Source organism: Bicyclus anynana, chromosome 9 (assembly GCF_947172395.1).
Source record: "Bicyclus anynana chromosome 9, ilBicAnyn1.1, whole genome shotgun sequence".
Lineage (NCBI taxonomy): Eukaryota > Metazoa > Arthropoda > Insecta > Lepidoptera > Nymphalidae > Bicyclus > Bicyclus anynana.
Genome location: NC_069091.1, coordinates 13,137,278 through 13,198,225, shown reverse-complemented (window position 1 = coordinate 13,198,225; position 60,948 = coordinate 13,137,278). Strand labels below are relative to the sequence as shown.

The 60,948-nt window shown below is 36.8% G+C and overlaps 1 protein-coding gene across 2 annotated transcripts; it reads left to right on the top strand.

Annotated features, from left to right (window-relative positions):
- The first annotated feature begins 11,728 nt into the window (after positions 1 to 11,728).
- Positions 11,729 to 20,531, top strand: LOC112052607 (gastrula zinc finger protein XlCGF57.1). Of its 2 annotated transcripts, none has more exons than XM_024091754.2 (8): positions 11,729 to 12,025; positions 14,125 to 14,262; positions 14,540 to 14,798; positions 14,903 to 15,019; positions 15,704 to 15,830; positions 16,133 to 16,357; positions 19,651 to 19,759; positions 20,017 to 20,531. In XM_024091754.2, the coding sequence occupies exons 1-8, from the start codon at positions 11,870 to 11,872 to the stop codon at positions 20,488 to 20,490; spliced, it is 1,605 nt and encodes a 534-aa protein (XP_023947522.2). In that variant the 5' UTR covers positions 11,729 to 11,869; the 3' UTR covers positions 20,491 to 20,531. The 2 variants fall into 2 exon arrangements, with proteins under 2 accessions (XP_023947522.2, XP_023947521.2); XM_024091753.2 differs by having other exon boundaries at positions 14,540 to 14,813.
- Positions 20,532 to 60,948: the final 40,417 nt, after the last annotated feature.

Below are 60,948 nucleotides of genomic sequence, written 5' to 3'. Positions count from 1 at the left end.
GTTATGGGTGCTAAGATAGTTGATATTATAATATTAATATACAATTATATACTACATATAAATACTTATATAATGTATAAATACACACAGACACTGGAAAACACCCATGCTCATCACACAAATATTTTCCAGTTGTGGGAATCGAACCCACGGCCGTGGATGCAGAAAGCAGGGTCACTACCCACTGCGCCACGCGGTCGTCAACGATTCGATCGTAGTGGTGAGACTTTCTCGATATAACGAGATGGTTACTTATAATATTTATCAACGATTAAATTTGGCTACGTCGCGTCGTAATATAAAGTTGGGGTATAAGGGACACAATTTCAGATCTACTAACCAAAGACTTATTTACAAAGATAATATTTACTCCGAAAATATAAATTTTTAACCGACTTCAAAAAAAGGAGGAGGTTCTCAATTCGTAGGAATGTTTTATAATACGTATTTAAAAAGCTAGGAATAAGTATGTGTCACGTTTAAAAATGTGGAAGTATGTAAGACGTCATTCTTGATAAGGGTTTGTAGATAAAAATCTCTAAGACGTTTATTCTTGCCTTAATTATTCTAATTATTTGTATTTCTCTGTAGTTCTTTTTAAATTGACTTTGTTTTTGTTTAAAGTTTTTGGTTAACGACAAGTAATCGAAAAATCAGAAGACAATCATTGCAAATTGCGTGAGTGAGGTCAAATTCACTTAACTTAACAAAACTCAAAGTGTTTCAAATACACTTAACTTACCAAAACTCATCGCGAAATTTAGTACAAACAGTGCTAAAGTACTTATATTATCTATTTAGTAAAGAAAGCAAAATAATAAATTACATTAGATAAACCCATTATTGAAGCTCAGTGAATTCCACCAATCAAATTACTTTACCTTCTGGTAATGTGATTGGTGGAACCTAAACTCTCCCGTGGCATATCAGATACTGAAGGTCTGTAGGAAATTGCTTAACGGAGTTAGCTGTGGTATTCATTTAAATAAATGGATAGGGAAAATTAGTCCTCTAAATCCAACTTACGGTGCCAATTTAATTATTGAGTTGAGACGTAGTTGAGCGATATTATTGAAACAGGAAACATTTCAACGCACAAGTAATAAAATCAATGAATAAAGAGATTGCGTTTTGACACCTGACAATGTCAATGTCAATGAGATATTTAAATAACTTTTTTAAGACTTAATATTAAGTAATAACATTAAAAATTGGATAATTGTGCCAACTTACAATAAACGTATTAATTTTAGGCTAGAATTATTAACAAGTAATTAATTAACAAATATAAAAAGGTGACTGTGACAAGTGTCAGCAATGCAATCTCTGAGCGGCCGGACTTACATGTGGGTGTCAAGTCGAAGGGCCAGCTGATAGTAAGTGGATATAGGATTTAAACAGAAAACCGTGTAAACAGAGTGGAACATTTTAATGATGCTTCGAGAACTAAGCATGTTTAAGTAATAGGTACCTACTTCATTAGATGAGATTTGTCTACTAAAGCTACTAAAAGCCAAAATGAAAATCGACTCGCAACATCAATAGTCCAAGAATAAAACGTAATATTTTTATAATTTATTCTTACTCAATACATAGGTACACATAAATACAATTCAAGTGTCCGTTTGTGATTTCAAGATAACTATGTTTCCTCAAATTTTTATATGTAAACAAACCACAAAAAGCTTTTTTAAAAATCTTGTCTATCTGTCTTTCTGATTGTCCGGGCTAATCTTTGAAATGGCTAAACCGCTTTAACCGGGACTTTCACTGGAGGATAGAGGAGGTTGTTGAGCTACGTATAGGCTACTTTTTATTCCGAAAAATCCATGGTTCATGAAAAACTGAATTTTACGTGTCGCGGGTATTCGATAGTATAATATCATACGAGTAATATCCTCTGTCATTTAGTTTTCAAAAACCACTGACTGACTGTTAACATTTGATAAGCTTTCAGCTGTTACAGACGCAGGTCTTTTCAGAGGATTTGATCCAGAAGCGTTAGTAACTACCGCTATATCAGCCGTATCAATGATAAGGGGCCCCCGGATTACAGGAGCCCCTTACCTGTGAAAGCAAAAATTTGTAAAAAGTAATCTATAATCTTAATCTAGTGGTGCTTCCCGGGAAAAAAAAAACATGAAAAAGCTGCAGAAATTACAAAAATAAAAAAAACAATACTTTGCAGTGAAAGAGATAGGTAGAGTAAATCAAAAACTAAACAGATTTTTCGGGATTTTCCGCTCGTCTATTTGGTCCCCCAACTAATTTTGATACAGGGCCCCTCTAAGGCACGCTACGCCACTGCTTTGATCATACATAATAATAAGCTAAAGGATATTTTATATTTATCTACAGGTGGATATCACACTAATATTAGAAAGGCGAAAGTTTGTGCGTAAGTGCGCAAGTGTGTAAGTATGTTTGTTCCTCTTTTACGCTGCGGCTACTGAAGCGATTTGGCTGAAATTTGGCATGGAAATAGATTTTACTCTGGATCAATACATAGGCTACTTTTCATCCCGGAAAAATCCATGGTTCCCGCGGGATTTGTAAAGCACGCGGACGAAAAAAAAATAAGTAAGTAAAAAAAAAAATGCAAAAGATGCTTTAAAACACACTATTGATAGTGTAACCACACTACATTAAAAGCTTATGAGCATGCATTTTGGAAGTTTAAAGTTATAATTTATTGTAATAAAAACCACTTACGACTGATAAACCGATAAAATAATATTTTTTCCACCGATAAACAGGCTTATCTTTACAGGAAAAGGCATTCCATCAGGCAAACACAACACAAACTATAAAGGCATCGTAAAACCACACCGCCACACTAACTTAAGAACACGCAAAACAATATAACAGTACGTGTAAGTAAAAAAAGTTTGAACGGGCCATAAAATAAAGAGCCTGAAGTGAGAATTATTACGATATCACCATTTAGTGAAGTAACAATAACGACCTGTTGAAAACGGGGTTGTTGTCCTTCTCTAGCGTTATCGGTCACGTATGTGCGTCTCGTTTTCGCTTTACGAGGTTAGTGCAACACGTCCGCGCGAGACGGCACTTGGATACAAACTGATCGCGCGCCCTGCGATCTATAAGGAAACGCTCCGCCCGCCCATGGAACGGGCCCTGAATAAAAAGAAGGATAAATAAATGGCCACCTGGCAACGATGACTGTAATAATGCCTACACTAATCTGTTATACGGATTAATGTAAACATTGTGCTTTGGTTTGAATTGTTAGCGAAAGATAACAGAAAACTAGGAGGCTTTCTGTTTCTGATAAGAATTTATACAGCGTGTTCATACGCTGACTGCATGGACTTCGTATGATTCTGGTAAGTTTAAAACTATTCCACTTCTATGGTTCGGCTACGGATAAAAGTCCAAGGTTGGAGTCCGGGGTAAAGCCAAAGTCATTGTGAATTTTCTTTCAAGAAAATTGTCAATAGCAAACTAGATCTGGAATGTAACATTATAGTCACAGTCGCGTGCCTCGGAGAGCACGTAAGTGTGTGTACGACAATTACTCCAATGGCGGGAATCGAACCCGCAATAATAACTCTCCGATTTATGTTCGGTAGTTTAACCGCGAAGACGAAAGTTTTCGATCAGTGCGTGTTGCCAGTGATGACATACGGATCCGAGACTTGGTCGCTGACTATGGGCCTTATTAGAAGGCTCAAAGTCACTCAGCGAGCTATGCTTGGAGTTTCTCTGCGTGATCGAATCAGGAATGAGGAGATCCGCAGACGAACCAAAGTCACTGACATAGCTCAGCGAGTCGCGAAGCTGAAGTGGCAATGGGCGGGCCACATAGTTCGAAGAGCCGATGGACGTTGGGGCCCCAAGGTGCTGGAATGGCGACCCCGCACCGGAAAGCGCAGTGTTGGGCGACCCCCCACTAGGTGGACCGAGGATATTAAGCGGGTTGCAGGGAGCCGCTGGATGCTGGCGGCTCGAGATCGTTGTGCTTGGAGGTCCATGCAAGAGGCCTATGTCCAGCAGTGGACGTCTATCGGCTGATAAGGTAAGGTAAGTTTAACCGCGAAGTAGATTAAAATATGTAAATTGTTAGGCTACAATATGTAAATTGTTTTCAATACCAGCGCATAAAATATGTGGATAACTAGGTAGGCAAGGTACCTACCCGGAATACGAAAGGGCATGTTGTTGATTTGATGTAAATTATAGACATTATTGTGTTAGTGAATTGCCCAGCTGGATTTCTTTTTATTTCTAACACGTCATTCAAGAACACGTCATGGGTGAAGTTCGTTTCTAATTCGGAAAAAAAAGACAGCAAAGAGATCTATGTTCTTTAGTTTTCCTAAGCCGAAGGTTGCCTGGAAGAAATCACTACTTAGCGATAAGGCCGCCTTTTGTATGCTGATCTCTTCCTAATTTGTTTTTATTTCACTTATATGTATCTGTGTGCGATCTATATATCTATGTTGAGACGTGTTTGCTTAGGAGATGATCTGCCTTTCAACGTATTTAGGTGCTCCGATTTCTTAGGCTACTAGACAAAAGTTATAAAGCTCACTATGAATTTGCTTCAGTTCAATTATTAAAACCTTTTAAAATACAAGATTTTTAAGCAACTTTCAAAAACTCTTGCCTCTTCTCTTGATAATGTGAAGCATTCTCACGAGATGTTAACTCGAAAACACTTATTAAATTGCAATATGCAACGGTAGAATTAAAACGAGCGTTGGCAGAATTTCTCGGATCTGTGTGGACCCGCATCGGTATATCTGATTTTGGTAAAGAATTTTTCATTCTATTTTCTTTATTACAGTGAATTATGAAGTACGAATTTATCACAATGGGCGGCGGGCGTAATTGTGTCCTTAATCGGAGCTTTCAATTTGTCATTCACGTAATTGGCATCATGCCACTGGAGGCACGGATAAATTAAATCACTCTTAACATTAAAACTGGTCGCACATTGCCACAGGCAATTAGTAATAAGAAATTTGTTAATTATGACAAAGCTGAAAGCAGAGGCCTAACTATCTGAGGCTCGTGACAAATTCATTGTTTTGGTCATTCACAACCCAAACTGATCAGTTTGGATCGCGCCGCATTGCAAGAACCAGCTCATGAGTAATGGCCCCGTATGGGTTCAAAACTAGTTGGGCATACTCCGACCCTATATCACGTGAGTTTTAGCCGTGTTTCATAACCAATTAATATGAATACCACTCACAATAGTTTAAATTCTAAAATATAAATTTCCTCCCTAAAAAACCTAAAATCTCAGATTTTCCAATACTGATGGATACTTGTATTAAACTTGTGTATAATGTATTGTGGGCAAAAATAACCTTAGCCTTTTTTACATCGAGATCGGTCGTAGGAATAAAGTAATCTGAAAAATATCTCATTATCATTTTATATGGACGAAGTTGTTGGTATATGCTAAATTAATAAAATATGATAAAATACCACCGAAATAGTCACCGGTGTAAATAAAATAGACGACAAGAGCAAAGTTATAAATTCCACTCTCAATAGGTACGCTGCAGACATTTTAAACTGCTATTTCGCATTATTGATTTGCCGAAATGCCGTTCGCTCGATGATCAGCATTATTGTTCTGCAAGGAGGGCACATCAACTTTTTTTTTATTAATCTTTATTTGTACACTAGCAGATGCCCGCGACTTCGTCCGCGTGAAAATCGATGTACACTTTATTATTTATCTATTCGCATTTTTTTATTTAATAAATAGTCCACTAATCATTTTACAAACATAGAACTCCAAACATGAACGGCCGGAGGCCGCGCGTTTTATGTGCATGGGTAAAATGCCCAGCCGAAGCCACGGATGGAGGCCCTGTCACAGACCTCCGGCCGAAAGCCAGTGTACAATTCGGTGTGTGGCCAGAAGTAGCGCGTTTTATATGCTCGGGTAAAGTGCCCAGCCACGGTCAAAGGCCTCACCACTGTGCAAAAATACAAAAACAGAACTCCAAACCTGAACGGACGGAGGCCTCGCGTTTTATGTGCTTTTCAAGCCTTTCTATTTCTAACGATAGTCAATGTATCTATTACCCTAAACATAATTTGAGAAATGACGAACATTCATAAAAAAAATTCAACCCTTATTTAAGAACTTCGAAAATTTCACCCCATAAGGGTGTAATTTGTATACCATTTTTGTAGACCATTTGTAGACCGTTTGTAGACCATTTTTTAACAATAACTTGAAAAATGGTTGATATTTATTTTTTCACAAATTTCAACTTTCAACCCTTCAGGGATTGAATATTGAAAATTCTTGAATCACATTCAATTTCGTATTTTTTTCATGATTGATGAACAATTTTTATTTGTTACTATAAAAATGGAGGACTTTTCATACAAACTTTCAACCATTATTTCACCCCCTTTTGATTTTATTTTACAGAGAGACGTCGGGTCTTCTCCGACCCGTGGTACACGGGGCGGGGGTACGGGCCTCGAGGCAATGCCTCCTTACCCGGGCATGTCGCGGGGGAACTTTCTCCCCCGGTGGTTTCTTCCAACCCCTCCCGGGGTTGAGGCTTTTCAGCCTAGGGGATTGGGCTTTGGACCCGTTGGCCCCGCGCGGACTGCGATTCCTCGCTATCCTGCGTCGGGGCAGCGCCGGGTTCAATGGGGGTCCCTGCGCGGACTGCGATGTCGTCGCTATCCTGCGCAAGGACGGTGTCATGTCCGGTGGTTGCGTCGTCCTCGTCGTCACCGTAAGTACCTGCGCCTGCAGGGTCGGCCGCTTGGAGGAGCTCCCGAGGTAGGGGACGCCCGTTCTGTGGCCTGTCGCAGTGTGGTGCGATGTCGCGGAGGTGTAAATTCGGTCCGTGGTCTGCGCGCGCGAACATGCGGCATGCTAGGTCACGGACGAATTCCTCCACGGTGGGCGTCTTCGTGTCACGGTGGATGACATCATTTCTGACGTATCTCGGAGCTCCCGTGGCAAGGCGCAGACACTTGTTCTGCTGGATTTGCATCCGGTTTTTCTGGTGCGCGGAGCACAGCGCGTACCAGGCCGGTGCCGCGTACGTAAGACGCGAGCGGACATAAGTGTTGAAAATCTTCAACTTGGCCCTCAGTGGTAGTCGGGAGGTTAGCACCTGGTACAGCATCGACTTGGCCGCCGCCGCCTGACACACGGCGTGGTTCACCATGTGTATCATGTCCTGCCCTCGTAATTGAAGTGTCCGCAGCGGGATCCGGATGCCGAACGCTATGGCGGCCGTCTTCCCCACGTTGACGGCCATTCTCCATTTGTCCAGCCATTCCGGGAGCAAATCCAGCAGACGCTGTATGCGGTTGGTGGCGATGATCTGGTGATAGGACGACGCGAAGTACGCACTGTCATCAGCAAATAGTGGTAACAGTACGTCTTCCTCCCCCTCGCGCAGGTGACCGGCGAGGGTAGGGATGTCATCTGTATATAGGGCGTACAGGCTTGGCGATAAGCAGCTGCCTTGTGGTACTCCGGCGCGTATCGGACGTGGCTGGGACTCTGCGCCCTCTACGGCAATGTGGAATGTTCTGCCCTCCAGGAAGGAAGCCACTAGCCGCACTAGTGCTGGTGGCACGGTGGTGTTCTTCAACAGCTTCGCCAGGAGGCCGGCATGCCACACCCGGTCGAAGGCTTTCTCTATGTCGAGGAAGACTCCAACGGTGCAGTGCCCTTTGTTCTTCTCACTGGCGATGAAGTGAAGTCCTCGAGCCAGCTGGAGCGTCGTAGAATGGTTGCTGCGAAAGCCGAACTGCTCATTTCGCAGTTGAATGTGGGGAGACAGCCTTCGCAGCAGCAGACGCTCGAACAGCTTGGCGATGTGTGGCAGAAGTGTGATCGGACGGTAGCTTCCTGGGAGACGACGATCCTTTCCTGGTTTCGGGATGGTGACAACCTTTCCTCGTTTCCATATTTCGGGAAAGTGCCCGGTGCGAAGTACTCCGTTGAAGAGTCTCGTGAGAGCTACAAGGCCTCTTCTTGGCAGCTGTTGGATTGCGGCGATCGGAATTCCATCATAACCCGCCGCCTTCCTTTTGGGTAGTTGGGAGACGGCTTTCCTCAGTTCAGACGGGGAGATGAAATAGTCGCCCCGGAGCGGTAGAGGTTGGGTTGTGAGGAACTCTTCAATTTGGTGTTCGATCGCTGCAATGTGCTCGGTTGTTGTAGGGTCTGTGGCCGGTGGGTTCGGATTGAACTGGTGTTCCATATACTCCGCCAGAATTTCCGATCTATCTTTGGCGGAGTATCTTCGTCTTCCCTCGCTGTCGAGCAGCGGGTAGACGGGTGAGGTCGTTTTGGTAAGCGTCTTGCAGAGATGGTGCAGTGAAGTTTCGGACTCCGACGCCGCGTCGATTTGTTTGTCCCAGTCATCGGCGGCGTGGTTCTCCAAAGCTATCACTATCTTCTCCGCAAGGTGGTTGAGGTTGCGCTTCACTCTCGGGCAGCGAGTTCGCGCCCACAGTTTTCGTAGGGCGCGTTTGTCTTCGAACATGCGCCGAAGCGAGCTCGGCAGCAGGTCTCGACGGCCGGGGTGGCGGGGGGTCGACGTGGCTTCGTCCTTGGCGGTTTTGATGGCCTCCGTCAGGGTTTCCGTAGCTCGGTCGACCTCTAGCGGGGTCGTGAAAGGGCCTGTGAGCTCTAGCTTCGACAGCGCGTCTGCATATTTCTCCCAGTCTGTTGAGGTCCTGGGGGTTCTCGGTATCGTGCAGTCGCGCTGGAGATTGAGCGTGACCATAATTGGTTGGTGTTCCGTGTCGGCGTTATATATGACGTCGACACTGAGCGGGTGGTCAATCCTGTGGTGCAGCACGATGTCTAGTATGTCGGGCTGCCTGTTGGGATCTGTTGGGATGTTGGTCGGCGATGATGGAGCCAACACCCCAAACTGGCGATTCTCGCTGTCTTCCAGGAGCGCCCTTCCAGCCGTATTTATGATTCGCGATCCCCAGGCCGGGTGTTTCGCGTTAAGGTCACCTACGACCAGTGTAGGGCGTTGTGGTTCCAGCAGTGCCTGGACGTCCATGCCGTGGTACTCTTCATTCGGTGGTTTGTAGGCGGCATACAGGTGGAGTTCTTTTTCTCCAATCTGGATCCGTACTCCTTGTGTACGTAGGGATCGGTACGGAGTATGATCCAGTTCCTCGTGCACTAAGTCTCTCCTCACCAGAGCCGCCGTGCCTCTATAGGCATTTCCTCTGGGGGAGACTTCGTCGCGACGGTACACGAAGAAGTTGGGGACACGAAGCTCGAAGTTGTTGTAGAGCTTCGTTTCTCCCAGGAGGACGACATGAGCGTCCTGCAACTGGGTGATTGTGATGAGCTCTCTGATACGGCCCTTAATGCCGCCTGGGTTCCAATAGATTACTCTTAGTTGGTGATGTGACGGAGTAAGGCTGCCATTCCTGTCTGAATGGCCGCCACCGGTCCCTGGCCCTGGAGGTATACGGTCAGCCCGGCCATCAGCGCTTCCACTACCACCCGGACTATGGCTGATAGGTCCAGGGTGGGCGTGGCTTCCCCCTGGTTCGTGGGGGGGGCTGATGGTGGGGCTTGAGGTGGAGTCTCGGTTGAGGTTGTTGGTTGTGGCCCCATTCTTGTTCTCCTGTGAGTGGGGCGTTGTGGTTTGGGGGCTGAGGTCGACGCCGCATGTGGTTCGCCAACGCCCTGTGGTCTGGAGGTTGATGGAGCTGGTGGTGTTGTTTCTGCTTCCGTCGTGGGCACTTCACGGTCCGGTTGAGCAGGTCTGTCCGGTTGAGCAGGTCTGTCCGGTTCTGGGACTGGCCGTGAAGGTGGTTCAGCCGGTACTGTAGGTACTTCCGCCGCTTCCGCTTGCGGGTGGGGGGTCGATGCCGCTGCAGGCTCTGTTTGGTGACGACGGCCGCCTCTGCGTCCGCGTCTGCTGCGCGGCGCCTTTCCCCTTTCCGTGGGCGGGTTTGCTGGCGGGATCAGAGTACTAGGTGCAGCCTGGCTGGAAGTTGCCTGCTGCTGTCTTCTGTCGGTAGCGCGCTGGGTCGTAGGTGGTATTTATTTTACAGAATTTGACCTTTTACAGTTTTATTATATATTCTAGATGGCGCTAGTAGACCTTATGCCACTGTAAAGTTTGGTGTTACAAATCGTTTATGTAAAATCTCAAATTTCAAATTAGAAGAAGAAGAAGAAGAAGAAATATACTTTATTGTACATTAAAAACAAAAATAATCAATAACTTATAATAACACTTAGAAACTAATGTACAAATGGCGGTCTTATCGCTAAAGAGCGATCTCTTCCAGACAACCACTGTGGAAGAGAAAAAAAAAACATAAGCACCGATTCGGGTATACGCACACAAAAAATAAGAAAAGTTAAGAAATTTAAATACATAAATAATATGCAATACTACATAATAATAATACAAACAGACTATACTTAACTACATCATACATATATACAAAGAAATACATATATACATACATACATACAAACACACATACATACATGAAAACCTGCAAAACATAAAAACAAGACGGCATCTAAGGGAAAACACAAAAGAAAAATAAACAAAATAATTCAAAAATAATTAATAAATAAAACATACACATACAAGCGTAATTTGGATTAATAAGTTACCTATATTAAAAGAGCAGGGAGGAAAAAAGTGCATGTTCACCAGCCGTTTGAAAGAGGTTAGAGATTGGACACGCCGAGTGTCTAAGGGCAATGAATTCCAGAGCCGAGCAGCTTTAACAGAAAAGGATTTAGAATAGAAGGAAGTATTACGAATTATTATATAGAATTTGATCAGTTTTATTATAAGTATGTATAGATATATAGATCATACAGAATACAAGCGAAAAAGAAACATAACAAAATACAGTAGAATACAAAATGCGGTTATATCGCTTCGTAGCGATCTCTAATATGCAACCTCATTTTTGTATTCTGATTATGCGATGTTAGGCTTAGGAAAAAATTAGAACATTAATCTGTAGGTGGTGTGTTCTTAATACATAATCCATACAATATACATACAAATAACTACACTAAAATACATATTAAACATGCAGGCATATTATAATACATAATACATAATAAAAACCATATTTAGAATTTAAACAATAACGTATTATTCATATACTCGTATTTATGAACATAAATTATATTATAATTATGATGAATATTATAAAATAAAGTACGTTATATTATATAAGTACCTGTAATAAAATATTTTTAGCAGATTCAGAAGTGGATTACAAAGCCAATCCGTATTTAAGCAACCGTATTAAGCCGACTGTACGACGAGCACCTTTTATCGCAAGTCGTTTCCGCAAACCGATTGCTACCTCTCTCTCGCCAACACGAGAGCGAGCGATGTCATATCCGTCTCTGACTACTATTTTCTACAATACTTAAATATTAATTTCATAATCTTTACTTTATAGATCCGGTCACTGAAAATGTATGGCGATCCCTATAATGGGGTGATTGAAGGAGTCATTAGCTACCTATCAATTTGCAATATGTTATATGGGGCAAAAATGTACCGATTTTGAAACTATAAATAATTTTCTCTTTTTTGTAAGAAATATGGGTTACCTATAACTCTACTACTTAAAATATATTTTTTCTCTGTCTACATTGTTCTCTAAATCATACGAATTGTCATAGTCTGCGACATTGATAGTTTGACATTGACATATTTTGATAAATCGATTTGTTTGTTATTGTTTGTCTTGTTGTACTGTCGTGCCGTTTATATTATGTTTTTGGATTATTTATGTAATAAACTCTTTGAGATTTTTGTAGTAACACGATAAAATGGCGAAACAGTGACCTAATTATATTGTGGTATTATTTATTTAAAATATGGCATTCTCCAATACGAAAAATTGTGTTAAAATGGTCCCTACACTTACACAAAATAGTTGTCGTATGTGCTTAGACACTAAATACAGTGATGTAATAAATCTTAGTGAATGTACGCATATTCTGGATTTGTTGAAATACTGCGTTGGATTTACAGTGAGTAAAAACAGTTACTTATTTAGGTATAAATTCTTGCTGATCAAAAACAATAACAAAATTATAAACATGAAGGTATTCCACTGCAGAAATAAGTTGACTTTAGACCTATCAAACCAATAGGAATATGATTTAAATAATTGACAGGTAACCTATGGAACAAAGTTCAATAATCATGACTCTTTTTCTTTTAACCAATATGAGAATTGCAAATGTAAATTACACATACATAAGCATACTGCAGCTCTAGCATAATACCAGTAATTCATCATCATCATTATCTACCCATATACTCCCTAACTGATGGGCACGAGTCTCCTCTCAGATTCTAATCTGGTCCGGGACATGCACCTCCAACTTTTCAGTTGTACCTTACTGGTACAAAAATGTTCTTTCTGTACAAAATATTTATTATAAATGGTTTTTAGATTTCTCTCATTTATTTATTAGTTTTTTTTTTTTAAATTTTTAACAATGTCAATATAAATATAAAATACAAAACACTATTAAAAATTTATAAAAAAAATCAACCCTCCCGCTGCGGGATATTTAAGTGCCCAAGCAACCGGTGGTCAGGACTCCAGAGTGAGGAAACTCCTCACAATATCTGTTGTATCCGACTCTTGATCCAACAGTTAAGCGAAAGCTTCTTAAGGTGTTGGTAAAAATGGTTATTATTTTATATGTGATAAGAGTTGGTGCACAAGGCATACCGCTAAATCTCTCTATGACCTTCCTAAATACCGTACTGTAGAACCACAGTAGGTTTTATGTCAGAATATGTATCCAAAGCTTTTCAAGTAAGGTACTTTTTTTTTTTTTTTTAATTCTTTACAAGTTAGCCCTTGACTACAATCTCACCTGATGGTAAGTGATGATGCAGTCTAAGATGGAAGTGGGCTAACTTGTTAGGAGGAGGATGAAAATCCACACCCCTTTCGGTTTCTACACGGCATCGTACTGGAACGCTAAATCGCTTGGCGGTACGTCTTTGCAGGTAGGGTGGTAACTAGCCACGGCCGAAGCCTCCCACCAGCCAGACCTGGACAAATTAAGAAAATCTCAATCTGCCCAGCCGGGGATCGAACCCAGGACCTCCGTCTTGTAAATCCACCGCGAATGCCACTGCGCCATGGAGGCCGTCAAAAATTGTCTATGTCTATCAAATTGTTGCTTGTTGGTTGCTCATGTCCATGACAAATGACATTTTATTTATGGTATCCCATATAAATAAAGTTCAAATTATAATAAAACTTGTTATAGGCAAATATTACATCAATAAGTAAAAATAATATAGCAGAATCACACCCAAGAGTTTGACAGGACAGTTCTGTGTAAAAATAAAGGATGCATAGGAGGATACATACTTCTATGGCCTCATCTGTATGACTTTTAATAATAATAATAAAATCATTATCATTATATTAAATAAAATTTTATATTAAATATAAGTCTGCTAGTCTATAAGAAGATAATTAATTTGAGAACGTTTCTGCTTTGTAAATGTTCATATAATTAATACTCACAAAGTCTCTAGTGCTGTCAACTTACTATTACATCAAGGAAGACTGTATAGTCTTATCTATTACCAGAAGAAGGTTCTTCTGGTAATAGATAGACTATACAATCATCATCATCATCATAGCAGCCAATGCGTGTCCACTGCAGGATATAGGCTATTTGGATGGTCTTCTAAACATCACTATCCTGAGCCGCATGCATCCAGCAAATCTCTGCAACTCTCTTTATATTTTCACCTGGTGGGTGGTCGACTGACACTGAGCTTTCAAAAGCAGGGTCGCCATTGCAGCACCTTGGGACCGTTTCATCCCCCGGCTCTTTTGAACTATGTTCTATGTTGCTACATAGTAATGAGTTATAGTTATAACCTGTCAGCATACAAGATCTGAGTCTATTCACAAAATATCCACTACTACTAAATTACTTAATGACAGGGTATGCGTTGAATTTCTACATTTGATAAAATAGTTTATATTTTGTGCAGCACAAATATGATAATTCCAAATTTAAATATATGTTATTTAAATTTTAGATATTTATGTTTTTTTATTAAAGTATATAAGATTTATTTTGTCCAGATGAACCTTCAGTACACATCTCAAGTACTGTGTATGAAATGTAAAAATAAGGTTGAAGAGTTTGCAGAGTTTAAAAAAAAGTGTGCAGAAACAGAAATAATTTGGAGAAAGTATCCAATACTCTCAAATAATCATCCTGTAAGTAAAAACATTTGATTTTTTGTCAGAACCTGGCAAACAAACTGTAACCCTTAGTATGTACCTTCCTAATTATGTGTGTCTTCAAAAGCGAAAGACACTCATCATGAACAATCGAAAGCTGACCTTTGCAGATGAAATTAGACAGGGAGGTAGTTTGGGAGAGGAGTGTAGTTAGTAGCTTAAGTTCACTGTTTGACCTTCAAGTTTGCATTCAAATTTAAAATAGTGCTAGTTTATACTGATTACAAATTTTTTATAAGTTATTTATTTTTAGCAAAAAGAAGAATTAAATTGTAGTATTGATGTACAAGTGAAAGCTATTAAAAACGAGCTATCTGATACAGAACAAGTATGTGATGATAATGAAATATGCACAGAAGTTGATTTAAACAGTTTTGAGCCAAAATCTGGTATCGAAATAAATAATTCTAGTCAATCTCCTAAATTACCAAAATTTTTGAATGATACCAAAGAAAGCAATCATTGTAATGTCAAATCAGAAAACACAACAAAAACATATAAATGTAAAAAATGTAAGAAAAATTATAGTGAGTATTGAATTTACTGTTGTCATCGATATTCAGTTATTAAAAGTGTATTTGATTTTTTATTTAATCTGTCGTATTGTTATGTTTAGATAACCACAAATGGCTGCAAAAGCATAGAAAACGTTGCACAAATTATTTAAAGAAAACTGATCAAACACGTGTAAAAACTGAAAATGGAAATGGCAAATCATGTACTGACAAATGTGGTAAGTTTCTTAACATCATACTTTTACCAATTAAAATAATACAAAAAAAATCCAATTTTATATCAATATTTTAGATTTCAAATGATTTATTTCAGTTAAATTATTGTTAACTCTGTATAAAAAAACATACGCGTCCAATTGAGAACCTCCTTCCGGCTTCAAAAGCTTTTTTGAAGCCGGTTAAAAAGGGTTTTAATCTTTTTTGTATGTGTGTTTCAAAAAAAAGGAGGAGGTTCTCAATTGGACGCGTATGTTTTTTTTTATGTTTGTCTTAATACGTCACTTGCTGGGCACCTTCAAAATTATCAGAAGGTAGCACACACGATGTTATTTTTCGCTTTTTAGTTTATTTTTGTCATTTTGAAGTTGGTTCAATTTTTTTGTTAAAAATATTTTTGTAGAGTACATATACATAAAAGAAGACAATATACATAATTACATATATATATATATATATATATATATATATATATGTAATTATGTATATTGTCTTATTTTCCTTACTTTAGGTGCTGCTGTTATATTTGAAAGCTCTAACTTTTTTTGGGTCTTCTACTACCCCCCCTGAAAATTTCTAACCTTAGCTGTTCTGTACCTGAACCAGCTAAACTTTGAAAGTGATGTATGAGAAAAAGAAGTTTGGGAACTTCTGGTCTAGATTGTAGATAGTGATTATTGTTTTAGGTTTATGTGATGCAATATTTACATGTGACCTCAACGAACATATAAAACAGCACTGGCTGGATAACCATTTGCAATGTGACTTGTGTAACTACTGCGGTATAGACTTCGCTCACATGATAACCCACAGGTATAAAGTTACTTTTGTGTTGTTCTTTAGATTTTCAGTTCAGAAATGATTAATGTATTCATTATCTAATTTGTCACAAACCATGTTTGTGTTGTTTTATTAAATCTGAAAAGGAATTAGGTCTTATTTCCAATTTTTAACAATTTTAAAATAATTAAAAAAATAACTTTTACTCATATATTATATCCTTAGGCAGTTGTTTGAGCTTTTTGCTAACATACATAATACATAAATAGACTCGGCGGAGGACGTTTTAATTAAAATATATAACAAGAAGAAACTAATTTACTTATACTTTTCAGATACAACCATTACCCAAATATGAAACTGCGGTGTATAGAATGCGATAAAAGAAAGTCATCCATACTATCTCTACAGTTTCACTTCAGGTCGGTGCACTTGCAGAAACCGGGTGGTTACTGCACCCTTTGTGATAAAACTTTTGATAAATTCAAGACATGGAAAACTCACCATCGAAAACATACGGAGAGTAATCGTATGTACGTGTGTGACCATTGTGATAGAAAGTAAGTATTATGCTATTTTATGTTAAGTTTTATGCGGTTTTTTTGACCATAAGTACCACGTACGAGATATCATTGTACACACTATGATACTATCTGCTGGCAGACTGACACGATTTACGATTGTTTGAAGATTAGCGAGAGAAAATAGAGAGACTAGTGCAGAGTTTCTCAAACTTTCGGCTCCACGAACCCCTGTTAAAATTTCCAAGTGACAGGGAACCCCTTACTAACTAATGCACTTTGAAGAAAATAAGGTTTTTATTTGAATAAAAGGTAACACATAAAGTACTTACCAAAAGTGTGTAATATTAATGTGATGGGTGGCTTGTTTCTTGTCGCAAATGAACTCAATGTTAGGAGCAAATTTGAAAAATTTTAACCTTAATTCTGACTCGGTATCAGTTATCAAACCACCATTACGTAAATCTTGTCGCGAACCCCCTGCCGTCAAATTGCGAACCCCTAGCGGTTCGCGTAGCCCACTTTTAGAAACCCTGGACTAGAGTATTCAAAACCTTCAAAGAATAGGATTTAAAAAATAACTTCGACAGTTGTAGACAAAATGTACAAAAACATTCTGTAGTTTTCTGAAACCACGATGTGAGTGAAACTACAGGCGCCACCATATTTGTCTGGGCTGCTATCAGCGCCGGACCGAGGTAAATTTTAGAATGGAGCGAGATCCAATTATGGCGCCTTTCGCGCACGTAAATTCAAATCCATGGTTCCCGTGGGATTTGTGAAAACCAGAATTTTACGCGAGAGGAGTCACGGGAGTCCTCTAGTAGTCAATAATTGAATATTGATTCCAGAACATTACCTCGATAGTGTTTGACTTTTCGATACTTCTGCCCATTTACATAGATCGAGGCCACAACGGTAACCCCCGCCGTGAAGTTTATAAAGTTGAGGTGAATTTATAATTCTGGCGTTACTTACCTTACGGCTGTCGGTATTAGGGCCAGAGCTGACATGACTGAGCGGCCACAAATCGCGTGGAAGCCTTAATGAATTTCAAAAGGAATGAGAACGTCTTTTTAAATAAACGACAGTCTTTAATGTTTTAGAACTTTGGGACATTGTAGCATGCTGGTATTCACATACTAATTCTATTACCTATTTCTCGGTTGTCCCATTACATCTCAATCGGGTTTTTAATTTTTTTGGGGTCAGGTTTTCAAATTTAATTAGTGTTTTCGCCGCGTTGCAACGAGTTGCGGTACGGACGGCTTCAATGTGCTCGTGGCGTTCGAGCCGTTCACATCTCTTGTTGTGTAATTCTTTATGGGTTACTTGGGATAGGCGGGGAGAGTGGTTTGAGTGGAAAAGGGGAGTGTTTGTTAACAGTCAAAGGATCCTTTAACCCTACACACAACATTCACAAGTGCGTGACTTCACACAAGGTCAATTCTCTGACATTCTAGGGTCTTATTTTGGTTACAGTTTGATTTGTTAATTAAGTTGTCCTGACAAATGTTGTGAAACATAACCTTTGTTCGACATTAGTTTTTTTATTTTTGTAATCACTTTTGAGTCTGCTAAAATTAGTCACAATATTGTCCATCATTCAGTTAGTGAATCACTGTTAGTTTTCTACTTACCTATGGAACGACTAAAGTTTACGCGAGCCCTTGTAGCGACCTTAAATAAACTTTAAACGTCAGATAAAGTAGGTCGTGACCTTCCGGAATTGTTCAGGTTTCCGAAATCGCTGACCCGACGCTGTGGCGGTGTCACGTATCCGAAAGGTCTTAGGTACCGATAAGTAATACATTAAATAGTACCAAAAGAGGGTTTGGTATACAGAATGTGTGATTGTGTCCATGTTTGTGGCTTCGCCCCAAACGGATGAATCGATTAGAAGTGAAATGTACTTAGAGGATTTTAATGAGATGTGGGTGCCGTCGTATGGATTAAATCTATATTTATAATAAATCTGTAGAGAGGCCAATTCTGTACATGAAATATATTTCCAAAGTAACTATCAGGGGGTGATTGGTGATCGATACTGATGCCAAAAATGCAATCTGTAAAATTTTAGTCTGTCTGTGTGTATGTTCGTTATAGAAATAAAAACTGTTCGACGGATTTTAAGGAAACTTGGCACAGTTATTCTTCACACTCCTGGGCAGGTTTTAGTATACTTTTCATCACGCTACGATCAATAGGAGCGGAGCAGTGAAGGGAAATGTTGGGAAAACGGGAGAAGTTACTTCATTAAATATGTAAGATTGATTGTAAGAGCTGGATTAAAGAGGTCTAAGGGGGGACGAAGTCGCGAGCATCCGCTATTACGAAATAAATCAATTATTCTTTATACCTTTATAATAATTGTGTATAAAAATAAATTAATAAAATATAGATACTTCCTTTTAGCAGTAAATAAATAATCGTAAAATAACCCACACGAAGGTTAAGGTCTCCCTCGCCGTAATTATACTAACCTATTTATTACCGTTCTTTCCGAAACGTTGCCGGCAATAGATCATCTAGATACGAAGTCGAAATAGGTGTAATTATCGAACAATGGAATTTGGACGTTAAGTTTTTGAACATTAGGTTTAAATTCACGTGGCGGCGTCTGAAATATATTTCTAACCTGTCAAAAGCAGAGGACCAGCGATACAGAACGAGCTTGTTATTGCTGTTGGCCGATTACTAATGACACATCGTTATACCGTTCAAGATTTTGAAATCGGTTTATTTCCACGCTACATTAAAGTCAAATAACCAATTTCCACACTTAGTAGGGTATTTTCTCTCTCCTGACTTTCCAAACAACTGTAGGAAAGTTTATTGAATTTTATAAATAGATTTTCTAACTTGGCAAGTCAATTCATACATTGCTTTTCATAAAGAAACATTGGAATTGTAATTTATTTTTCAATAAATGAGAGAAAGTACATAGTGTTATTGGGATGGGGGGTATCAGTGTTGGTATAAATAAGAGGGTATTTGATGAGTTGAGCTCAGTTGTTTGTGAGGCAGCGTATACATCCTCATGCTGCCAGTCGCGTTAGTGATTTTGTGCAATTTCGTTTTGTGTTATAATTATTGTTTATCATAAATCATAAACTTAAATTGTTTAGTGTGGGCATGGAGAACATGTCGGGCAGGGAAGGTAAGTGTTAATGCATTCTAAAGGGATCCCTTAACCTAATCTCAAGGTCACAAGTCCTGGGACCTGCTCGAGGTGTTTCCTCTAACACAAAATGATGGTACAATCACTGTCGCTGCTACCCATCACCATTCTATTTAAATGTTTGAATCACAATTTAATCATTTGTTCGCAGATTTTTGTACCGGTACGAAATCAAAGCGCATCTGGTGAATCATTCTGACTTACGTCAGTATGTATGCGAGACCTGCGGTAAAGGATTCAGAAGAATGTTCACTTTACAAGTAAGTACCTTCACATTTTGATGCTTTTTGAAAATTATGGATACTTCGAAATTTTAATAGACTATTAATATTTAGATCACATTATTCCTTTCAATTATGACGTGATCGCAGTAAAACTTAATTCTATCAACCTTTTAAAAATATATGATTTTCGAGTGTCACCCAACACATTTAGGTCATAAGAATGTAGGTACTTTATGTAATTTTAGATCGTAGCTTCTGTATTAGTAGTATTAAGCAAACTGATCTATTCGCAGGATCATATCAGAAACATGCACATAGAAAGAGAACCAGTAAAATGTGGACACTGCAACAAAATCTACAAGAGCAAATATAACCTCAAAATCCACCTCAGAAACGTAACCGTTGAGAAACAATTTATATGCGAGGTGTGCTCGAAGAAGTTTTACACGGAGCGAATTCTCACGAAGCATATGTTTTGGCACAGTAATGAGAGACCTTTTGGTTGCGAAGTTTGCGGGTTGAAGTATAAAGCTAAGGCGCAGTTGAAAGTGCATATGGTAAAGCACTCGGGTGCCATGCCCTTTACATGTGTCAACTGTGGCAAGGGATTTGCGTCCACTAGCCAGTTGAAGCGACACAAAAGCGTACACACAGGCGTTCGGGCGTACAAGTGTTTGCATTGCGAACGGTCTTTTCACGCTAAGAAGCGCTTGTTGGAACACGCGGCGCAACACAAGAATGACGGTGGTGTTAAATTGGAGAAGTAGTTCTTTGTTTAAGTCCTCGAATAAATTTATTATTTAAATAATGAAGCATTTTTTTTCACCGTTGCATAATTATAGACAAGATTTTTTTTACCTACAATGCTTTGGACGGGATGTAAATTTCAGTATAACTTAATTATTACAAATTATCAATTAACTGTCCTTATTAACCAAATTTTAGCCTCGTCGCCACTAATGTAAATAATAAGATTTAATAGGTATTTGACTTTTATTGAAATAGGTAGCAAAAACATGACAGCTGTGTTGTGTAACTTGTTCCACTACCCACTTAATTTAACTTTTGTTTTTAAATTGTAAATTATATACATGACAGTTGGTAATAACTACGGAATCAACTTTCAAAATGAATTTTGTTTGACTTTATGATTTTAATTGAAATAATTACTATCTGTACCGTGAGTAGACCTACTCACGTCGATGAACCATGTATCATAAAATCAAATCCATTAAGTAAGGCAATTTGATGGGCATCGCCCCGATGTATAATGGACGGCCGATTGAGTTAATTGCTTGGTTACGTGGCTTCGTGATACTGCACTTGCGGTTAATATTGAGCTGCACCTAACACCTTGTCCTGAAGTTGAGATTTTTGTAATACTATACGACTATACCATAGACGTTTTCTAATACTTTTATTATATTTTTTGGTGTAAACCGATTTCTCGTGGACGTGCCCTAAAGTCAAAAGTCAAAATTCATTTATTTCAAATAGGCTTAGTTTACAAGCTCTTTCGAAACGTCAGGTAATAATATTAAACTTAAGATAATGGTGATAATAATTATCCGAAAACTTAAAATTAAAGTTACGAGGGTTCCAAACGCGCTTTGGTCCGAGAAGAGCCGACAACAAACTCAGCCAGGTTTATCCTTTTTTAGTTTATCACCATTTAACAATAGGTATATAAGTAGCCTGTCATGTAGTACATTTCATTTCCAAGCAATTTTGTCATTTACGTAATCATTGACACTTTAATACGACTTTTCTATAAGCTTACGTTTAATAAAAACTTTGAACTTATTGAGAGACATGCCAGTGATTTCATGTGGCAATTGCCCTTAAAAGATTTTTTGTAACCTACTGTGATGTGCATAGCTATAATAACTTGCCATCGTGTTTTAAACGACAATTAGTTTAACGGTAAATTAATTTTTATCCGAAAATAGGATGACCGTTTTTTAAGTTTTATCTATACTTATAAAAAATCTGTAGAGAGGTCAATTCTGTACATTAAATATATTTCCAAAATAACTACCAGGGGGTGATTAGTAGTCGATACTGATGCCAAAAATGCAATCAGTAAAATTTTTGTCTCTGTCTGTCTGTCTGTCTGTCTGTATGTTCTTTATAGAAACAAAAACTACTCGACGGATTTTAACGAAACTTGGTACAATTATTCTTCATACTCCTGGGCAGGTTATAGTATACTTTTCATCACGCTACAGTTAATAGGACCAGAACAGTGAAGGGAAATGTTAAGAAAACGGGAGAAGTTACTCCATTTTTTAAGCTTCCGTCGCCGTCGCGTGGTAGGGTAGGTTTAGGGTAGGGGTAGGGTATGGTTAGGATAAGGATAAGGTAGGGTTAGGGTATGGGTAGGGTAGGGGTAGGATAGGGGTTGGGTAGGGTAGGGGTAGGGGTAGTAGTAGGGTTTCACGCGGACGAAGTCGCGGGCGTCCGCTAGTATTTATATTAAGAGTAGGTATGCTGATATAAATATCAATAGTAAAGCAATTTTGTAGAAGTAAAAGTGTATATGCGATTATTACTTTTAGAGCTTCAGGGATTTAAAGGGTTATATTTGCGGCGCTGCCACGGATCCGCAAAAAGACGCTCCATATTAAATAATACGAAAGGATGACGTCGTCGCTCCGTAAGATCCTTAGATTTGTATGGATGGTCAAACATAATTGCAAATATCTTTGTTAATTGTGCGTTTATGTTTATAGGTACTTCATGTAGTAAAAAATATCTCATTGAATGTAAGAAAGTCAAAATTGCTGCGCTAGATACAGAGTTTCTCATAAACTTTACTTCTATAAAACATTAGTAGAAATAAAAGACTTCACATGTACTTTTAAAAAAATATATATATATACACTTAGGTGCGGCGTTAGAGGTAGTCTGCGCTGATGGCTGAGCCTTCTGCAATCTTCTAGTGTGGTGGAGTCCGCCGCCAGAGTTCCATATACTCCGTCACGAAATATTGTTATGTGAAAGCACAGCCTAAGTAAGTTATTAGCCTAAATTATAGTATTTTATGATGGAACTTTATTGTGGTACACCCATGTACCTCGGACAGTATAATATGCTGTCGGTATGTGTCATTATCTCTAAGGATTGATAGTGATTGTTACAGAATTGCCCTAAAGTGCCAAACGGCATTGAAACAGCGTGGTATGTCTAAGTATCAAATTATCTCTCCTATGAAGAAGTCTGGCTCTGTAGTGGATATTCAAATAGGCTGATAATGGTGTCTGTAAGTTGACAAACCTGTCAAGTTGCCCTGCAATTGTTTATTTGACTGGAGTGGAAATTCATCGAGTATAACATCAGAACAGTGCACATCGTTGGGGCATATCCTGTTAAGACGCATTTACCTATTAAATCTCCCCTGTCTGTTCTAACCGACATTCGCGTCACATTGCGGTAGTAATAAGTAATGTCTCTAGAACTTCCTTGGACGAGCAGTCACAACAAAACCCACTACTAATAGGACTCAGCTAAAAACCAGCGCCAGGTGTTGCATTTTTTGCAATTCATGGCATTAATGCCCATTCTGTTTGGTGTCACAGACATTCGTACTATGTAAAATAGGACGTACTGTTTGTGACACTAAAGTGAATAAATGTATTTCTTTCTTTCTTCTTTCTTATACGAGTAGAATACAATACCAAATATACTACTTACATAAGTACCTTCTTGTGTAAATGCACAGACATTTGAGAGATTGTCCGCACCAAATATTGATTCCGAGTAGGAGCACCGCGCAAGGAGCTTGATTCGACAATTTCCGTGAACCTATATATTTATGTACCTATCTAGAAAAGATTATCTGGTTTAGCGGGTGTTTGTAGAGTATCATGTTCGTGACTAGTTGGCAAATCTCCAATGAATATTTTGGTTGATTTTAAATAAAAAATCCGGAAAAGTATGAGTTGAATTCGCTTGAAGAGAGGTCTGAGCGAGGTCTTGTCGTAAAAATATAATACCCACATTTTTTTCATTTACGGGCGCCATTTTGAAAATTTATATAACCTATGTCACTATTACAGTTCTGCCGAACTCAATGACACCTCATATGTCAAAATCCGTCCAGCCGTTTAGGCTGTTGGCCGTGCCAAAATGGACATACATACACACATACATACGCTCGAAAAACATTACCCTCCTTACGGTTGAGTGTCTGAACCATTGAAAACTGCTACGTTGCAAAGCCCCCACAGTCCAAACTCCATGATATTGGCCATCGTTCCTACCTACCTACAGTATAGGAGCATACTGTACATTTTTCAATCTTCATAAAATGATATATATATACCAACGACATTTTATACTAGAGACAGGGCATTAGCGCATCAAAACTGATGCGGACTAAATGTGCATAATTGTTTCAATTTAATTTAATTAAACAACGAAAGTTATTTAAACATATAATACCTAAATATTGTGACTTGTGTGTTTAGGAAGTGTAAAAAAAATATATATACGTGAAAATATAATGTAAGTAAACACAAAATTGTGCATGTATGCACTCAGTGCGGAGTCGCTAAATTCGGATCACTATTTGCGGTGATTTTCTTGGCACGTAACATATATAGGTTGTACGTTGGTAAAAACAATTATGCAGTCTTACTATATTATGTAGGTACAGTTATGTTCTTCACAGTTATTGAGCATTTAATTTTCGTCGTTCGTCGGTCGCTGCATAGGTTCATTGAAATGCACCGAAATGTTTGCGTGTAAAATTTAAAATTTAATTTCATTCACCATTTATGCGTTTGTTTACGTTTCGAAACAATAATGATTTTTATTTCCTTTTTAGTATGAAAACCGTAAACTAAACTTTATTTATTTTATATTGTCATTATTAACTTTACTAATATTCCTTTTTAATCTATACTAATATTATAAAGCTGAAGAGTTTGTTTGTTTGATTGAACGCGCTAATCTCAGGAACTACTGGTCCAATTTGAAAAATGCTTTCAGTGATAGATAGCCCATTTGTCGAGGAAGGCTATAGGCTATATTATATTTTCACAAAAACTAGGGATCTTTCCTGAAACTCCAATAATGTAAAGTGTACAAAAGTTTTGTTTACATGGCGTGCGCTGCAAAAACTATTGATGTTAAAATAAAAAAATTTAGGTACTACAACTTTGCAGAACACATTATTTTCTACACTAAGTGTCGCGACAGCATATATCTATCTTATATATTTTAGCAGATATAGTACCATTACGTATGTTATCGAGAGTAATGATTGGGTTTCTGGAAGTTATTAACAAACGGAACTTCGAATCGTACTAAAGTCTGACTACATCTTAGTAAGTAAATAGCTAGAACTACGGAACCAATTATTGAGTCGAAATTTAGGCTACAATTGCTTAATAAAATAATCATAAATCGCTTGGATCAACGTCGCATTTTTTCCTGTGAGTTTTATAAGATGTATGTATGGGAGTTTTTACCCATTTCGCTTGTCCCCATATTAATGTAGGGTAGTGTAATCCATCACTGCCGGCCGCAGTGTCTCGTTAACATAATGAATGAGCAGCTGACGTGTTATCATTAGACAAACTCGTTTTACACAATCCGTGACACATCAAGAGTACCCTCAAAGGTTACGGATGTAATTTTTGTTTTAGGTTTCTACGTTGTTGTAATTAGAGACCACCTACGTCAGGGAATTTTATTTCGTTATTTAGGTAGATTTTGCTTTTAGATAGTAAGTTTTATTAAACTGGTTGTACATTGGTGATATTCGTATGACTAAATGGGTAGCAGCGACAGTGATTGTACTATCATTTTGTGATAGAGGAAACATCTCTTGTTTGGCTTGTGACCTTGGGAGTAGGTTTAAGGGATCCATTAGAAGGCATAAACATATACCTTCCCTGCTAGACATGTTCTCCATGCCCCTCACTAAACAATTTATGATCAGTAATTACAACACAAACGCGTGACGGTGTCCACGGGAATTTAGTAAATTAGATATCTATACTAATATTATAAAGCTGAAGAAGTTTGTTTGTTATAACGCGCTAATCTCAGGAACTACTGGTCCGATTTAAAAAAATCTTTTAGTGTTAAATAGCCCTTAAATGCAGGAAGGCCATAGGCTATCTTATCCCCGTATTCCTACGGTAATGTGAAGTTTCTACTAGTACCTAAATAAAACTGTATGAAATATATCCTAAATAAAATGTGAAGGTTTATAGGTGTAGAATTATACAGAGACAAAGTGCTCCGAACTAAATTACATCAGACTACACATTCGAACTACGATTCAAAATGTGATTCTAAACTCCAGCGACTCTTGCATCGCATGCCCTAGAGACATGCTTCAAATAGAACATGTTTCCCCTTAATTATCAGAATACAAACATAACCTAACGAGGTCGACTAGTTAGTGAAATGTTGCATAGATGGTTGCAACTTAATTCACACTCATTAATTTTGAAATTGAATCACCATCATCATTATCAGCTGGATTTCCACCGCTAGACATAGCCTTAAGGACTTTCCAACATCACTGTTTCGAGCAGCCTGTATTCAGTAGCTATCTGCAACACATTTAATATATTCACTTAGTAGGGGGTCGTTCACCACTACTTTCCGATGCAGGGTCGCCCTTTTAGCACCTTGGGATCCCAACGTCCATCGGCTCTTCGTATATGGGCATATACTTAAAAGACCGCCCACGTTTTAGCTCGACTCGTTGAATTATGTCGACGTAACTTAGGTTCTTTTGCAATTGAATGCAATAATGTAATAGAATATGGGCGTGACATAATAACACAGTAGTAATTGTGTTAATCACTTGAATTACATAGATAGAAGATATTTCTGTTACAACTATCTATTTATTTGTCTTTTTTTTGCTTAAAAGATTTATTGTTACGAGATTAGATTCAACTATTATTCAACAGTTTCATGTTATGCAGCGTAGATGCTAATTCTAGCGTAGACGTCTTTTCGTAGGCGCTCGTAGACACTGCGTAGCATAGGCGCACAGCGTTTCTACTTACACCATTTTCATGTGATTTTCACAGTTAGACTGCTTCTTTACATTAATTATTTACTGTACTTTGCATTATGTATTAATGTACTGTGTAATATTTTAATTATTTCCTCGGCATAATTAATGGAGAAATTATGTCCCAAGTCGCCAGTTATTTAACTTCGAAAAAATAAAATCATCTTTAATTTTTTTCAAGCGAACTTATAATTATAAGTCCCTAGCGAAGGGTTTCCACGAACCTGAAGGTCTGGTGAATGGAGACGTAGAAAATGATTCCTTATGATGTCCTGTAGAAATTATCAAAAAAATATGTTTTATATTTGGACAATTTAGGATCTGGAGCATTCAAACCTGCTACCTTCCAAACCCATCAAATCCAATATCTACTCCCCTCAAACTAGTCGAGAAATACTGTATTAGAAGTGGGTACGACAGACCAACGGGGCGGGACTCGAACCCACACCCCTCGGTGATGAGCCCGACCGCTTTACCGTTGAGCTATTGAGGCTCTAAATAATTGACTACCGTACTTTTTTATCCTTTACCAGTTATTATTAACCTGGACTAATTAAGAAAAGCTCAATCGGCCCAGGAAACCCAGGACCTCCGTCTTGTAAATCCACCACTGCGCCACGGATCCCATCAAATTATGAAATCATTTACCTGTGGTACGAACAAGGGTGGACCAATTATCAGGTTTCCTAGAATGAGGTTTGTTTGGTTACACAGTCTCACAATCTATTACTTTGCCATTAAATGTTTCGTCAAAGGCGACAGAAGAGCTACTTCACGAGCGAATGTATTGAAAAAACATTCACATTCATTGGTTCTGGTCTACTTGGGCGCTTTTATACGTACGTACGTGTCCCGGGTACCCAACCACTGTTCAACGCATTGATAAAGTTTACGCGTTTATGCTCTGCGCCGTAAACCGTAACGATTATCGATATTAAACGTTAACCTTAACCTGGAGGAGTCCAGTAAAAATGTTTATATCATTTTAAACACACCAGATTCCAGAAAAACATCCCGCAAAATTACTTAACGTAGAAAATATACAGGGTTTTTGTAAGTTTTGGTTGAAATTAGGGACATATTATTACTTAAATGCAAGTTTAACTTAACCATATTTTAGCAGACTCAGAGGTGATTACAAAAATAAGAAAACTAATGTCGAACAAAGGTTATGATTCACAACATTTGTCAGGACAACTTAATTAATAAATCAAACTGTAAACCCTAGAATGGCAGAGGATGACCTTGAGTGAAGTCACGCACTTGTGAACGTTATGTGTAGGGCTAATGGATCCTTTGACTGTTAACAAACACTCCCCTTTTCCACTCAAGTCACTCTCCTTCATCTCAAGTAACCCAGAAATACACAACAAGAGATGTGGATGGCTCGAACGCCACGAGCACACTGAAGCCGTCTGCAAATCGTTGCAACGAGGCGATAACACATAACTTTGTTAAATGCCCTGCCGAAGCCTACGGCTGGACTACAAACCCGCGGCCAAATGCTGGGGTACGCTAAGCCACTGCTGGAGTGTAGTGAAGTGCGCATTTGTATTTAGGTGAAATACTTTACTTAGGAGATTTAGGTACTTTTATACGGTTCCGGTTATTATCATTACCACATTTGATAATGATCGTTAAAGAGTAGAAGTTTGAAATCCACCCCCATGATATGGATATCAAATGAAAGGGTTTGTTGTCAGGAATACAAATAGTCACGTTACTTAAATCTAATATTTGTAATTTTTAGTGCGTGCTAAAAGCGTATTTTTTATTTTTTTTTAACTATTTAAAGTTATATGTTATAATAATAAAAATTTTAATAAAAAAAAATACAACCGACTTCAAAACCTAAAAACGTACCCACTAAACTAAAAAGCGAAAAATAACATCATAATATGTTCTACCTGCTGATCAGTATGAAGGCGGTGCTAAGCCGGTGTATTAATTCAAGCCATGTGAGCATATCTTATAGATTTAGATTTGCAGACAGTGTTGTTTCATGTGGTCCTGTCAGAAATGGCTTAAATTAAGACAACACCGGCTAAGCACCGACTTCATACTGATCAGCAGGTAGAACATATTATGATGTTATTTTTCGCTTTTTAGTTTAGTGGGTACGTTTTTAGGTTTTGAAGTCGGTTGTATTTCTCCAGGATTCCATCATCAGATCTTGTTATGATGGCAATGGGACCAAATGGGGACTATACCGTTTCAAACAAAAAAATAATTTTTGAAATCGGTCCAGGCGTCTTTGAGTAATCGGTGTACATACATAAAAAAAAAAAAAAAATACCGACCGAATTGAGAATTAAAATCGGTTAAATTATATCACGTTCGCTGTGTATTTCGCTTGAGTAGATCAAATTTCTGTTTAGTTGACTCTCAAGAGTTAACTTCTTAAGTTGATTCACAGTAGTTATATTAAACTTGAATAAACAAGAAGAAATAGCAATAGGGTGGAGACCGTGTCGCTATAACTTACTAAGCTCCGAGACATATTGCTTATGATTGATGATTCTAGCTGCAGTTTAGTACTATTGTGAATAATAAAAATGCGTCTTTATTGTAAAAAATATGAAGTGTAGTAGTAATATTTTGTGATTTCAATTATTGAACCAATTAAAGTTTTAAAAAAAAGCTTTTCGTGTATGAAAATTACATGACAATCCAAGCATTTTTGGATATCGGGAAATATTTAGAAAGTTGTTATAGTACATGTCATATTTATGAAAATACGTTTTGATATTTGTCGACTTTTACATTTTTACTAGCAGATGCCCGCGACTTCGTCCGCTTGGTTTAGTTTAGTTTTCATCCATCCATTCCCATTGTTCCGGGATGAACATGCCTATGTGAATAAAAGTATACACATAGGCATGTGTATACTTTTAATCCAGAGTAAAATCTATTTCCATTTCAAATTTCAGCCAAATCGGTGCAGTAGTTGCGGCGTTAAAGAGTAACAAACATCCATACAAACTTTCGCGTTTATAATACTTATTAATAATTTATGTACCTACCCACTTATTCAGGCACTGTTTTACAACAATAATTTTACTAAATATACTATAAAGAGGCATGTTAAGAGTAAATATTCCGTAAATATTACAACCACATTAGCTATAACCTAGTTGAAAACTTCCTCCTTTTTCTGAAGTCGGTTAAAAATTAATAGTAATGCAATGACTTGTCTCAAGTCCCAAGTTTCAACTACGCAGCGAAAATCAAACAAAAGCCTTTTGTAGGAATGTAAGTACGTGAGCATAATTTTGTGTGGATATGAGAAACTATTGTGAGTCCTAAATATTTTTAGATTCGCGCTATATTTTCGCACCGAATCCAAAAATATAAATATTTTTCAGAATTTTACAATACGAGGAAAATATAAAAATATTTTCATTCCGAATGTAAAATATACAGAAGTTGAGTAAACTTCAACGTGTGTTGAAACAAAGAGAGTTTATTTGCAAAACTACTTTTTGAAAAATATTTTTGAGCTTTTATTTTTTCATTCCAATAGCTTGACTATTGGAATTAAGTAACTATTGGCGTGCATAAAAAGAATTTGCATTATTTCTATGGTTAACAAAAAGTAGGACGTTTACAAACAGTTTTGAGGGCCTGAGTTCGATCCCGGCTAGACCAATCGAGGTTTTATTAATTGGTCCAGGACTATCTGGTAGCCGCAAAGCGATTAAAAAAAAATGGTATTGAGATATATGCAAATCGGTTATTCTGTATTCAAATTCTTGTTTTCAATTATTCAGTATGGCTGGGAATACCAAATTCATTCTCGGCATATAATATAAGAACTATCATTTTGCAAAAAAGGCAACGGAAGCGGCGAAGCGTTATAAGTTCCAATATGAGATCCCAAAGTAATAAAGATCTCGATTCAAGCAATACATGTACTCCCTAAGGCGACGTTCATCAGGCAAGGGGTTTAGCTTTTCCGTCTTTAAACACTTACGTTTTCGTACATCTACTCAATCGGAATCTGGTGAGAGATTCTTTATCTTTACATAATATAAAACGAAGTGACTTCCCGCGTTTGTATGCTTAGGTCTTTAATATGCTTCGAAATGGAATTTAATGCGGTGTCGAATAATAGACGAAGGTTTATTCGTGTAGTAGAAAATATCACGGTTCAGGGTGTCCATGCGTCCATGCTCATCCAATAGTTTTTACATAAAAAAATACGTGTGGCACTCGGGGACGGCAGCGGTAAAGCATTTTTTATCAACTTTGCAATTATAATTATTTATTTATTTTACATATTATGCAGTATTTTTTTCTCTTTAGAGAAGAATAAAAAGTAAAAGAATAAATAAATTGAAAAAAAAATAAAAAATGTCTTTACTGAGCTGGAATTGAATTCTTTCTGGTTTAATAAATTTTGCCCCTTAGTTTCACACCTTGGTCCAGTTGAGTCGAAATGATAAAGTCGAAATGTGTTATCTTGATCCACGGCTTGGGTATTAGGTTTATTTTCGTTACGGAATTTCTACATTCGGTCACCGCACTCAAAGCCCACGTTAAAAGCTGTACAATAGCTTAAAAATTAAACTATTTATTACTCCATAACAACTACACGGATCTACGAGTGGATGAAATTTAACAAAATGTACCTACCAACCTATTATCTAAAAAACGTATAAGACTACGGGTTCTATGTGGGTAAAATCACGGGACTAAGTTAGTTTTGTTAGTTTGTCCCGGGTTGAACGATATTTTTTTTATGTTTTATGCAGAGTAAGTAATAAAGGTATACTTTGCTATATATTACAAAATATCAATTGAAAGTATCATAGTTTATGGAACAGCTTAAAATAATAGACACATTTATAATTGCACAAATGAATCATTAAAATACAATCGATGAATTAAATCTTTATCACGGTAAGCACAAAATAATAAACACAAAAGGGCAAACCATTCAAAATAGTGCCAATAATCATGACGGTAGAGATTCAGAATTGTTAATCAAATTTTAATATTCTGAAATAAGACGGCAAAGGCATAAGTTTTGTCGAGTGTAGCGAATGTTTAGCTAAATATGTTACTGTAGCATCTGCGCCACGGACTTATGTTTAGCTAGATGTCGTTTGTGTTTTAGTAATACCTAGTTCTAACTACGACGACGTCACGAGAATGATAATATTAATATTGTTAGTCTCAATAGCTTCAAGTTTGTGTGACCCTCAGTATATTATATTACTCGGTCTATGGTGGGATCTACTGTCGTATCTACTTTTAGCACAGTCTTCACGATTATTAGAGGAAAAAAAGAAATAGTTCACATTACATAAAAAAAAAACATTAAATATTATTTTTTTTTCTTTAAAAAAGTTAGTGAGAAAGATCTATTTAAATAAAATCATTTCAATTGGCACATTTGTTAATAATATGATTAATATTATAAATAGAATTAATGTTAACATCGACAACAAAAAGAGGACGCAATCTGAAGAATGAACATAGCATTTGCCGCTTTGCACTTATCTCTAATCTAATCTTGTAATCTCTAATCTAATCTTGTAAGTCATGGTGTTTTTAGCTAAATACAAGTGCGTGATCCACTTTAATACAAAAGTTAAAATAATCTTAGTATTGTATCAATAGTATTGTAGACGTATGGCTTGCGGTATCTATTTAAATGTATGTCCGTGGCTCACGCGTATATTCCCCGAGGCTATATTCCAACGGCAAGGGTTCGCGTTTGCAGATACGTTTCATAATATAAATACAAGGAGATATGAAAAGTAAGAGGGTTATATTTTCTGTGATTTCTGATAATTCCTTGTTTCAATTCGATTTTGGATATTAGGTTTGTGTTTGCCTTTCATCGAAGTGGGTCATAAAGTAATATTGAAATGCAATGTTTACTTTAATTATATGCCTTTTATAAGGATTTCTCTTTTTATTTCAATAAAAGTATTATTGTGATTATCTACTATTATATAATAGGGCAATTATGGTGTCTTTTTTATCACAGTAGAGAGGATTTTGGAGCTTGGATCCACCTTGCTGCTTCAATGCGATTAGACGGGCATAGCCGGATCCTATTCGAATAATGGGACTATGAATAACTTTACGATTTTCTATTGTTATTTGTATACCTACCATCGCATATGTTGTACTGTCTTTTCGGCAATTCCTTTTTTTCCTAATCTACAATTAACCCAGGCAATTGTTCATAAAATCAATTAGTGACCTACTCATTTAAACAACTTTTATCCAAATCGGTGTATTCATCTGGTGTGGTAAAACACAAAGTTCTACTGAATAATTATAATCTATCTACATTAAAATTTTTATGTAACGAAACGAAGAAAACTCAAAAACTGCTGGACCGATTTGAAAAATTCTTTTTCACTAATAGAAATATAGGTACATTATCCCAGAAGAACATAGGCTATATTTAATCCCTGTATTCCCACGGGAATGGCAGAGCTGTTCAAATCGGTCCAGAACTTGCAGAGCTCATTCAATACAAACAGACAATCAAATCTTTCCTCTTTATTTATTACTAGCGGACGCCCGCGACTACGTCCGCGTAAATTTCGATGTCAACTTTACTACTACCCCTACCCTACTCTACCCCTACCTTACCACTACTACAACCCTACCCAACCCCTACATCTACCCTACCCCTACCCTACCCTACCCTACCCCTACCCCCACCCTACCCCTACCCTACCCCAAACCTACTCCTACCCTACCCCTACCTTACCTACACCCTACCCCCATCCTACCCCTACCCCCATCCTACCCCTACCCTCCCCGTACCCTATCCCTTTCCTACCCCTATCCCACCCGTACCCCTATCTCACGCCTGTCCTACCCCTACCCTACCATTTCCCTATCCTACCCGTACCTCTACCCTACCACTACCCTACCTCTACCCCTACCCTACCACTACCCTAAACCCGGCCCTAAACCTAGCCTACCCCTACACTACCCCTACGCTTTCCTACCCGTACCCTATCCTACCCTTAGCAAAATCGGTCCAGTCCTTCGAGAGTGGTGGTATGACCAAGAGAAATAGAGACTTCTATGCTAATAATATAAAGAGGTAAAGCTCGTGTGGTTGTAGGAGGTAATCTCTGGATCTACTGGACCGATTTGGAAAATTGTTTTACCAATAGAAAGCTACGTTATTTGCGAGTGTCATAGGCTATGTTTGATCCCCATATTCACACGGGAACGGGAACTACGTAAATGAAAGCGCCGGGCGTCATATAGCGGAATTTCTGCGTCTTTTAGAAATTTTGTATTATCTCCGAAACTATTTAAGTAATTAACATACTGTAAAGGGCAAATCTTATCTCCATAATATCCTTGTGATTATTAAATAATTTATTTTAATAAGGATTAAAGTTTAGTTGTATAAATAATGACGTAAAACTAAGTATATAAAATAAATAATTTTTAAAACACAAAAGGTACTATATCTGCTAATATATAGAAGATAGATATATGGTGTCGCGGACTTTTTTGTAGAACTTTTAAAGATACATAAAGTCTCCATACATTAATTTCAATTTTACACAATAGTTAAGGCAGCGTAATAATAATAATAATAATAATAATATCGTTTATTTGCAAGAATTACCGTTCCTTACAGCATTCAACCAAATTAATAGTGTGCAAATTCATGATGCATAATTCATTTGAATAATAATAATAATAATAATAATATCGTTTATTTGCAAGAATTACCGTTCCTTACAGCATTCAACCAAATTAATAGTGTGCAAATTCATGATGCATATACGTATGCGAATAAGTCTGTTTAAGAGGATTTTCAGTCCGACCTGTATGACAAAAACTGTGATAACTCGGCTAATATATATGATATCAATATAAAATATAGCCTATAGCACTCCCCGATAATGTAGCATTCTACTGGTGAAAGAATTTTTAAAATCGGACCAGTAGTTCCGAGGATTACCCCATTTAAAAAATGTGACAAACTTACAAACTTACAAACTTTACCTCTTTATAATATTAGTATAGATCTATTAGTAAGCAATTTCTGTTACTTATTCAAAAAATTCATTAGGTATGTTCGTGTTACAAAATATATTATGGAAATTAGTGGGACTTATGGTAATTATTAAATGTTATTGTTCGTATTAAAAGCTCTCGTAAAATACGACTAAGCGGCTTAATTACCACAAGCAGTAAGATTAAGACGTGATATCGTTTATTTGCGTAGACTAAGTTGTTATGGCTATACATGATTGTGTTCATATCACGTTCAATAACAATAAACACTTTATTTTTAGTATTTTAATTTTTTTTCCCCACTTTCAAGTGTGTAAATTATGACGCGTATAGGTACATGCAATTTGTGTATACCCCCTACACATGTAGGGGAAAACGGGGAATTGACGCTTCTTAAGAAAAAGTCCTATAAAAGTACTATAACTTTGAAATCCTACTCATTTTTGAATTAAGTAACATTGGCTCCCATTACCCAAAAGAAAGTAAAGAGAACCACACATTGTAATGGCAGCTATTGGACTCCAATCACCCCAAATACTCATTTTGAAGATTTCATATAATTCTCAAAATAAAATAACTTATTTTCATGAGTTTACCTTTATATCTCATTCTATAATGATAATTTTACAAGTAAAAATAGGAATTAAATTAAATTAATAAAATAATTTTAATACTTACAAGTTGCCCTTGAAAATCATAAGAAATTAGATCGAGAGAAGAAGTAACCCTCATGCATCATTCTATGATCCCTAATAACAAATCAAGATCTAAGTGTTCATTTACAAGAGTGGCAGCTGCTACCGACGACTGCAGTCGGCGACGCCGTCGCCTGCCGCCGAGACGTCGCCGACTGCAGTCGAGTACCGTTGGCTGCCGCCGAGACGTCGCTGACTGCAATCGACTGCGGTCGTCGGTAGAGTTGCCGCTCGTGTAAATGAACCCTAAGTCGTTCAGATACACGTAAACTAAAGTAATTAATATGACCCCGTAGCTCCCGATTCCCCCTTTTTTTAGGCCGAAGCCTGCCACAAGCAAGACCTGGACCAATAAGGAAAACCTCAATCTGGGGATCGAACTCAGGACCTCCGTCATGTAAATCCACCGCGCATAGGTACCACTGCGCCACCAAGGCCGTGAAAACCGTGTTGAGCTTAAGCTGCATATTCCCTTTATTATTAACATGGAGGCCTGGCATTGTAATGGGCCGTTACAATAAGCTGACAATGATTAAGTACTAGCACTTTGTTCTCAACACAATATGATGTAACTAGCGGACGCCCGCGACTTCATCCGCGTGAAATTCAGTTTTTCTCAAATCCCGCGGTAACCATGGATTTTTCCGGGATGAAAAGTAGCCTATGTGTTAATCCAAACTATAATCTATCTTTACTTGAAATTTGTTGTGATTCGGTTCAGTAACCGAGGCGTAAAAGAGTAACAAACACTCATACCATCAAAATCATCAAGTTTTCCGGGATGAAAAGTAACCTATGTGTTAGTCCAGAGTAAAATCTATTTTCATTCCAAATTTCAGTCATATCGCTTCAGTAGTAGCGGCATTATAGAGTAACAAACATACAAACTTTCGCGTTTATAATATTAATAGGATGCACCTCCAACTTTTCAGTTGTGTGCATTTTAATAAATTAAATATCATGAAGGATAACATCGTGAGGAAACCTGCATACCAGAGAAATTTCTTAATTTTCTGCGTGTGTGAAGTCTGCTAATCTGCATTGGGCCAGCGTGGTGGACTATTGGCCTAACCCCTCTCATTCTGAGAGGAGACTCGAGCTCAGCAGTGAGCCGAATATGGGTTAATAATGAACGAGTACGTCTTGACCTACAAAATACCTACTTACAAAGCAATTCTACTTACTAAGAAGATTTCCAATAGTCTGTTAAACTTAGATAGTAAAGAAAACTATTGGATACGTAGTTGAAATTCAAATAGCCAACCAAGAATCAATTTCTGCGACCCTACTAAATCCTTTCGAAGCTACTTGTATTTATGGCCATCAAGTTGGATGTTCGAAGTCGGAACTTTCGCTAACTGCCAACCTTTACGGTCCTATCTATGTACGCTAATATCAAGCCTCAATAGTTCAACAGTAATCAGAAAGCGACAGTATCCCATGCCCAATCCCCGAAGGGGCCTATTGAATGATCTTCAAAGATTGAAGAACCTTGGTCAGTCACCGTTCGTCATACATGCAGTATACCACGCTATGTCTCATCGGCATGGCTTCATGGGTCTCACAAAAGCGAGAGCAGGTGAGAGTCTCAATCAAGAACTTACAATTGAAACGATCCCTGAGTCTTCTCACCGTATTACCCCTCGTTGACCTAAATAATTTTCGAAATTTATTATGTGCAATAAATAAGAAATGTATTTTTCAATTTTCTTTAATAGGCATGGCTTCATGGGTCTCACAACAGTGAGAGTCTCATAAAGAACTTACTATTGAAACAATCCCTAAGTCTTCTCACCTTATTACCTTTCGTTGACCTGAATAATTTTCGAAATTCGAAATGTGCAATAAATAAGAAATGTATTTTTCTATCTCCTTGAATTTTTTTAAATATAAAATTTCTTTTTCAGAAAGTTTGAAATAAGTACCTAAAGTAATAAGTAATAAGTACCACTTAAACTAGTAATAAATTTGCGAAAACTAATAGAAACAATAGTAATATTATTATAGCGTCCATTCTTTATTCTTTTGCACAGAAATAGCACCCTGAGTTCTTAATATCCAGCGAAACTTTCCTCGCTCATTATTTAATTACCAGATAAAATCTCGGGCTCGTGGAAAGTTTTAAACTTTGTTATTTTAAAGTTCTGGTCAGGCCTTAGCTTCGCTATATTTTTATTTAAAATATTGTGATTTGAAATGGAAAATTTAAGTCTTTACACTTACTAAATAAATTAATTTAATATAACTTTAACAAAGACATCGTTTAGTCTCGTTGCACAGGCCTATTCTATTATTTGATCGATTTTGTTCTCTTCCAGCTATGGTTCTTGTAGATATCGGTTTTATTATTTTAATATGTTGGCCGTTTTTTTCACGTTTTCGTCCATAGCATGTTTTATCAGAATTTGAACTTTTTTTCTGTGAGATGTCTGTCAAAAATAAAATGTCACAAACAACGAAGAAGCATTGGAAATAAGCGATGTCACATAGCCGTAACTTTACAAAATGCATTGGCAGTTTTACTACACGCGCCCCACATTCGCACGAGAGTTTTTTTAACAGACGTTAAAAAACGTTCAAATATATACTATATTAGAAGCTAATGAAGGTTTATTTCCAACGCCCAAAATTAAAAATTCAACACTTCTCGAAAAAAAGCGTCGTGTTTTTGAAAACGCTAACGTGTGACGATTATTATATATATTTTATTAGACGACTATATTATATACTTGGGAATGCATTTTTTTTAACGTCCGCTAAAAAAGCTCTCGTGCGAATGAGGGCAAGATCGTTAATGTAATACTTTGATAGAGGGGTAGGATCTAGCGAGCCAGACCCGATCTAATTCATCTCAGTTACATAAGAATTGTAGATTAGGTGTAGGCATTACAAATGATTCACTAAAATGTCATTTATACCTTTTTCGTAGATATTTTCTGTACAATAGTCATTCAGCATAACAGAGTTTTAGTTTCTTGTGTTAGTTTAGACACATTTTGTACGTGTGCCCAGTAAATTAAGTTACGAGGGTCGGATGATTTCTGAGAACTGTTCAGGTAAAGGGTCCGGCTTAGAACTGGAAGGAAACTCGGATAAGGTCTTTAAATGCGTAGTTACTCATAGTTACTCGTAAGGTAGCTTAACCTCATATCTTGAAGTAGTTAAATATAACATAATTCATGCCCTTACTTATATACACTTTTGGCATACTAAAGTGGACTCAAGCAGTATTGGATTCCCTGGACTGTAAAGTCCGAAAACTGCTGACGTCATACCGGATGCATCACTCCGTTCTACTAATGTGGTTGTACCTCCCACGCAAGTATGGAGGACGTGGCTTCGCGAACGCCAAGAACCTCCATAATCGTAAGGTGTGCAGATTGCACACCTCAGAGATCATTTTCACAAGATGAATATCAGTATGTATCAGGATGAATCGTCTTGCCCGTAAGTTCGACGATTTCCATCCTCCCGACCTCCAGACTTCCGGCCTCCAGGCCTTAAAATGAACATGAGTAAGACGAAGATCATATCTAATGCTCATGTACCGCTTCACCCAGTTATTGTTGAGGACTCTGCGCTCAAAATCGTAGACGAATATATATATATATATATATATACCTAGGACACACAGTCCAGTTAGGTAGGTAGGTCCAATTTCGAGAAAGAGGTGAATCGCCGAATCCAGCTCGGCTGGGCAGCGTTTGGGAAACTCCGCGACATCTTTTCGTCCGAAATTCCTCAGTGCCTGAAGACGAAAGTCTTCGATCAGTGCGTGTTGCCAGTACCTACGGATCCGAAACTTGGTCACTAACTATGGGCCTTATAAGAAGGCTCAAAGTCACTTAGCGGGCGATGGAGCGAGCTATGCTTGGGGTTTCTCTGCGTGATTGAATCAGAAATGAGGAGGTCCGCAGACGAACTAAAGTCACTGATATAGCTCAGCGAGTCGCGAAGCTGAAGTGGCAATGGGCAGGCCACATAGTTCGAAGAGCCGATGGGCGTTAGGGTCCCAAGGTGCTGGAATGGCGACTCCGCACCGGAAAGCGCTGGATGCTGGCGGCTCGAGACTGTTTTCTTTGGAAGTCTATGCAAGAGGCCTATGTCCAGCAGTCGACGTCCATCGGCTGATAATGATGATGATGATGATCAGGATGTAGTAACAGTGGACAAGGGTATTACCCTACTATCCCTTGGCAAAGTGAACTGGCGAAGCTTACTGAATGAATGAAACTTACTGGCATAAAATACTCCAAAATTTAAACTTTTGTGCCGTGAATTGAGCTACATAATGCATAATTATGTAGAAGTGACGGAAGTAGAAAACCAAAGAACACAGATAAAGTTCTTTGGCTAGTGTAGAAAGCTAATTGATCTATGAACACCACTTAAGCTTAGCTCGAAATAGGAACATCAAAGAAGGTCAAATGTAGTAAATGTAGGTATAGTCACCGTTAAAGGTTACTTGTATACCCGAATTAAGCTCAGGAACAGAGCAAGCTTCCGGTGCAAGGTCGCCATTCCACAATGTCCACAATATCAATGTAGAAATCATCTTTATCTCTATCTATCTATAGTAAGTGTTAAATTGAGAGAGATAGAGACGAGTTTACGGCTCACACTATTGAGGCGGGATAACTCTTCTCTAATATTCTTCATAATTTCTTATAGGCATTATTTAACTTTCACTATTAATAATCGTAAGACTTTACGGAGAAAGTAGTAAGTAGTGTTATCAGTGTGTAGATCAGTAGAAACTCAGGACACGTACTTCCGGAATAAAGACGCCTAAATGTTGGCATTCCACTGAATCTAAATGTTCCTGCTTTAAACATATTCGACATGGGAAGCGTAAAGTGAAGGTTAAGTCTGATATTGATGACATCAACATCGAATCTCTTTCGAATATTACATGAAAAAGTAATTTTGTATCTACTTAATAATTCATGTTTCGGTAGGGATTTTAGATGTTAAATTAATTCTATAATGTAAGTTTCTGGTCAGCGAATTTATTATTAGAGAATTTATATCGAATAGAAATAGGCGTTAATTTGGGGAATCTTTGTCATTAATAAATAATAAATTTTTACGCTGTTCACTGCAAAATATCAAAGAAATTGACAACGCTACTTAGCTCGGATCAAAATTCATATTTAAATTATTTTAATTATGGCTTAAATAAATTTATATTTTACTACTGGATATAACCTCTGCCTTTGATTCGGAGGGCGTATAGGGCGTACACCTCCAATGTGGTATTACTCGCTGATAATATAGCTTTACATTGGTGAAATCATTTTTTTGCAGTCTATTCGTAACAAACTATCAAATCTAACCTCTATATATGGTTTATCTTTACTAATATTATAAAGCTGAAGAGTTTGTTTGTTTGAACGCGCTTATCTCAGGAACTACTGGTCCGATTTGAAAAAAGCTTTCAGTGTTAGATAGCCCATTTATCGAGAGAGGCTATAAGCTGTATATTATCTCCGTATTCCTACGGGAACGCGAACCACTCGTATGAAACCGTATGACGTCAGCTAGTAGTAAATAATTTTCATTATGATCGGAAACGATCTTGGAGCGCCTAGCTACTGATCTATATACTTAAGTTACAACACTGTACAGAGGTTGTATTAACGACTCAAAGTAACTGTACCAAATCAATATGCAGAGCTCTCATAATTGGCTTCTACGTTAATTAATGATTTAATTGGCTCGCGATACAAGGGAGATGCCAGCTTGCTGTGATTGAAATTGTCGTATCTACTATAAAGAGCAGCAGTTTTAGTCTTTACTCAATTATCTAAATTGATCATGATTTTATCAAATCAAATCAAAAATCATTTATTTCAAGTAGGCTCAGTTTACAAGCACTTTTGACACGTCAGTTGACTATTTGTAAAGATTTTACCACCGGTTCGGAAGGCAGGTTCTGCTGAGAAGATACCGGCAAGAAACTCAACAGTTGCTCTTTTGAAAAAGTCATACAGTATTATAATTTACAATTGATAACAATTACAATTTCTTATAGTTTTATTTCCTGTGTGAAGGTGGAAGCTGATCCAATGGCATCCAAGCGCTTTTATCTTTAAGGAACTCATCAATGTTGTAGTAACCTCGACTAAGTAAATGTTTTTTAACACATTGCTTAAAGCTATGCATTGGCAGGTCCATCACAGTCTTGGGGATCTTATTATAGAAGAGTACACCCAAACCTACAAAAGATTTTTTTACTCTTTGGAGACGATATGCAGAAATAACTAACTTATGCCCGTGTCTAGTAAGACGTGGGTTTAACGTGGGTTTTACTACGTTACTAATTTACTGTCATGTAGAATGTTGAGTTTACTGTTATAGTTTCGATAGTTTTTTATCTATAGTCTTAGGGCGGCCGCATACACTCGTTTTCTGTATTCGTTTTCCGAATCCGTTTTCCGTGTTCGGAAAACCGAATGCATGAAATCATTATAAAATACATAAAATGACGCACACATACCTACGTTTTTTTTCCGAACGGAACAAATAACGCGCGTATGTCACCAATGCGATAATATACATTCCGAATGAAGAAAAACGGTAGTCTCACGAAATTTCAAACCGAAATTACGCATTAGAAAAAGGAATACAGAAAACGAGTGTATGCGACCAGCCGTAGGTAGAGCAAAATGGTTCGAATTATCTATAAGAAACTTTATGTTTGCTGTTGGATCTAGAAAAGATTTTTTGCGCAATTAAATGTTAATATAAAGTAATTAGTGGATATTTAAACTGTTTTGTCCAATGAAAATTTTATGCCATAGATAGGTCGTCCCTACAAAATCACCGCAAAAAGTGATCCGAATTTAGCGTCTCCACTGAGCACACATGCAAATTTCGTCTTTAATTCCATTATATAGTTCTCTATATATAGTTTTTACACTTCGACATTATAGACGATATTTAGGTATTGTATGTTTAATAACGTTCGTTGTTTAATAAGCGATTAATTTTCCACATTTGTCCGCCTCAGTTTTGATGCGCCAGTGCCCCATCTCTAGTATAAAATATCTTTGGTTTTGTCTAAAAACGGTTTGTGCTGAAGAAAGTTTCAATGTTTTAATCACAAATAAACCAGGAAATTATTAGATTCTATGTAAAAACACTGTGGTGCTTTCCAGAATAAAAACTGTGAGTCACTGATTTTACAATAAATAAGTGGTTTTAGCACATACCTATTTGTGAAAATTTTATCGGGAGCAGTGAAAAGTTTTGTTACATCGTGAAAACGGAAACGGAAGTGCAAAATTTTTAACTTGTGTGCCAAAATAATTAAATTCAACTGACAAAAAACAATAAAATTTCCTCACTATTGTTTTTTAGATAGCATGGGTATGGTGACAGTCGCCTGTCGTGAATTGCAATCGTGAATTGCGGCAAACTTTCAAGAGTGAAACGAACTGTCACCCGCACCATCCTACATGAATAATTGGTAATATTGTTAGGTTCTCGTATCTCTGTTTGATTTCTAGCCGTCTACCTATATCTAAAGTGAAAATACTTCATAAGTATCATTTGTCTTACAAATTATTGTATGGCCGCGCTTTGGTGCCATAAAATACAATATCGGAATCGTTATAGAAAATTGATAGCATCGAAATATTTTGCGGCCTACAAAGCGATACTGATGGCCGTTGTGCGGTGAATGTGGATACATTCAGGAAATTGAATGATAGATCCGCAAAGTTCTTTGTTAATAAACAATAAAATGATACTTGATGATTTTTCAGTTCGACTAACTGAATTTTTGACTATTTATAAATAAAAAACAATGCATTTTCAATAGCAAAGAGTTAAATAACAAAAGTTATGTGCTGCCCTAATAATTGAATCATAGTACTTCCAAAGGTCTAAGATTAATTAACCAAAGCCCATTTACCTGATGATTGCATCTCAAATGAGCCTATATTTGCGAAATTAAGCATTTGTTTTTAGAATTCAGGCATTGATGATTATTTTTACCCGACTACGGCGAAGCCAAAGGGAAGGCTAATGATTATATACAGGTATGAAAAATATACGTATTAGTGTGAAACGCTTAGTTCACATTGAGATGGGGATGGGAAAGCTTGCCTCTACGCTTCTCTGGTTCTGGAGGAAAATCTGCTGATTTTAGGCAAGTTAAGTAAGATTTCTAGCCAGTAAAATTTATCTATTAGTTGCACATATTCAGAGGTTTTTACACGGCATACATGGTAGGGTTTTATTTTTAAAAGTCACAAAGTATATTCTTAAGTCACTAAGTAAGTAGGTATATTTCTTAATTTTAAGTTTGCGACGTTTCTCATCACCATATATTTTTTATAATAATGAAAAAAAAGCAAATGTATCATGGTGGTTCATTATGAATAAAAGTACCTATTATACACTCACACAAACACACACACACATACACAGTCCTGTCCTGAAATTAACGAAGATGCAGAGCACGTGTTCTTTACATGTCCTCGCTTTAAGTCAACACGCAGTGCCTGGGAGAATTCCCTCAAACGAAGAAGCAGGCCTGAATCCCTAATAAGAGACATGCCGTCGTCAAAAGGGGCGTGGGAGGCGAATAGCTTATTTGCGATGGAAGTTCTCCTAGAGCTTCGCCGCATAGAGAAAAGTGAAGAAGAAGAAGCTATGACTTGAAACACTTGAAGAAGCAGTAGTGCAAGACTCTCTCCCCGCGAAGTAATGCCTGACGGCGGGTCCGTGGGGGACACAGAGGCTGAAGACCAGAGGAGGAGGTTTTTTAGTCGGTAGTGGTTACCCGAGCCCGACTTACCGGGGCAGACCATCAGGCCCTGATGATACGTAAAATGTATATTTTTCCGAAACCTCTGAAGAAAAAAAAAAACACACACACACACACACACAGATTGAAGTATATCTACTCGAATAAAACAATAAGTTTACCCTTCTACCTATGAAGCTAATTCGCTTTTAATAATGTAAGATGTTATGAGACTGGGTACTCGCTGGTGTTTCTAGAAGTAATAATGTTTCACAGACGCAAGGCCCGGCCGTCCTTGACAATAAATTGCAAACGAAAACCGTGATATTAACAATACTCCAATAAAAAGTACCTATCTATAAAGGTGAACCCTTGCGAGCCCTTTTTTAAAGGGAAATCACCCCCGGGAATATCATGTTTTGGGGGTTGAAGCAAGATCTTTATTGTTTTGGACCCACCTTCACAACTTATGCTTTTTACCGCCATTTGTTTTTGGTTGTTAACCACTCTGGGTAGGTATCCTACCGAGATATTTTGCTAGGTTTTTCTTATTACAAATTTCCGGGAATATTTCTTATACGCATTCATACCTTTTAAAGCGACTAGCTGACGCCGCGCGGTTTTACCCGCGTGGTTCCCGTTCCCGTGGGAAAACTGGGATAATGTATAGCCTATAGCCTTCCTCGATAAATGGGCTACCTAACACTGAAATAATTTTTCAAATCAGACCACTAGTTCCTGAGAATAGCGCGTTCAATCAAACAAACAAACTCTTCAGCTTTATATATTAGTATGGATTATGCAAAAAAAAAGATTATAAAGTCCCGTGTCTCAACATTTACGTCTGATAGTGAACGTTAAAACAACATTATCAATTATAATTTTATTTTTTGTGGCGGCATCTGGTCAACGGTTCCAACTGAAAACCAGCGCTGCATGCTCTTTTTATTTAAAGAGTACGTATCATTATGCTGAGTTGTGCCACACATCGCAGGATTTTGTTAAAGAACAAATTGTGTTGTGTGGCATAATTCTCTAATAAAGCTTTTTTTTTCTTTCTTCAATCTAATTCCGTCAACCTACTTTGGAGCAGCGTGATGGGTCTAAGCTGAAGGTAGTGTCAGACTGGTGTAACACCAGTTTGCTTAAGTTCAACGCTACCAAGACTTAGGCGTGTCTATTTACTGCGAAAAGGAGCCCTATCACCTTGGCTCCTACTTTCCAGAATATATCTGTTACAATTAGCGATCAAATTGAGCTCTTGGGTATCTCCATCTTATCCAACCTCAATTTCAGGAAATGCATCGAATCTAAAGCTGAAACTGCAGCTAAATAACTGGGAATCACTGGGTCAAACGATACTTCACACCCCAACAACTGCTCACCCTTTACCAGGCTCAGGTCAGAACTTGTATGGAGTACTGCAGTCACCTTTGGGATGGTTCTGCAAAATATCAGCTTGATGCATTCGAGTCGATAGATCGCCGCGCCAGAAGTAATAAACCGTTGAACGGTCGAAATTGCAGACTTCGCGACATCGTCACAATGTAGCTTGTCTGTCGCTATTTTACCGGATATACTTTGATGAGTGTGCTCAGGAACTTCACCACCTAGTTCCTCCTTCCCTTTTCTAACACAGAACAGCAAGACGTCGCGAACGGTGGCATCCATGTATTGTGGACATCCAGGCAACTCGTACGAAACGATTTGCATCCACATTTCTAGCTCGTACAGCAAAAATTTGGAATGCCCTTCCGGCGTTTGTGTTTCCTGACACTAATAATTTAAACACCTTCAAAGCAAGAGCCAATAGGCATCTTCTAGATAGGCGCGCTCCAACTTAGACAGCATTAATGCTTTCCGTCAGGTTTAATTGTAGTCAAGCGTAAGCCTTTATTGCATAAAAAAAGCTACATATGCCATCCTTTAAAGAAAGCCTGGCGTTGTGTGAACCGTTTAAATAGGCCGATAATTATGATGATAATCGTTAAAATACGTTGTAGGATAATTACAATAACCAATTAAAATTAATTCTTACCATGTATACAGATTCGAATCAATAAAATTTTAGTTTTATTGCATGACCAATATGATACAACCACGCTTGAATATTTCTAGCTTTGTAGAGTCTCGCAATTATGCAGTATATGCTAAGTTTGTACAAACATGAACGTAATAGGAAATAAGATTAGCGTGGAATTCTGATTGTCGATGCCGGCGAAGCACCTAATTACAGTCGCTTTAGTTTATTGTAAGACCTTGTTAACATCGACCTTATGAAATGTTGAAAGTTTTTAGCTCTGCAGGTTGATGTCAAGACATTGTTTACATCGACTTGAGACGTGATAGCCTTGTGGTTAAATTTCAACTTGCACATTTCCGATTTAGGGTCTTGACACACAGCAGACAGACAAAAAAGGGTTTCGTTTTTCCTTTAGAGGTGCGGAACTCTAAAAAATAACAAACACATATGAAAATGGTATAAGTAGGATTAAATAACGGCATAATATAATGCTTTTCTATCGGTTTTTAGTTTAATCCACGAGTCATAAAACTTTGGCAGGTGGAGAAAGTTTTCCACTTCAAACAAGGAATATTTAACTTGATGGACATATTAGATGAAGGGAGCGTCGGAGAGGATTTAGTAGGGTCCGAGCAATTGATTTTTGGGAGCCTACTTAGATGAATCTTTAGATCAACGACCCACTGGTTGAATTACGAATTGTATATAAGTTAAAGTGATTTTCTTTCAATTTACTTGTGCGTATGTAACATATTGTTTTCTGTTATAGTACAATCATTAGATAGTTTTACCTAAACCCGGGAGTTTTCAAAATTGATAATCTTATAGATTTCGATGTGTTCTCCGCAGTTTTAACTTTGCTACCAAGTTGAACTTCGCAACAGAGCACATTAAAATCTATAAAATGACCAATTTTCAAAACTCCTGGAAACCTTTCCAGGTAACTTCATTTTGTAGCACCAAATGACTGTAATATATTATTAAGCTAGCGGACGCCAGCGACTTCGACCGCATGGAATTCAGTTTTTCACGAATCCCGCTGGAGCCATGGATTTTTCCGGGATGAAAAGTAGCCTATGTGTTAATAAAAATAAAATCTATTTCCATTCCAAATTTCAGCCAAATTGCTTCAGTAGCCTTCAGTAGCAGCGTAAAAGAGGAACAAACATACTTACACACTTATATACAAACTTTCGCCTTTACAGTGTAATATTGTAAGTGCCTCATTGGTTCGATAGGTAGCTTAAGGGTTTTATTATAGTAGCTTCTTTACACAATTTATTTTTTATAAATATACTTAAACAATACACATCACTATCTAGCCCCAAAGTAAGCATACAGAGTAGCTTGTGTTATGGGTGCTAAGATAGTTGATATTATAATATTAATATACAATTATATACTACATATAAATACTTATATAATGTATAAATACACACAGACACTGGAAAACACCCATGCTCATCACACAAATATATTCCAGTTGTGGGAATCGAACCCACGGCCGTGGATGCAGAAAGCAGGGTCACTACCCACTGCGCCACGCGGCCGTTGAATTACCTACTTGTAATAATTATATTTCTTGGTAATTTCTACGTTTTTCTAACACTAACATCAAATATTCAAGTAAAGGAAGACGAATTCATAAAAATATAGTTTTAGTGCATTAGAAGTTTTGTGACATTTAAAGTAGGTAATAAAGTTAGACAGCGTAAGAACCTTACAGCTTATATGGAAATCCCACAGATAAAGCTCGTGTGGACTCCCCGGGACTTCTTAACCAGTGTGAAAAACTTTTTTTTATTTTTTTAACAATGTTTATAATACAAAACGCAATTAAAAAAATAAAAAGAAAATCAACCCCACATTTGAGTACACAAGCAACCTGTGGTAGGGCTCCATTATAGTCAGGAATCTCCTCAATGACTTACAGTGTAATTTCGATTTACGACAAATACCTAGTTTTTTGTACAGAACCCTCGGCGGTCCGACTCCCACTTTTTCGGGTTTTTCTAATCAACGACAAGCTTCTGCTTGATTGCAGGCTCACCAAACGTTAACTTCAGCTCTAAGTTCTATGGTCTCAGCTTTTACGTTAATGTTGATGCAATCTGAGATCGTAGCATGCATGCAATACATTAACAGGCCCATAAATCCATAAACATAAACATAAAAGAAGGTAAGGATTTATATACCTGAGGGTACTAAAATAAACGTTTCAACCATTATGAACGAGTAGGTACAATGTTCTAAATTTAAACTAAAGGTTACAAAGGAGCACGGAACAGCTGTATCAAGTTCACTCTGTAACAGAGAGATTTATTCCCAGAATAGAGTTAACATTAAGTACGCTAATTAATGTACACTAAAGTCAGCTCACAACATAATACAGAGCTTAATCTCTTTTTAGAATTTAATCTATTGTGATTTTTATTCATTTTAGAATTTAAATTATCGTGAGTGTTATTCATATTAATTGGTTATGAAACACGGCTAAAACTCACGTGATACAATGTCGGAGTATAATCAACTAGTTTCGAACCCATACGGGGCCCTCAGTCATGAGCTGCTTCTTGCAACGCGGCACGCATACTCCGACGTTATATCACGTGAGTTTTTGTCGTATTACATATTCAATTAATTTATTATAAAAACACGCCTAAAAGTTAAAACTCACTAATATACCTAATATCATGAGGAAAAAAGATAATAATGGAAAAATATTGTTTTATTTAATGCCTAAATATCCGAAGTAAGAGAAAATAATTAATATCATAATACGCAGGCAATCCTGAATATGATACCTTTTATATTACCGAATAACGTATCACGCTACTCTTTGTAATAAGAGAATGAGAAATGCTTCGTAGCGCGTCAATAAATTTGGCCAATCTGTAATAATGGACACTTGGATTGGGTGATGTTTAGTGTTATCATGACGTTAAGTATTGGCAAAATATTATAATACAATAAAAAACAATTTATTGTGACGTGACGAGTAGCAGTGACAGTGATTGAACCATTATTTTGTGGTAGAGGAAACACACCGAGCTGTCCCAGGACTTAAGAGTGACCCTGGGAGTAGGCTTAAGAGATCCCTTTAGAATGCATAAACACTCACCTTCCCTGCCCGACATGTTCTCCATGCCCACACTAAACAATTTATGATCAATAATTACAACACAACATTATTGCACATAATCACTAACGTGACTGGCAGCGTGACGGTTTCTACGCTGCCTTACAAACAACTGAGCTCAAGTCATTAAATACCTTCTTATTTATACCAACACTGATGGCTCCCCTTCACAATAAAACATAAATAATTAATGTTAATACCACCCGCAATCGAAGAACATGTAACATTGTGACACAAAAGGTAAAACACGTACAAAATATAGATAAATAAAACAAACATTGGTATGTAAAGGCGGCCTTATCATATTTTATATAATACATCTATACTTATATTATAAAGACATAAAGTTTGTTGTGTTGTAGATTAAAAAATCTTTTACCACAAGAAAACCACGTTATTTGTGTTTGTCATAGGCTATATTTTATCCCCGTATTCTCACAAGAACGAGAACGGGAATAAATACTCGATTGAAATACTTGCATATATGTATACTAGTAAATTAATCATTTTAATGAAATAACACCAGTGTATAGTAAATTGAGTGCACTAGTGATGTGGTGCGAAGAGAATAGTGCTTTGAGTATTTCGAACGTTTAATCAACACTAATTTTGCAAACCGCTTTCGAAACCCGCATCGCTCTTTGTCTCTATTGGGGTATCTCTTGTTATAAACGTAATTTTTGTTATATTTATCATCATTATTAACCCATATTCGGCTCAGTGCTGAGCTCGAGTCTCCTCTCAGAATGAGAGGAGTTAGGCCAGTAGTCCCCCATGTTGGCCCAATGCAGAGAATTAAGAAAATTCTCTGGTATGCAGGTTTCCTCACGATGTTTTTCCTTCACCGTTTGTGACTCGTGATATTTAATTTCTTTTATTATATGCAGATATATTATTTCACGATATTATCCTATTTGTTACTGACAATAAGCTTAAATATCTTCGACTTTATTCCAATGGACTTTCAAAGTAAATTAATATTTAGTTGTAATTAGCAAGTCACTGTAGACGTTGGAAAAGATTGCCACAGCCGCGAAGTTAAATTGACTATAGATGGTTAGTTCTTTGAAGTAAATTAAAGGTAACACAACCAAACAAAATTGTAATAAAAACAATACAAATGCGACATTTTGTCGTAATACATAACTGCCCCCTTATATAACAACTAGCGGACACTCACGACATCGACGAAGTTATGAGGTAACAAACATAAACAAAAACACGAGTCGAATTGAGAACGTCCTCCTTTTTTATCAAGTCGGTTAAAACTAGAGTATGATACGTTACGTTTGTTCGTACGTTCACGGTACTGTTTTACTCAGTCATATAAATTTTTAGCATCATTTGATAGCTCTTGAGTAGTATTTTGTAAATAAATTGTGGATAGATAGATACGCAGCTCAGCAGCAAGAAGCAGCCAAAAAATGAACATTACCATATAATCATTTAATTTTTTTTTCAGGATCATTTTAAGTAACCTTTTTGTTAGGTGATTTAATTGAATGAGGAACATCCATTCACAGCTGATATTAGGAAAATTAATAAATATATAAGGAAAAGTAAACTTAAAATAAAATTGTTTTAAATTTTATACGAAAATAAAATATTTATTAACGGATTTTTTATTACGAAAAGATTAACCGTCACGCCATCACAAAGCGACGATGATTAAAAAAATACGTTACACAATGAAAAAAAAACCTGTTACATTTTTCGGAATCTAAGACGCATTTTAATTAAACGGCCGCGGCGTTTAATGAAAAAAAAAAATGTTAAATTCCCAGTGTCTCAAAAACCCGGCAAAGAATAACTCGTCGTTTTGATGAAAATGAAAATCTCACTTTGGTATGGGCGATGCGGGTCGATGCGCGGAGGGCGGGGCGGCGAGGCTTTCAGTGCTTCGTCGGATCCTCTGTGAGGCGCTCGTTCGCGACGCGTTCCGTTTCGTAGAACGTTGACGCTACAGGTGCCTGTCTGCGACCGCATAATATATGACAGTGATTAAGCCCGCGTCTGCACTCAAGTAAATCGTTGATACGAATAAATAAACAACAGGTTTCCTTGCTTGCTTATTCTTTTATTATTTGTTTGTTTTGTTTCCAACTTATACTAAGTAATTTGTATTGCCTTATTGAATGTTTTATTTGCAGTTCTATACTTCTTTTTCAATAATATTATGTTCATCTTGCTTTAGATGTGAATTTTAAATGTATTTTTATTGTTTATGTAAAATAAGAAAACTTTGTGAAAAGTTCAGTGTCGTTAGAGTTTATTTTCGCGCGTCGTTGTACTGCGCATGACCTGCGCAAGAGGAAGTTAGGCTGAGCGCACACTAGTCAGAAAGCTTTCGGATAATTTCCGTTTCCGGCTGCTCATTTACAAAATGGGGTGGTATTTTGGTTGTAACTTCAGTTAACTATTTAATGATCATTGAATTTCGGTTAATTTGTATTTCAGTCTTAGTTGTCAGAATATAATACCTACTACTACAATCGGTTTAAAGTAATTAGATCAAAATAATAAAACAATTCTAATTAATTTAGTTGAGTTATAAAAAACTAAAACTATTTAAAATGGGATATTTCCCGTTGTTATACTTTATTTATTTTAAATTACATTAATTTAGAAAATCATTATTTTTATTATTTTAGGTTTTTTGAAAATATTCTATTGATTGGTCTCTCTTGTACAGCATATCATAAACGCAAAACCACTGACGGCTTCTGAAATTACAATTTGATTTAATAAAACTTGATTCGAATACAAAATTTAACGCATCATTTGATTCACGGAACTGATGTCTTGAGTTAAATAAATTTTTCATTGGGTGGAACAGAGCGTGACTTAATTGTAACACGGGCCAAGGGCAAATATTAGCTAACTTTATTGCCAGTATTTTCATATTTCTATTATTGAATAGGTACAGTCTGAAGAACGATCTGACTGATGTGTGTAGAGGAACCCTAAGTTTGAAAGATCTTGATGTTCCTATAGTACTTAGCGTATGCCTCGGAAGCCGGAAACGTTCCGTTTGCGTCAGATAAAATGACTGTGATACATCTATATCGCGCTTTATCTATTGTGTTATATCATTATGAACAATATCTAATTTTTTAGGAACTTGCATTACTCCTATCCTAGCAATATTAGCTTAATTGTGGGAGAGAGGAGAATTTTAAAATAATAAGATTGATTTATCGAATCAGAAGTATGGAGATCCGTAGACAAACCAAAGTCACTGACATAGCTTAGCGAGTCGGGAAGCTGAAGTGTTAGGCAGGCCACATAGTTCGAAGACCCGATAGACTTTGGGGTCCATAGACAAGGAGCTGGAATGGCGACCTCGCGTTGGTTATCAAGCGGGTTGCAAGGAGCCGCTTTATGCTGGTCGAGACCGTTGTGTTGGGAAGTCCATGCAAGAGACCTATGTCCAGCAGTGTACGTCCATCGGCTAATAATGATATGAGGATTGATTAAAAAAATACGTAACGGGAACCAATTGCAAATAAGTTTTTTGATAGCTTTTGGAAAATCTACATCAGTTTTTTGTGTTTTCTTCCTTGTGTTCTGCTAGTTTATGATTCTAGATTAATCAGAAGTAGAAGTAGTACAATAAATTATGTATTGATTCTTTTGTGATCTTGTCATTGCGTTAACTTCAAAGTTTGATTTTTAAGCTACATCTATTTTAAATTGAATTTCTTGGTAGGTAGGTAAGGTAGAGGTATATAATATTAATTACAACTTGATAAGAAGTAAGCATTTTTGAGAAAAAGTGTCTAGACAGAATACAATATCTATACACAATATAAATAGACGGACAGCTAGTGATTCTAAAGGGTTACGTCCAAACCATGTTGGTATTAAATGTACTGTTACATTAGCTAAAATTCATACATGTATATTTTTTCTAAATATTTAACGTGACGCTAATTCATAGAAAGATTCTTGCACACCTTCTAGTATAATGATCGCTTATGTTAATGTTTTTACGTTACATAATTATCACACTAAAACAGTTTTCTAAAATATTGTTTGCGATGCTTAAGGACATCAGTACAAACATTATGTTACATACGAGGAGGATTTTGGTATTATATAATATACTGTAAGGTTCATTCATAAGGTCGAAATTTGTAGACATCGGATTTTATTTTTGCAAACAGGATGTTCCGGAAGCTTGGCTGTTAGATAAATCTGTTTTGAGCATCGAGTTTTATCGATACCACTTTAGTAATCATTTGCTTGAGCTACATTTCGCTTATTACGTATTTCGACTGGCGCAGTTGTTGATTTTGGGGGATAATTCAAAGTGTTTCTAGTTCGATTCCTGATTATGCTCATTTATTGTAACGAAGTTCTTATAAGCGGCTTATTGTGGACTGAACTGACAAAAGTCGTCATAAATGTAAAAGCTTTACACAAAGTACTAGACTAGTAAATAATATAATGAGCTGGACATAGACGGAGTACCTACGTCTAAGGAGTTTGATCTTAACACTCACTAGGTTTAATTCTTTTTTATTTTTATGAAAAAGTCTAGATTAATATTAACTAATATATATTTATTTTTATCAATGTTTGTTTAAGAATTAATGATTTGATCTTAGCTTCGGTACGATATTTTGCACGCGATTTACCGGCAATGATATATTATCGATTTGTAGTAGTGATTATATAATTTTAAGGTTAGGTTAGTTAGCATCAATATGTAGAAGAGGGACCTCTACGGTTACGGACCTTGGTTAGATCCCTGCACGCTGGAATTTTTGAATCCACACCTAGCTCTCTGTCAGAGATACAGTCCATAATTTAATGATACGTCTAACATGTCTTTTTTTTATCTAAAACCGGTTTAGGTTACTTTTTTAGGTTACAGTGGTACTTTCTTCTTGCATTTTGAAGAAAAAGTTAGAATGTACACACTTTAAATTTTTTTTCTTGTATTGAAAATTCTGCACCTCACCAAAAAATTTTACCACCAACTTTGTGACTACAAAGAGCAAACACAAGTTTTATACCAATTTACAGACCTCGATAAGTGTACAAGTTTTTAAAATGATAGCTCCATACATTTTTAAACAGGATGTTTTTTTAAATTAGGTCATCTTATAAAAAAAAAATTATTATTGCACTCAAAGCTTCTTCTACATAGACGTAACAAATAAAACATTATTTATAAAAATATTATCACAGTAAATTGGTAATTTATTCTGCAATGTTTACCAAAAATCAGATTTTTAAAATCTTAGTCACAGCATTGAAAAACCTGATTCAAGATAGAAAATATTTAAAAATCCGAAAAAAACATATCATGGTCACCCTATGGACTTTTTCAAAACTGTTCAAATTAGTTTTAGATAATTATTAGGTGGTGTATCTACCATTTGCTTTTTATCTATTAATTACGGGAGATCATGTATATCTCACGACTATCTTTGACATAAATATAACGTGGATATAAAACTTTTGCAGCTCTTTATACCAATATTAATGCATCTCCATGGTGAAAGTCATCTATAACGCATCCGATGTACATAAGGGCGAAATTTCCTGTGACCTAGATTTTATTCAGCAGACTGGATGCCTCGGAAGAAAGCCGTTTGCGAAGGATGCGCAGCTGCTGTAGGTACGTGTTCCCAATAACATTATCTGCCTGCGGGTTTACATGGCTGTCGTTTGTTTCAGTTATTTCGTGCCTAACTGACTCGCCTTGGGCTCTTATCTTATCCAAGTTTCAACACACTGGAATACTTTGTCTATGACATTTGGATATCACTTTTGAATCTTATAGAAGCGGGCTACAAACCGGCAGTTTTAAGTATACAGTTTTATCTAATGAAAGGAGATGTCCCACTCCCCATACATCATTTGCCCCAGGAAAAAAGTTTATGCGTCACGATGAAACTTTTACCGTCGAGTTAGTTTTCCTGTCAAGATTAATAATTAATGATTATTTTCACTTTAGAAGCGGGGTTTACGAATTGAGTACCAAAACATTTCTATAAAATACTTATCTGAATATATCTATCCATTGATGAAAACCGCATCAAAATCTGATTCGAATTTCAGTTCATTTGTGAACTGAGCAGTTCAGTTTTGCCTACACACGGACGATTTTACTGAACATAGTTTGACTGTGCAGTCAAAACTGCTGTTAAGTAGCCAGTGGCGTGCATAAAGTTTTTAACTTGGGAATGCAATAAGTAACAATTGGAAAGTTCCTTGTTCAACTATGTATTTTGTGTGTTCTTAGGGTAGGCAGTGCATTTTTGCATCTATGGAGTGCACGCCACTGTATGTAGCCCGCATAACTGACTCCGTTGCCTCGGGCTCCCTCATCTTTTGGTACAGGAGATCTCAAAATAAAACAAGCAGATTATTGGATGAAAAGTTTTTATATCAAGTACTCTTTATTATATAATTATATTATTTTATATAATATTATTATATTATTTTAACAATATGTTAAAATAATATAATAATATTGCCAATGGATTGACAAAAAAAATCTGGCCTCCTAAATCTTCTCGCTTCATCCATTCAAGAATGATACCATCAGGCTTCCGTCTCATTAGTCTTCCAACATTTCTTTTTCCTATTTGACCTATCCATTGTATGGTTTGAACCGATTTGAAAAATTCTTTCACTATTGGATAGCTACACTACCCCGGGTGCTGTAGGCTATATTTCATCCTCGTATTCGGCCAGGAACGAAAACTACACGGGTTTCACCCGTGTAGTTTTCGTTCCTGGCCGCAGGGCATCTGCTAGTTATTAATAAAAATATTTAGAAGGATTTACTGAAACAACTACTATGTTATATATTTACTAAAACAATACACAAAGCTTATTCGCTTATTTCACCGTACGAAAAAATTGTTGGGAACATGACAATAAATGCAACGCAACGCAAAAATATTTAAAAAAGCTGAAACAAAAACCACGTCGACAAAGAAATAAGCATATAAAATGCGCCGGTTGCCATCGGGGCTCTCAGTCGGTGGTAATTTACATTCATATGGATACCTATAGAATTAGAATACGCTAGTAAGGTAGTTCAACGTCTAACTTTTGTAAGCTCGAGTGAATTTTTTAGCGTTCCGTATATCAAAAGGAATAACCAGAACCCTTATCGGATCGCTTTGTTGTTAGTCTTTCTGTCGAGTTTAAATTAAATGCATAATATTAATACAAAGTCTACAATCTCTTAAAGCTGTGAAAAAATCATACTTCTAAATTATGTAATGTTAAAAAATTGGTTGTCTGCAAAGTCGGCTTACTGACGATAGTTGAACGTGACAACGTCATAAGAAAATACTGATGGAATGGCTGCATTTTTCAAAAGAAAATGTTCGTTTTTATAAAGTATTGTTTAATAATCTTCATATACCAGAATATTATTTTTTGTTAAAAAAGTTGGCAACTCTAGAGCGAGGGTACGACCTATGATCATCTTTTTTCGAGTGTGCAGACGGCTCCATCGAATTATAAGACGTTGTCACGTCAAAAAAATACGGCCGTTTACACCACTAAAAACGTATGTTTCGACACTATCAAGGGAATCAAAATTCAGAGGGTAATGTATCAGTAATCAGGTAATACTCGTAAACCTAGAACTATGAAATTTGGAAAAATATCATCTCCTCTTCTCCTATCCTCTTACTGCATGTAGGTATAGGAAAAAACTAAACATTGCTGTAAACAAAACATTAGACAACTAAACATTACTGTACTGTATAGGGTATTTATACAAACGGCGTTTCAAACTTTAAAATGAATTAACCATGTCTTATAGGATATTGTATAAAACAGCTTCATTACCCTTTTATATAAAAGGTTTTTAATTAATTTTATCATGTATAGTTTTCGATTTATGACAAAGAATGATTTGTACGGATCCCTCGGTGGGTGAGATTGAGTCGCACTTCTCCGGTTTTTATAAATACCATGTTGAAAGTTTCACCGCGTTTATGAATACGATGTTCCTATAGCAAAAGGATGTTTCCGAGGCAAAAGTTTTGTTGAATATATTTGTTAGAATTATGTATTTATATATTCTTCAGTACATTGCCATTATTTTAGTAGATACGTATTAGACTACACGCAGAAATATATGGTGCTACCTTTTCACCGCAGTTTCACTTGAGTAGATCCCATTTCCTTAGGAATAGAAAAAAAGAAAAGGATAACGGAATCGAGACGCACGTAAGTGTGTCAGCCAAATAGAGAAAACGGCTGACAGACTACTTGAGCTTTAATGTATTCAAAGTTCTATAATCGATAGAATTTGGCACACACTTAGATATAATTTCTTATGTTGGCAGAATTGACAACGACACACATTTGTGTTAAATTTGGCTCCCATTTTCACATTTATGTTCTGATAGGGTAATAATATACGTACGTTATAATAGAATGATTTTGAATTGAAACTGAAATTTGGTTCTTTGATCGTTTATACACATACCTACTGTTTTCTGATTAATTAAAAATTTATTAGCATGGAACTACTAAAACAATGTTTAAGATATTAAAACTTTAATTTCTTGAAACTTCCCAACAATGCGAACCTCTTGAAAAGTTAAGGAATATAATATCTTTCTTGAACAATGTATTACATTGTTGGTCGTTGGATATGTTCCGTCAGGCTTTTTTTCTTGCTAGTCACATTCTGCAAATAAGGGAAAGTATTGACTTGAAATAGAATTTTGAAATTAATAAGTAATATTAGTTTTTGGTCCATTACGATTTTTCAAATAAAGATAAACTCCTTAAGATAATAAAAATAAACCAATCCTTAATATGAATATTAAGGATTGGTTTATTTTTATTATCACCCTTTTCTAATAATTATACCAATATTTTAAAAGAATTGGTTATTTGAATTAGTTAAGACAAGAAGACAGTAAAGAGTAAATATCATTAGTATATACTATAAATCATAAAAAGTATCGTACATTTTTCTCAGCGCAAAATGTTTTACGTAGATGTCTTTATAATGTTCTAATTTGTCGTAACTTGCCGACGGTATTCGTATCTGCCCCTCAAGAAATCAATATCTTGGAAATGAACCTCCACCGAGCAGTATTACCTCCTAGATACCTACTAAGTCTTCGTGCCTGCCGGTTAAAGATAAGAGAAGCTGATTTGATATAACAAAGTTACGATATTTTCATACATTTACATGAGAATGCAAATCTGGCGCGGTGCAGTTTTGTGCAATAATAATACAGGTATTATTTGAGGGTTTCAGTTTACATGTATTCATTGTTCTTCTTTCTTTAACCCTTCATTGGTCGCGTGACTAAAAATAACGGAAATGGTCACGTGGATTATATAACACTAGCGTACGCCCGCGACTTCGTCCGCGTTGAAATCAGTGTAAACTTTCAAGCCCTATTTCACCACTTTTAGGGGTTAAATTAAAAAAATCTTAAATCACATTATAATTCGTATTTTTTTATGATTTATGAACAAATTTTTAAAACTGTAACTCTAAAAATGAAGGACTTTCCATACAAATTTTCAACCCCTATTTCACCCCCTTCTTATTTTATTTTCGCAATAAAAAGTATCCTTTAACCTTTTCCGTATCCCGGTCAACAAAAATACGGACAGACAGACAGACAAGAAATCGAAAAAAAATATTTTTGGCTTCAGTATCGATTGTATAATGCCCTTCAATAAAAATTTTCAAAATATCTTTAATGTACAGAATTTGACCAATTACAATTTTATTATAAGTATAGATAGAGATAGATAGATATACAGATGTAATCCATTTTACAAAATGAAATGAAAAAATATTTATGCGTAATTTTTTTATCACAACTTTCCTTTAATATATAAAAGCATAAAATCTAATTGTATGCTTACGAAAATAATGAACAAAAACAAAAACATCTCTAAAATATCACAAAAATCTCTTGTTTTGCTGTGGATAAGATCATAAACAATTTATTTTGTGGTACTTAACTTCAATTACCTAATATTTTCGGCACATGAATGATACACAAAAATAAACTTGTTGCACCCTGTGCACGAATTTATTGTGCTTTTACTGCACTCTTCAGGCCAATGAACACTCACACTCTTCAGGCCAATGAACACTCTTCAGAACAATGTCGATGTTGCGTATAAGGCTGCTATGGTTAGATTTATGTATACATAATTTCAAAAAATCTTTCTTTTTGATTGTGAGACATCTTTAAGTCCTCAAACTTTGATTTCAAGAAACAATTAGTTCTCAATCAGATATAGGTGCATTGCAGCCTTGTCATGATCGGGGACAGCCCAGCCTTCAGTTCCGCTTCTATCCGCTAGTTTCCTTTAGCCTCCCACGCCTTTGCTTGCATTTTATGTTTGACGTAAAATGTGACCTATACGAGTATTCAGTTCCACTTATTGCATTTTATTCAGCCAAGAATACTTACGGTATATAGTCATAAAGTTTAAAGGCGACACAAGGTGATGATATGTCCGTACTTTGAAGAAGATCAATAAAATAGATTATTATAAATAAAAAAAGCAAAGTGCATATAAAACGTACGATACGTATAAATATATTTTAAATATTTAACTGGACTTTACTCGTATAACATAAATTCAATAAAATTAAGACGTACAGTAAAGTACACAAAAAATCACTATTCCTTATCTATAATCTATAATAATATCATAAAGCTGAAGAGATTGTTTGTTTGATTGAACGGGCTAATCTCAGGAACAACTGGCCCGATTTGAAAAATTCTTTCAGTGTTAGATAGCCCGTTTATTGAGAAAGGCTATAGGTTATATATTATCCCCGTATCCCCACGTGAACGGGAACCACGCGGGTGAAACCGCGCGGTGTCAGCTAGTATTTAATATGCGCGGTATTTAATTCATTGTCAATTTACAAGTAAGTCTGAGAGGTCTGAGGGATTTCCGCGTCGTTAAAGATTTTACATTATTATTAATTAAAGTTGTCGTCTCGGCATTCACGGCTCAAATTCAATAAACAGCGTCGGTGGTGCGCGGAATAAGTGGATTAATGTTTGACAGGTCGAGTGATAGGCGTACCGTGTTTGAGCCAGAGATATAACGTTTGTTTTATTTAAATATGAAAATGAAGGTGTCAAAGGGACGACGAAAGGGATTACGGCATTGAAATTACAAGCCTTGCAGCATCGTCAGTGTCACATGTTGACGCAGTGGTATGCGTGGTGGATTTACAAAATTGAGGTTACGATTGAGATTTTCTTAATTGGTCCATTTCTGGCTGGTGGGAGGCTCCGGCCGGCTAGTTACCCTACCGGCAAAGACGCCGAGTGATTTAGCGTTTCTGTACGATTTCGTGTAGAAACCGAAAGGTGTGTGGATTTTCATGCTTCTCCTAACAAGTTAGCCCGTTTCATCTTAGACTGCATCATCACTTGCCACCAGTTGAGATTGTAGTTAAGGGCTAACGTGTAAAGAATAAAAAAAACATGTTTTTCGGTTATTCGTTGGATATACAAATAATTATGTCATATGGAAGCTGTGTTCAAGATCTTGTTTAAGTTTTTCAAGTTTTT

Bases quoted from the DNA above. Each gene is read 5' to 3' on its own strand.
- LOC112052607 (XM_024091753.2), top strand. From the start codon at position 11,870: ATGGCATTCTCCAATACGAAAAATTGTGTTAAAATGGTCCCTACACTT. The intron at 14,263-14,539 runs GTAAGTAAAAAC...ATTTATTTTTAG, and splicing joins TACTCTCAAATAATCATCCT to CAAAAAGAAGAATTAAATTG. The intron at 19,760-20,016 runs GTAAGTACCTTC...ATCTATTCGCAG, and splicing joins GAAGAATGTTCACTTTACAA to GATCATATCAGAAACATGCA.